The 72,089-nt window shown below is 36.0% G+C and overlaps 1 pseudogene; it reads right to left on the minus strand.

Moving 5' to 3' along the window:
* Nucleotides 1–11,119: 11,119 nt before the first annotated feature.
* LOC118905014 lies at nt 11,120–57,400 on the minus strand (annotated as a pseudogene).
* Nucleotides 57,401–72,089: the final 14,689 nt, after the last annotated feature.

A 72,089-nucleotide genomic window follows, 5' to 3' on the forward strand; every position in this document is an offset into this window, starting at 1 on the left:
AAACATGAAAATCTTAGCATCTATGAAAATAAATAATCATAGCTGACTGACTCTAAAACATTAAATAAATAAAATTCTGTGAGTCTTGGGAGAGATTCCAAAAAGAGAATTGGGAGAGAGATTATCAATGAACACCTAAGCCTGAAGCCAGATACCCACTCCTGGACTTGTTAAATTATGTAAGCTGTTATTTTCCATTTTCATGTTGAGCCAATTTGAATTTTCTTTCTTTAAATGCAACTTAGAGTTTAGACCGATATGAGGGTTTATTTTGTTAAATACAGAATTGTGTCTGCATCTGTCATCTTCATGTATCCTGTTTACATATAGAAAAAGTGATTAACATGATAATTTATTGTCATAGTGAATGAAATGCTTGAATGAGGAATATTAAAGTATCATGTACATATGTACACAGACATATATAAAACAGCTCTGGAACATTGTATTTTTGCATCCAGCCTTTCACAAAGGAGAGATTTTCACCAGTACCATGCAATTCCCTGCAATTTCAACCTGAATAGCTCAATGTGTTAGAAGGTATTTCATAGTTGACATATAAAAGCAACTAATAGTGATAAAAGACATCTGCAGACATGTGGTCAATACCCGTAGATTTTTAGAAGATATATTTCCCCAAGGGATGCCTGTGATTTTCATGTCGTATCAAAAACTAACTCTAGATCCAATTGCTATTTTGATAGAAATGCCTGTACAGCTAACACTAAGAAGTTAGTCCAGGGATCCTGCTAAGGAAATAGAGTTTGAAGTTTCAGCAATAAATGTTGTAAAATATGTGGTTGCCTGAGCAGGGAGAAACCAGCTGTGTACCTCAGAGCCGTTCACACTAATTGTTCTGTGTAGAGATATGAACAAGGACACCTTTGATGGAAACGCTCAGACACTTGCCACCTTAAACCTACTCTTCAAGATAGAGTTAAATAGTGGGTAGTCAACAAAATTTTCCCTTTTTTCCTTCTTATGTCTTAAATCAATTAATTTATTTAGGCAATGGAACTGTTTTTGCTCCATTTCCCTCTCAGTGAACGCTTTGCCTGTAATACTCCAAGCAATTCCAGCCCTGAATTCCTCCTGAGGATACAGTTCAGGCTGAGAAATGCTGCGTTGTTGGCATGTTCAGTAATGTAGAAAAATACATGCCAGAGTCAGACAGCATCTCTGGATCAATATATAATATGAATTTAGATTGCAGAAGATCCTGGACTTTAATTATGAAGCTGCCTTTCATAAATACAAAATAGAATAGTGCAAGTAAAACTCGAAGGTACCATTGACAGTTTTTCCCCCCCTTATTACAAGGTAGTGAGGTCATCATGGGCATTATTTAATGAACACTGTACCCATAATAGGAAGGAATGAAAGAAAAAATGAAGAAGGAAGGAAGGAAGGTGGCAGGACAAAAGAAGAAAAAGAGATGGAAAGAAAAGAATTTTGTAGTTCTTGAATTTCCTTCTTTCCTTTCTTTCCTTCTTTCACTCTTCTCTCCCTCTCTCCCTTTCTTTCTTCGTTTTTTTAATAAAATGGAGATAACAGTAGTATCCATCTCCTGGAATTACTGTGAAGATTATATGAGTATCTATTTAGTACAGTACATGGCACATGTTAAATGTTTGGAAAATATCATTGTTTCCATCGTCATATCCTCATTTCTGGATGTGTGATTACAGAAAGACTTCAGATAAATCTTTCTCTGACCTCATGATTCTTTGTTCACAATATCCTTCCTCCCTCCCTCCCTCCCTCCCTCTTTCTCTCTCTTTCTTTCTTTCTATTTTTTCTGCCTTAGGCTGGTTCATTTCTTCAACTTTGAAGTTTATTCTTTTTTTAGCTGAAAAATAAACTAAGTGAAGTGGTTGAACAATCTCACTTTAGACAAACATTTAAAACAAGATTATTTTAATTTGATAATTAAATAATTTAGAAAATAAAAGCTTATAAATTAGAAAATGTTATTTTGTGGCAATAAAACTTTACTGAGTTGTTTGGTTTTCTATAATACATGACTTGCATAGTATCATCTGCTGAAAGTTTTAGAGTAAAATCATCACTTAACTTGTAAAATTTAGGACTGTAATGAAAATTCCTTATCAATTGATTTTTATTATTCAGGTGGGGCTGAAGTGTCTTTACGGATCCTGGAAATCATAATCCCAGGGACATCTGAGTAGCCGAGTACCGTTCAAACATAGGCACTCTATGCTTTTTAGAAAAAGTTTTTTTTTTTTTTTTTTTAAACATCTTTATTGAAGTATAATTGCCTTACAATAGTGTGTTAGCTTCTGCTTTATAACAAAGTGAATCAGTTATACATATACAATATGTTCCCATTTCTCTTCCCTCTTGCATCTCCCTCCCTCCCACCCTCCCCATCCCACCCCTCTAGGTGGTCACAAAGCACCGAGCTGATCTCCCTGTGCTATGCGGCTGCTTCCCACTAGCTATCTATTTTACATTTGATAGTGTATATATGTCCATGACACTCTCTTACCCTGTCACATCTCACCCCCCCCCTCCCCATATCCTCAAGTCCATTCTCTAGTAGGTCTGTGTCTTTATTCCCGTCTTGCCACTAGGTTCTTCATGGCCTTTTTTTTTTTTTTTTTTTCCTTAGATTCCGTATATATGTGTTAGCATACTGTATTTGTTTTTCTCTTTCTGACTTACTTCACTCTGTATGACAGACTCTAACTCCATCCACCTCATTACAAATACCTCCATTTCATTTCTTTTTATGGCTGAGTAATATTCCATTGTATATATGTGCCACATCTTCTTTATCCATTCATCAGTCGATGGACATTTAAGTTGCTTCCAGGTCCTGGCTATTGTAAATAGAGCTGCAATGAACATTGTGGTACATGACACTTTTTGACCTATGGTTTTGTCAGGGTATATGCCCAGTAGTGGGATTGCTGGGTCGTATGGTAGTTCTATTTGTAGTTTTTTAAGGAACCTCCATACTGTTCTCCATAGTGGCTGTATCAATTTACATTCCCACCAACAGTGCAAGAGTGTTCCCTTTCCTCCACACCCTCTCCAGCATTTATTGTTTCTAGATTTTTTGATGATGGCCATTCTGACCGGTGTGAGATGATATCTCATTGTAGTTTTGATTTGCATTTCTCTAATGATTAATGATGTTGAGCATTCTTTCATGTGTCTGTAGGCCATCTGTATATCTTCTTTGGAGAAATGTCTATTTAGGTCTTCTGCCCATTTTTGGATTGGGTTGTTCGTTTTTTTGTTATTGAGCTGCATGAGCTGCTTGTAAATCTTGGAGATTAATCCTTTGTCAGTTGCTTCATTTGCAAATATTTTCTCCCATTCTGAGGGTTGTCTTTTGGTCTTGTTTATGGTTTCCTTTGCTGTGCAAAAGCTTTTAAGTTTCATTAGGTCCCATTTATTTGTGTTCTTATTTCCATTTCTCTGGGAGCTGGGTCAAAAAGAATCTTGCTGTGATGTATGTCATAGAGTGTTCTGCCTATGTTTTCCTCTAAGAGTTGGATAGTGTCTGGCCTTACACTTAGGTCTTTAATCCATTTGGAGTTTATTTTTGTGCATGGTGTCAGGGAGTGTTCTAATTTCATACTTTTACATGTACCTGTCCAATTTTCCCAGCACCACTTATTGAAGAGGCTGTCTTTTCTCCACTGTATATGCTTGCCTCCTTTATCAAAGATAAGGTGACCATATGTGTGTGGGTTTATCTCTGGGCTTTCTATCCTGTTCCATTGATCTATATTTCTGTTTTTGTGCCAGTACCAAACTGTCTTGATTACTGAAGCTTTGTAGTATAGTCTGAAGTCAGGGAGCCTGATTCCCCCAGCTCCATTTTTCGTTCTCAAGATTGCTTTGGCTATTCGGGGTCTTTTGTGTTTCCATACAAATTGTGAAATTTTTTGTTCTAGTTCTGTGAAAAATGCCAGTGGTAGTTTGATAGGGATTGCATTGAATCTGTAGATTGCTTTGGGTAGTAGAGTCATTTTCACAATGTTGATTCTTCCAATCCAGGAACATGGTATATCTCTCCATCTATTTGTATCATCTTTAATTTCTTTCATCAGTGTCTTATAATTTTCTGCATACAGGTCTTTTGTCTCCTTAGGTAGGTTTATTCCTAGATATCTTATTCTTTTTGTTGCAATGGTAAACGGGAGTGTTTTCTTAATTTCACTTTCAGATTTTTCGTCATTAGTGTATAGAAATGCAAGCGATTTCTGTGCATTAATTTTGTATCCTGCTACTTTACCAAATTCATTGATTAGCTCTAGGAGTTTTCTGGTAGCATCTTTAGGATTCTCTATGTATAGTATCATGTCATCTGCAAATAGTGACAGCTTTACTTCTTCTTTTCCGATTTGGATTCCTTTTATTTCTTTGTCTTCTCTGATTGCTGTGGCTAACACTTCCAAAACTATGTTGAATAATAGTGGTGAGAGTGGGCAACCTTGTCTTGTTCCTGATCTTAGTGGAAATGGTTTCAGTTTTTCACCATTGAGGACAATGTTGGCTGTGGGTTTGTCATATATGGCCTTAGAAAAAGTTTTTTTTTAAATTGTGATTCTGTGAGCCCGGAAGTGAGTTTTGATGCCAGCAAGTCTTCCTTTTTAAAAAAAAAAATATTCCCTTGTTTATCCTTAAAGACCAAATGGTATAAATGTGAACATGTAGCTACAAAAATCATCGAATTTTATTCCTCATGTTACTGCAACCAGCTTGTCTAAGGATAAGACATAAATTGGTGACACACAGTTCCTATGCAGTTGACTGGTTGAAAGTTGATAGTTGTATTTGTGATTTAATCTATAAAGAATAAGGTAGGTTGCATTTTGCAAAGACCTAAAAGATTATTTACTATTCAGATAACACCCTCAGTAATGCATTTTTGCAAAGTTTCCCAGTAAATTGATAAATTGTTCATGTCAGATTTACAACGTTGTTAATGTCAAATATTTGAGTATTTGATGTAGAATTCTCTACCGTCCTTTGACTGGCTAAGAGAATTCTATTCTAAACTATTACACTCCAAATAAGTGACGTTCTCTGGCATGGTGAAGAGCAACAGAATATTAACCTGATTAAACATTTATAAGCACATGACTGTTTTCTTACTCTGTGGAGTCATCTTCCCCGAGCAACCAAGCTGTAACAACTGCTTTGTGCAGAATAATTCTATGATGTTCCTAATAGAGTATATTCCTACACTTGAAAATGTCATTATTACCCATCCATCAGCCCTAGTGAAGTTATGAAACTTCATTTCACTAGAGGCCCTGACATTACATTGCTCACTGTTTGTTCTGCTTGTCAGCACTTTATGTCACTAATGGGCAGGCAGCCGAATCCAAAATCTCAATTTTTTTCTTAATGGAGATATTTTTTTTCTCATTCAGTCATCTGCTCATGTGGTTCATAATATGCCTGAGGGTACGCAGCCAAATCTAGGTAATAAGGTCGGTTGAGCTTGACTGAAGTATGGTATTGGCTGGTGGGGCTAATTTCTGCGCCCTTGATAATGCAGTTTTCTGTTATATGTATGCTGTGCAGTTAATAAAAAAAAAGGAATCTGGAAATGTGATAATGTATTTTAATTTCTGTTAATTTAACACTAGTTATAAAAGCGGAATTATGAATTTAATTTTGTGTAAAGAATTTGGATACAATTGAAGGAGAGTCATTTTATTACTGCAAGTACATGGATATTTAGAGAGAGAAAAATCTCCAAACCTCTTGCTATAAAGAAAAGTGATATATAATAAAATCTTTCTTAAATAATTTTTTTAACATTTGATCTATTTTATGGCAAAGTAAATTTGTATTATAATTCAAGAAATCAAGAGTGAGTATGGTACACACACATACACACACAAATGCTCATGAGGTGTTCTGACTATTTCAATATTATTTTGATTTTACATAACTAAAATTCCTGTCCATTCATATTTTCGTTTAAGTCTAACTCTCAAGTGTTTTCTTTTGTATTCTCAGTTAACAGGTAAAGTATGTAATTTGAATTTAAAAAGCATAGGAGGAAATAGGTATTAAAGTGATGTATTAACCATCAATAGCAATGAGGGTTGTCTCTGGGGGGCTGGGGATTATGGGTGATTAATTTTTACTTTATGCTTTTATGTATTTCTAGTTGTCTGCAATGAACATGTATTACTTGTAAAATTAGAAAGAAAATAAATAAATGTCATAAAAATAAAATTTAAATAGTGAAGTATTAATTAACTGTAACTTTAATTATATTTTTTAAAAAGTCTACATTTTAAAGGAAAAAATAAAGTTTCTATAAGACATGGTGAGAGAAAAGCGGTATGGATAAGATACCTCATAATAATAAAAAAATAATTTAACTTCATATTGTATTTTAATGCTTATATTTACATATAAGCCTATGTGAAAGACAAATATGAGAAGTTTATGTGTGTGCAAAATTACAGTTTGCATCACTATGTCGTCTATCCAACACGTCCTGCTCCTGACTGGATGCAGGAATTGGCCTCATCATCTGTGAAACTTTTTAAGAATCATAAACCTGGATTATCTCTATATTTATAGGGATTTTTTTCTTTTTGCATGTGTTTTTTTTTGGAAAGAGAAGAAAATGATGAAGATGGTGAGGATGGTGGAGACGGTGGTTGCATATGGTGATAATAATGTTATTGAGGACTTCACATATTTGTGTTCTAAATGTATTAATTCACTTACTCCTCACCCAAACTTTGTGAAATAGGAGGTATTATTATTCACCATTTTTTTTAACAGATGAGGACATTAAAATGTACAGAAATTAAGTAACATTTTTTCCTTTCAAAGAATCTTAGCATCACCACCAACGAATCTTCCCTAAGCAGACTTTAACCATATCTTATACACCTTAACAATTTCTGCTGCCTTCAGTTGCCTACTTTACCAGGCTGAGCCTTTCTCTTCTCTTTTCAAGGTCCTCCATCATCTGGCTTCATTCTAAATATTCAAATTTTTCCTATGCAACTTTCCAGCATGCACCCTCTGCAGACAAGTATCATTTCCGTGTGCTTGCTTATTAATGAATTCAAAGTATGGAATATACAATTCTTCAGTTTCATGGTACACACAGACACACATACACATACACACAAAATGGAAAAAAAATGTTGTGATGTTAGAAGAAACCCTATTTGGAAAGGTGATGTGAGAGTTGTTTCTTGGGATTCACTGTGGGAGATGACCTCTCTTCTTAGCGTGACACACAGTTCTGTCACACAAGGTGAACCTGGCCTCCCCTGCTATGTACATCATGTGTACACAAAGTGATTTACCCTAAGGCTCATATAGGATGGCTTGGTTAGGAGAAGTTCCAAAGTGATCCAGTCTTTATAGCAAGGAGTTCTCACTTACAAAAGCCTGTGCCCTAGAATTGCATCAGGAGGACCAGGACAGACTTTTCTCTCTTTTATGGTAAGTTTTCTTGGAGAGTGGAGGAAAACTCTTGTCCTGTTTGGCCATATTCCCTTAGAAATATTCTGAAGTACTGAGCCTCAAAGGGAACTGGTCTTCACCATACTCTCAGAGGCATCCAAGATAAATGTGCAGATACAAAAAAGATGTAGAGTAAAAGGGATCTGTCTTCTTTTATCCACTTCCCATGGTTGATCCTATGCTTTTTCCAAGGAAAGGAGCAACTTGATATGCTCTCTTCTCCAGAATGTCCCTGTTTACATCGTTTTACTTCCATAGAACTGAAAAGGAACAATAAAGATGTTTGCAGAATAAATAAATTCTTCTTTAATGTAACTTCAATGTGATATCTCTATTGCTACAAAGAGAAAAAGTTCAAATTTTAAGTGACCAGGAAGATAGAAAAATAGATACAGAGATAATTGATAGATATTGAATATTATTAAAAGATTGGATGGGAACAACATGTATTTCATTTTGGAACACTCACCCCTGTTTATTTGGTTCAAGATACCCACTTCAGAGTGACTACTTTAAGGGATGGGCTAAAAAGAGGCAGCAGTGCTTGTAAATATCACATTGTTTATCATACTCAGAGTGGTGATTTTATAGAAACTTTAAATATGAAATTAAAACATTTAATGCCAAAATTAAGGGAGAAAAAGAAATAAGGGTTTGGCTTACATAATCTGGTGAATGTGTGAGCACGAAAGGAAATGAGAGGGGGTCTTCTTTAAAGAAGTTTTCTTGGGGGTGGTGTTTATGCTCTAACTCTCTGACTCTCCCATTTCTCAGAATCTTTCATTTGTGTTATCAAATCCTGTAGTGTCAGAGTCTGGGTTGAATTTGTAGCTCCTAGCTGAAGGGGATATTTCAGTACAAGACACTATTTATATATCTTTAAATAATATAACACCCTTTTATGCAAGCTAGGGCGCCTCACAGTGGCCACCCTGAGGTTTTGCAGCAAAAGGATCTCTATTACCTATACCTCACCATGGGAGAGAATGGTTTAACCAGGAATGAGCCAGAGAAAGGGATAAATGGTTGCTAAAGGGAAAGAAACCAGGGAGTAAGTGACTATACCAAAAAAGAATATAAATACTGTTTTTTTCAAGTACATCTTAGAGGAACAGAATAACATTCTTAGCTAATCTTCCCTGATTTTTGCATGAGTGATGGGCAATGTTGGGAGAAATGACTAGAAATATTTTTCTTTTGAAAATGAGAATTGAGTTGAAGCTAATTTTCAAGCTTTCCCTGAAAATTCAACTTGGGTAGTCTGGTGAAACTATATGACACTGCACCTTCTAATGACTCAACTAAATGACAACTCTCATTTGGTTCATGGTTCATGGGCTAAATTTACCACTTTGGTTCTTTTGCAAGAAATCAGAGAGTATTTCTGAATCAGATGGGCCAGAAATTGTACAATAATTAAAGGCCTGTGCACTGTGTGACTGAACTAGACCGACACTCTGTTAAGGTAGTTGGCTGGTTGCAAGGAGTGACATATTTTCACTATTTACCTTTGTATGCTGGAATTCAGTCAATTTTGGGTTTTTTCCCATAATTCAACAAAAATGATTGTGGTTGGAACTCAAAAATTAAAGAATAAAAGGAAGGTGTTGATAATGAGAGTCATATAAGGGTGTGTAGTGGGTTGAATAGTGACCCTCAAAAAGATATTCTCATGTCCTCACTCCTGGCACCTACGTATATTACCTTATTGGAAAAAGAGTCTTAGCAAATGTAATTAAGGATCTGGAGATGAGCTCATCCTGGACTATATGGGTGGGCCCTAAATCCAATGACAAGTGTCCATATATGAGACACACAGAGAGAAGGTCATGTGAAGATGGAGGCCGAGTGGAGTGATGCAGCTGTAAGCCATGGGATGCCTAGAGACACCAGAAGTAGGAAGGGCTAGAGAGGATTCTCCGCTAGAGTCTTCAGAGGGAAAGAGACCTCTTAAAACCTTGATTTCAGACTTTGAGCATCCAGAATGATGGACAATTATCGTCTATTGCTTTAAGCCGTCCAGTTTCCGGTCATTTGTTAACGGCAGCCCTAGAAAATTAATACAGGGTGATAAGGTGGCCACAGTTTCTTTTCTCTGAAGCTCCAAAAGGGCTGATTGAGGGGGGCTTCAAGGCACCTAAATACATGTACAGTTGACAGTCTCCTGGGAAACACAGTACTGTTTAAATGCATGAAGTCTATCCAAAATGCATTCACAATGACTGAAGGCTTAATATCTAGACAAGTGCCCATGGAGGCAGCCCTAACACAATTTTGTGATAAGCAACTTGAGGCTTGGATAAATAATGGTCTATAGTAAATGGAGGTGTTGAGGAAGTGAAAGAAGACTATACATTTCCCTCTGTGAGTTGTTTGAATTGGAATGTACAAGTTTTTCATATCTAGTGCAATTTTTGTCACTTTTCTGTTATTTCTGTTGTGATTTAATCTTCAAAATTACCCAATTAGGGAAGTGTGATTTGTTTGTTTCTTGGCCATATTTTTGTTGTCAATTTCCAACTGTCTTCTATTATGGTCAGAGAATGTGTCCCGTTAGTTGTTTTTGTTGTTTGTATTTGTTGAACTGTACATTAAGGCAAAATATCATCAATTTTTTTGTATGCTCTACAGGTACTTGAAAATAGCATGCTCTTCCTTTTTGTTGAGTGCAGCATTCTATAATGCTATTGCTTTGTTGTTCAACTCTTCAGTATCCTATTTTTCGGAGGTGTTCCATTTGTTCACTTGGTTTCTGAGAGAAGTGTGCGAAACCTTTCCTCATGAGAGTAGATTTGCCGATTTCTTCTTGTATTACTATCTTTTTTCTCATAAGTTTTAAAGTCATATTGATGACGCATAATCTAATTAATTGCTTTATATTCTTCTGAATTGTTCCTTTGATCAAAATGAGATATCCTTCTTATTTCTTTCAATGATTGTTCACTTTGCATTTTATTTTTTTCTAATATTATATTATTATATCAACTTTCTTTTGATTCGTATTTGACTGGCGTTTTTTGCCCCTTTAAGTATGTCTCTTGTGTCAGTCTATACCTAGAATCTTTGTTTTTAATTTTTAATTTTTTTTAATAGGACAGTGTCTTTATTGCCATTTCAAAAGTAAAAAAAGCAGGTGCAGAAATGGACTTCGGCTGACCCTTCTAATAAGGGCCAGGGTCAGACAAACAGTGGCTGGCTGAGGGCAAGCCGGTCGATGAAGGCTGGAATGGGGGCGGGTGCTCAGGGCTGGGTGGGTGGGTAGCGGGCAGACCACCGGGGAGGGCAGCACAGAGCTGCAGGTGCGCAGGGAGTGGATGGGAGGCTGCTGCCCAGGTGCGTTAGCCCTTTTACGGAAGGGAGATCGCTCTGCCTCGAGCCTCACAGCTGGTGGGTGGAAGGAAGGGGCTCCAGCACTCGGTCCTGCGTAGGATAGGGAGGCCCCCGTGAGCCCTGGGCTGCAGGCAGCCTGCCCCACCCAAGTTCCTGGCTTTCCTGGTCTGTCTGTCCCTTCATGGGCATGCTAAAGAACCAAATCCTGCAGTCAATCAGATGCCAGGCGAGGGGACCCTCCAGGACTCTTGACCAAGGGAAGGGTCATCAGGACCAGCTCCACCTGCCATTTGCCAGGAGCTTAGAGTCTGTGGAGGGGGCTCACATCTCGCCGTGTTCCCCGCTGGCCAGGACCCGTCCTCCACCCACCCTCCCAGGCCTCAAGCAGCTCCTGCTCCGGCCTGCAGGCTGCAGGGAACCTGAGTCCTCCGGAAGGCGCCAGGGAGGGAGGAGGGGAGAGGGCGGTACTTGGGGGCCGTGGCCCACGCCCAGCGCCTGCGCCCTTCTTCCCGCTGCTCGCCCCGCCCTGCTCCGGTACGTCAAGCCCGTGGATGGCGGTGCCGCACAGCGTGCGCACGTGGATCCGCAGCTAAGCCGGGTGCTGCCCCTTCTGCAGAAGCGTCTTGGCTGTCCCCCAGGGTCTAGGCAGCAAGGCGGTGGCCCAGGCCACTGGGCATGCCCAGCTCGATGGCATCTTCGGCCAGGGCCTCAGGAGGCGCACACAGAGACCACGCCACTGCTCCTGAGGCGGGTGTGGACGTCCACGGGGGCCTGGGGCACCTCCTCCCCCGGCCCGCAGGCCTCCATTAGGCTCCGCAGGAGCCGGGGCTCGTTGCTCCTGGAGTGGCGGCCCTGCGTCCCCATCACGGCCCCCTCCTAGGCCACTCAGGGCAGGTTGGACGAGCCCCCCCGGCAGCACTCGCGGGGTCTGGGGCAGCAGCTCCTCCAGGTGCTCCGAGAGACCCCGGCGGCCACGGACATCAGTCCGTGCTCGCGGTGACGAGCCACCTCCGCCAGGCCGGCTGGCAGGATGCTGGGTTGGTGGCAAAGGGAGCATCTCTGCAGCACCTCCCGGCTGAACGGGTGGTCTGGCAGCCAGGGGCTGGGAAGCGGCTGAGGTTCCTGTCAGTCTGCGTGCTGGTCAGCGCGTGCTGAGCCTCGGCTTCTCCTGCTCGGATGAGGCCCCCGCCCTGTGGCCCACGGCGAGGAAGCCAGGCGCCGCGGGACAGGACTCCTCCGCCACCACTGCGCCCGGTCCAAGAGTCTGCAGTATCTGATCTGAACGGTAAGTTCTGAGAAATTCTAGTCAGTTATTTCATCAGGTTTTGTCTCTTCTGTGTTCTTACCTACATCTTCACGTTCTATATCCCCTTTTAGAAGGATTTGGAAACTTAGCAGCTGTCGTGCGTTTCTCTTATTCTCTCTTTATTCGTGCAGACTCCTTATAAAAATTCCTCGGTTCAGCATCATCCATTCGTTCTTCGAGGGTCTCTTTTGCTTTTCATGCCATGTGTTTGACTTTATTCAATAGTATCTTTCACAAAACCTCTAAGAGATGTATATTCATGACTGTTCTCCTTTCGTGTGACCGCATTACCTCTGTGATATTTATAATGATTATTTGAATGTCTTTTTATGATTTTCTAGTAACTTTTTAGTGGGAGTCAATTTCTCTCTTTTATGTACTGTTGTTTTTGTAAATATTTCTGATGATGTGTTTATCTTCTATGAAATGATTCCCTGATATTTTTCTAGGTAAGTTTTGCTCTCTGTCTTATACCTTTTTTTTTTTTAATTTGAATTTTATTTTATTTTATTTTTTTATACAGTAGGTTCTGATTGGTTATCTATTTTATACATATTACCGTATATATGTCAATCCCAATCTCCCAGTTCATCCCACCACCACCACCCCCCGCCACTTTCCCCCCTTGTGTCCATACGTTTATTCTCTACATCTGTGTACATCTGTGTCTCTATTTCTGCCTTGCAAACCAGTTCATCTGTACTGTTTTTCTAGGTTCCACATACATGAGTTAATATACAATATTTGTTTTTCTCTTTCTGACTTGCTTCACTCTGTATGACAGTCTCTAGGTCCATCCATGTCTCTGCAAATGACCCAATTTTGTTCCTTTTTATGGCTGAGTAATATTCCATTGTATATATGTACCACATCTTCCTTATCCATTCATCTGTTGATGGGCATTTAGGTTGCTTCCATGACCTGGCTATTGTAAATAGTGCTGCAGTGAACATTGGGCTGCATGTGTCTTTTTGAATTATGGTTTCTCTGGGTATATGCCCAGCAGTGGGATTGCTGGGTCGTATGGTAGTTCTATTTTTAGTTTTTTAAGGAACCTCCATATTGTTCTCCATAGTGGCTGTATCAATTTACATTCCCACCAACAGTGCAAGAGGGTTCCCTTTTCTCCACACCCTCTCCAGCATTTGTTGTTTGCAGATTTTCTGAGGATGACTGGCTTATACTTCTGATCTTGGCTTACAATTATGGTTTTCCTTCTCCTTCATTCTTTTAGGCACATCTCAATTTTTTTTTTCAGTTTCTAATAGTATTTTTATTTCTTTTTATTTTTTTTAACATCTTTATTGGAGTATAATTGCTTTACAATGGTGTGTTAGTTTCTGCTATATAACAAAGTGAATCAGCTCTACATATACATATATCCCCATATCCCCTCCCTCTTGCATCTCCCTCCCACTCTCCCTATCCCACCTCTCTAAGTGGTCACAAAGCACCGAGTGGATCTCCCTGTGCGATGGGGCTGCTTCCCAGTAGCTATCTATTTTACATTGGGTAGTGTATATATGTCCATGCTACTCTCTCACTTCGTCCCAGCTTACCCTTCCCCCTCCCTGTGTCCTCAAGTCCATTCTCTACATCTGCGTATTTATTCCTGTCCTGCCCCTAGGTCCATCAGAACCATTTTTTTTTCTTTTTCTTTAGATTCCATATGTATGTGTTAGCATACGGTATTTGTTTTTCTCTTTCTGGCTTACTTCACTCTGTATGACAGACTCTAGGTCCATCCACCTCACTACAAATAACTCAATTTCATTTCTTTATATGGCTGAGTAATATTCCATTGTATATATGTGCCACATCTTCTTTATCTATGGATCTGCCGATGGACACTTAGGTTGCTTCCATGTCCTGACTATTGTAAATAGTGCTGCAATGAACATTGTGGTACATGACTCTTTTTGAATTATGGTTTTCCCCGGGTATATGCCCAGTAGTGGGATTGCTGGGTCATATGGTAGTTCAATTTTTAGTTTTCTAAGAAACCGCCATACTGTTCTCCATAGTGGCTGTATCAATTTACATTCCCACCAACAGTGCGAGAGGGTTCCCTTTTCTCCACACCCTCTCCAGCATTTATTGTTTGTAGATTTTCTGATGATGACTGGCTTATACTTCTAATCTTGGCTTCCAATTGTGGCTTTCCTTCTCCTTTATTCTTTTAGGCACATCTCAATTTTTTTTTTTCAGTTTCTAATAGTATTTTTATTATGACATATTCTATTATGTCATAGAGTGTTCTGCCTATGTTTTCCTCTAAGAGTTTTATAGTGTCTGGCCTTACATTTAGGTCTTTGATCCATTTTGAGTTTATTTTCATGTATGGTGTTAGGGAGTGTTCTAATTTAATTCTTTTACATGTAGCTGTCCAGTTTTCCCAGCACCACTTATTGAAGAGGCTGTCTTTTCTCCATTGTACATTCTTGCCTCCTTTATCAAACATAAGGTGACCATATGTGCATGGGTTTATCTCTGGGCTTTCTATCCTGCTCCATTTATCTATATTTCTGTTTTTGTGCCAGCACCATACTGTCTTGATTTCTGTAGCTGTGTAATATAGTCTGAAGTCACAGAGCATGATTCCTCCAGCCCCATTTTTCCTTCTCAAGATTGCTTTGGCTATTCGGGGTCTTTTGTGTTTCCATACAAATTGTGAAATGTTTTGTTCTAGTTCTGTGAAAAATGCCATTGGTAGTTTGATAAGTGTTGCACTGAATCTGTAGATTGCTTTGGGTAGTATAGTCATTTTCACAATGTTGATTTTTCCAGTCAAGAACGTGGTATATCTCTCCACCTGTTTGTATCATCTTTAATTTCTTTCATCAGTGTCTTATAGTTTTCTGCATACAGGTCTTTTGTCTCCTTAGGTAGGTTTATTCCTAGGGATTTAATTCTTTTTGTTGCAGTGGTAAATGGGAGTGTTTCCTTAATTTCTCTTTCAGATTTTTCAGCACTAGTGTATAGGAATGCAAGAGATTTCTGTGCATTAATTTTGTATCCTGCTACTTTACCAAATTCATTGATTAGCTCTAGTAGTTTTCTGGTAGCATCTTTAGGATCTGAGGCCTTTAGTTTTCTGGTAGCATCTGCAGACAGCGACAGCTTTACTTCTTTTCTGATTTGGATTCCTTTTAGTTCTTTTTCTTCTCTGATTGCTGTGGCTAAAACTTCCAAAACTATGTTGAATAATAGTGGGGAGAATGGGCAACCTTGTCTTCTTCCTGATCTTAGTGGAAATGGTTTCAGTTTTTCACCTTTGAGAATGATGCTGGCTGTGGGTTTGTCATATATGGCCTTTATTATGTTGAGGGAGTTTCCCTCTATGCCTACTTTCCGAGGTTTTTGATCATAAATGGGTGTTGAATTTTGTCGAAAGCTTTTTCTGCATCTATCGAGATCATCGTATGGTTTTTATTCTTCAGTTTGTTAATATGGTTTATCATATTGATTGATTTGCATATATTGAAGAATCCTTGCATTCCTGGAATAAACCCCACTTGATCATGGTGTGTAATCCCTTTAATGTGCTGTTGGATTCTGTTTGCTAGTATTTTGTTGAGGATTTTTACATCTATGTTCATCAGTGATATTGGCCTGTAGTTTTCTTTTTTTTGTGACCTCTTGGTCTGGTTTTGGTATCTGGGTGATGTTGGCCTCATAGAATGAGTTTGGGAGTGTTCCTTCCTCTGCTGTATTTTGGAAGTGCTTGAGAAGTATAAGTTTTAGCTCTTCTCTAAATGTTTGATAGAATTCTCCCATGAAGCCATCTGGTCCTGGACTTTTGTTTGTTGGAAGATTTTTAATCACAGTTTCAATTTCAGTGCTTGTGATTGGTCTGTTTATATTTTCTATTTCTTCCTGGTTCAGTCTTGGAAATTTGTGCTTTTCTGAGAATTTGTCCATTTCTTCCAGGTTGTCCATTTTATTGGCATATAGTTCCTTGTAGTAATCCTCATGATCCTTTGTATTTCTGTAGTGTCAGTTGTTACTTCTCCTTTTTCATTCTAATTCTATTGATTTGAATCTTCTCCCTTTTTTTCTTGATGAGTCTGGCTAATGGTTTATCAATTTTGTTTATCTTCTCAAAGAACCAACTTCTGGTTTTATTGATCTTTGCTATTGTTTCCTTCATTTCTTTTTCGTTTATTTCTGCTCTGAGCTTTATGATTTCTTTCCTTCTGCTAACTTTGGGTTTTTTTGGTTCTTCTTCCCCTAATAGCTTTAGGTGTAAGGTTAACTTGTTTATTTGAGATGTTTCTTATTTCTTGAGGTAGGATTGTATTGCTAGAAACTTCCCTCTTAGAACTGCTTTTGCTGCATCCCATAGATTTTGTGTCATCGTGTTTTCATTGTAATTTGTTGCTAGGTATTGCTTTATTTCCTCTTTGATTTCTTCAGTGATCTTTTGGTTATTTAGTAGTGTATTGTTTAGCCTCCATGTGTTTGTATTTTTTATAGTTTTTTTTCCTGCAATTGATATCTAGTCCCATAGCGTTGTGTTCGGAAAAGATACTTGATATGATTTCAGTTACTTTAAATTTACCAAGCCTTGATTTGTGACCCAATATATGATCTATCCTGGAGAATATTCCATGAGCACTTGAGAAGAAAGTGTATGCTGTTGTCTTTGGACGGGATGTCCTATAAATATCAATTAAGTTCATCTTGTTTAATGTGTCATTTAAAGCTTGTGTTTCCTTATTTATTTTCATTTTGGATGATCTGTCCATTGGTGAAAGTGGGGTGTTAAAGTGCCCCATTGTTATTGTGTTACTGTCGATTTCCCCTTTTATGGTTGTTAGCATTTGCCTTATGTATTGAGGTGCTCCTATGTTTGGTGCGTAAGTATTTACAATTGTTATATCTTCTTCTTGGATTGATCCCTTGATCATTGTGTAGTGTCCTTCTTTGTCTCTTATAATAGTCTTTACTTTAAAGTCTATTTTGTCTGATATGAGAATTGCTACACCAGCGTTATTTTGATTTCCATTTGCATGGAGTATCTTTTTCCATCCCCTCACTTTCAGTCTGTATGTGTCCCTATGTCTGAAGTGGGTCTCTTATAGACAGCATATATACAGGTTTTGTTTTTGTGTCCATTCAGCCAGTCTATGTCTTTAGGTTGGAGCATTTAATTCATTTAAGTTTAATGTAGTTATAGATATGTATGTTCCTATTACCATTTTCTTAATTGTTTTGTTTTTGTTATTGTAGGTCTTTTCCTTCTCTTGTGTTTCCTGCCTAGAGAAGTTCCTTTAGCATTTGTTGTAAAGCTGGATTGGTGGTACTGAATTCTCTTAGCCTTTGCTTGTCTGTAAAGGTTTTAATTTCTCTGTCGAATCTGAATGAGATCCTTGCTGGTAGAGTAATCTTGGTTGTAGGTTCTTCCCTTTCATCACTTTAAATATGTCCTTCCACTTCTTTCTGGCTTGCAGAGTTTCTGCTGAAAGATCAGCTATTATCCTTATGGGGATTCCCTTGTGTTTTATTTGTTGCTTTTCCCTTGCTTGCTTTAATATTTTTCATTTGTATTTAATTTTTGATAGTTTGATTAATATGTGTCTTGGCATGTTTCTCCTTGGATTTATCCTGTGTGGGACTCTGTGCTTCCTGGACTTGGTTGACTATTCCCTTTCGCATGTTAGGGAAGTTTTCAACTATAATCTCTTCAAATATTTTCTCAGTCCCTTTTTTTTTTTTCTCTTCTTCTTCTGGGACCCCTATAATTCGAATGTTTGTGTGTTTAATATTGTCCCAGAGGTCTCTGAAACTGTTTTCAATTCTTTTCATTCTATTTTCTTTATTCTGCTCTCCGGTAGTTATTTCCACTATTTTATCTTCCAGGTCCCTTATCCGTTCTTTTGCCTCAGTTATTCTACTATTGATTCCTTCTAGAGAATTTTAAATTTCTTTTATTGTGTTGTTCATCATTGTTTGCTTGGTCTTTAATTCTTTTAGATCCTTGTTAAAAATTTCTTGTATTTTCTCCATTCTATTTCCAAGATTTTGGATCATCTTTACTATCATTACTCTGAATTCTTTCTCAGGTAGACTGCCTATTTCCTCTTCATTTGTTTTGTCTGGTGGGTTTTTACCTTGCTCCTTTATCTGCTGTCCATTTCTCCGTTTTCTCATTTTGCTTAACTTACTGTGTTTGGGGTCTCCTTTTTGCAGGCTGCAGGTTCATAGTTCCTGTTGTTTTGGTGTCTGCCCCCAGTGGCTAATGTTGGTTCAGTGGGTTGTGTAGGCTTCCTGGTGTAGGGGACTAGTGCCTGTGTTCTGGTGGATGAGGCTGGATATTACCTTTCTGGTGGGCAGGACCGCATCCAGTGATGGGTTTTGGGGTGTCTGTGATTATGATTTTAGGCAGCCTCTCTTCTAATGCTTGTGGTTGTGTTCCTGTCTTGCTAGTTGTTTGGCATAGGGTGTCCAGCACTGCAGCTTGCTGGTTGTTCGGTGGAACTGGGACTTAGCAGTGAGATGGAGATCTCTGTGAGAGCTTTCGCTGTTTGATATTACATGGAGCCAGTAGGTCTCTGGTGGACCAGTGTCCGGAACTCGGCTCTCCCACGTCAGAGACTCAGGGCTAAAACCTGACCAGAGCACCAAGATGTTGTCAGCCACTCAGCTCTGAAGAAAAGGGAGAAAAAGAAAGAAAGGAAGGGATAGAGGGAGGGAGGGAGGAAGGAAGGAAGGAAGAAAATAATAAAATAGTAAAGAAAATTATTAAAAATAAAAAAATTAAAAAGTAATAAAAAAGAAAGGAAGAAAGAAGAGAACAACCAAACCAAAAAACAAATCCACCAATGATAACAAAAAAATGGACAGACAGAACCCCAGGACAAATGGTAAAAGCAAAAGTATACAGTCAAAATCATACAAAGAAGCATACACATACACACTCACAGAAAGAGAAAAAGGAAAAAATATATATATTAAAAAAAAAAGGAAGAGAGCAACCAAATCAATAAGCAAATCTATCAATGATAAGCTGTAAATACTAAACAAAAATAAACATAAACCTAGAAACAAATTAGGTCCAGAATGCAAACCCCAAGTCCATAGTTGCTCCCAAAGTCCACTGCCTCACTTTTGGGATGATTTGTTGTCTACTTAGGTATTCCACAGATGCAGGTACATCAAGTTGATTGTGGAGATTTAATCCGCTGCTCCTGAGCCTGCTGGGAGAGAATTTCCCTTTCTCTTCTTTGTTCACACAGCTCCTGGGGTTCAGCTTTGGATTTGGCCCCGCCTCTGTGACTAGGTCTCCTGAGAGCGCTGTTACCCGCCCAGACAGGACAGGATTAAAGTAGCAGCTGAGTGGGGGGCTCTGGCTCTCTCAGGCCGGGGGATGGAGGGCTACGGAATGCGAGGCGAGTCTGCGGTGGCAGAGGCCAGCGTGACATTGCAACAGCCTGAGGCGTGCCGTGTGTTCTCCCGGGGAAGTTGTTCCAGTGGTGGGCTGCACAGGCTCCCGCGAGGGGAGGTGTGGATAGTGACCTGTGCTCGCACACAGGCTTCTTGGTGGCTGCAGCAGCCTTAGCATTTCATCCCTGTCTCGGTGTCTGTGCTGATAGCTGCGGCTCGTGCCTGTCTCTGGAGCTCGTTTAGGTGGTGCTCTGAATCCCCTCTCCTCACACACCCCAAAACAATGGTCCCTTGACTCTTAGGCAGTTCCAGCCTTTTTCCTGGACTCCTCCTGGCTAGCTGTGGTGCACTAGCCCCCTTCAGGCTGTGTTCACGCAGCCAGCCCCAGTCCTCTCCCTGGGGTCTGACCTCTGAAGCTTGAGCCTCAGCTCCCAGCCCCCACCAGCCCCAGCAGGCTGGTGAGTGCTGGTCAGCACCGATCCTCTGTATGGGAATCTCTCCGCTTTGCCCTCTGCACCCCTGTTGCTGCGCTGTCCTCCGTGGCGCTGAAGATTTCCCCCCCCCCCACCGCCACCCCCTGTCTCCACTAGTGAAGGAGCTTCCTAGTGTATGGAAACTTTTCCTCCTTCACAGCTCCCTCCCAGAGGTTCAGGTCCTATCCCTATTCTTTTGTCTCTGTTTTTCCTTTTCTCTTTTGCCCTATCCAGGTACGTGGTGAGTTTCTTGCCTTTTGGGACGTGTGAGGTCTTCTTCCAGCGTTCAGTAGGTGTTCTGTAGGAGTTGTTCCACATGTAGATGTATTTTTGATGTATTTGTGGGAAGGAAGGTGGTCTCCACGTCTTACTCCTCCACCATCTTTAAACAGACCTCCACGTCTCAATTTCTTATGTTGTGTTTTTGACATTATTATGCATTTATTAGTTTTAATATATATTTTCTAATATTTCTACAGCTCCAATGGGAAGGCAGAAATTTTAGTATATGTTTAGTCCATTATCTTGAAATTTTAAATGGTATTAACATTTGAGTAAAGGTTGTTTTTGATAAAATAAATAAAAATACATATTCTTAAATATATTTATTATAATTCTTAGACATACTTTAATAATAAATTTATGACTATACAATTGCTAGTTAATCAAACATTTTCTATTGTACTTCACTTAAAATAAGTGCTTGGATGATTTTGCTCTTGCAGTTTACTAAACCCAAAGGTTTGATCACATTTTGGCCTATAGTGTCTCCCAATATTTATAATGGGACTCTGGGTCAGGGGCCAGGGAGGCTGGCATCTCCTGCTTTAGTGTCCGCTACATTGCCAATGTGAATAAATATAAACTAGGAAGGTGATAGCATCAGGAAGTGAACTAAAAAACAAATAAATTATGTAAAAAGTAGAAAGAATGTCTCTGTATATATGATGTAATTGTGAATCACAGTTATATTTTTATTTGTACTAATAGCAATCTCATTTTCTTGGACATGAAATCTCATGATGAAGAATGCCAGATGTGGCCACTGTAAATGACACAGGGGTTCATGAGAGAATATTTTGCAGAATTATACACTACCCTAGAATTACCATGCTTTTCTTAAAACATTTGTTATCCTGAAAAGACAGTGGAACTAAGCTGAGCTTATAAATTACACTGGCATAAAGGGAAAATGGGCTCTGAGAAATAATGTAGTGCTACTACAAGAATTTCAGCCAGGAAACCTTCAAAGGATGGAAACACAAGCAAACAGGAAATGAATACTTTTTATTCTGATAGTCTACTCCATCCTGATGAGTGAAAGGCATTGCTTCTGATAACCCTGAACACCATCCTATGAAAATCAAAGTAAGTACACCAAAAAGTTTATGACCAGAATAAAGTAAACAGTTCTGCCAAAATAACGGTGAAAAAAAGAAGGTGACCAATACAGTAGGAAGGCAGGGTAGATGGACCTTCATTCTCTCTCAGTTCCTGCCCTTCTTGGCCACTGCTGAAAACCTGAGTCAAAAAGCTAAGCACTAGATCCACCAGACAGCAGACAACAGAAGCAAGAAGAACTACCATTCTGCAGCATGTGGAACAAAAACCACATTCACAGAAAGATAGACAAAATGAAAAGGCAGAGGACTATGTACCAGATGAAGGAACAAGATAAAACTCCAGAAAAACAACTACATGAAGTGGAGATAGGCAACCTTCCTGAAAAGGATTTCAAAATATTGATAGTGAAGATGATCCAGGACCTCGGAAAAAGAATGGAGGCAAAGATCGAGAAGATGCAAGAAATGTTTAACAAAGATCTAGAAGAATTAAAGAACAAACAAACAGAGATGAACAACACAATAACTGAATGAAAACTACACTAGAAGGAATCAATAGCAGAATAACTGAGGCAGAAGAACGGATAAGTGACCTGGAAGACAGAATGGTGGAATTCACTGCTGCGGAACAGACTAAAGAAAAAAGAATGAAAAGAAATGAAGGCAGCCCAAGAGACCTCTGTGACAACATTAAACACAACAACATTTGCATTATAGGGGTCCCAGAAGGAGAAGAGAGAGAGAAACGACCCGAGAAAAAATTTGGAGATTATAGTCGAAAATTTCTGTAACATGGGAAAGGAAATAGCCACCCAAGTCCGGGAAGTGCAGAGAGTCCCATACAGGATAAACCCAAGGAGAAACACACTGAGACGCATACTAATCAAATTGACAAAAGTTAAAGACAAAAAAAAAAATTATTGAAAGCAACAAGGGAAAAGCAACAAATAATATTGAAGGGAACTCCCATAAGGTTAACAGCTGATTTCTCAGCAGAAACTCTACAAGCCAGAAGGGAGTGGCATGATATATTTAAAGTGATGAAAGGGAAGAACCTACAACCAAGATTACTCTACCTGGCAAGGATCTCACTCAGATTCCACGGAGAAATCAAAAGCTTTAAAGTCAAGCAAAAACTAAGAGAATTCAGCACCACCAAACCAGCTCTCCAACAAATGCTAAAGGAACTTCTCTAAGTGGGAAACACAAGAGAAGAGAAGGACCTACAATAACAAACCCATAACAATTAAGAAAATGGTCATAGGTACATACATATCGATAATTACTTTAAATGTGAATGGAATAAATGCTCCAACCAAAAGACACAGGCTCACTGAATGGATACAAAAACAAGACCCATATATATGCTGTCTACAAGAGACCCACTTCAAACATAGGGACACATACGGACTGAAAGTGAGGGGGTGGAATGCAAAGGGAAATCAAAAGAAAGCTGGAGTAGCAATTCTAATATCAGACAAAATATACCTTAAAATAAAGACTATTACAAGAGACAAAGAAGGACACAACATAATGATCAAGGGATCAATCCAAGAAGAAGATAAAACAATTGTAAATACTGATGCACCCAACATAGGAGCACCTCAATACATAAGGCAAATGCTAACCTCTATAAAAGAGGAAATCAACAGTAACACAATAATAGTGGGGGGACATTAATACCCCACTTAAAGTGATGGACAGATCATCCAGACAGAAAATTAATAAGGAAACACAAGCTTTAAATGACACAATAGACCAGAAAGATTTAATTGATATTTATAGGAAATTCCATCCAAAACCAGCAGATTACCCGTTCTTCTGAAGTGCACACAGAACATTCAAAACAGGATAGATCACATCTTGGGTCACAAATCAAGCCTCAGTAAATTTAAGAAAATTGAAATCATATCAAGCATCTTTTACGACCACAACACTATGAGAGTAGAAATCAATTACAGGGGAAAAAACATAAAAATCACAGACACATGGAGGCTAAACAATACATTACTAAATAACCAAGAGATCACTGAAGAAATCAAAGAGGAAATCAAAAAATACCTAGAGACAAATGACAACGAAAACACACTGATCCAAAACTTATGGAATGCAGCAAAAGCAGTTCTAAGAAGGAAGTTTATAGCAATACAATCTTACCTCAAGAAACAAGAAAAATCTCAAATAAACAATCTAACCTTACACCTAAAGGAACTAGAGAAAGAAGAACAAACAAAACCCAAACTTAGTAGAAGGAAAGAAATCATAAATATCAGATCAGAAATAAAAGAAATAGAAATAAAACAATAGAAAAGGTCAATAAAACTAAAAGCTGGTTCTTTGAGAAGATAAACAAAATTGATAAACCTTTAGCCAGACTCATCAAGAAAACGAGGGAGAGGACTCAAATCAATAAAATTAGAAATGAAAAAGGAGAAGTTACAGTGGACACAACAGAAATAAAAGCATCATAAGAGACTACTACAAACAACTCTATACCAATAAAATGGACAACCTGGAAGAAATGGACAAATTCTTAGAAAAGCACGACCTTCTGAGACTGAACCAGAAAGAAATAGAAAATATAAACAAACCAGTCACAAGCACTGAAATTGAAACTGTGATTAAAAATCTTCCAGCAATCAAAAGTCCAGGACCAGATGGCTTCACAGGTGAATTCTATCAAACATTTAGAGAAGAGCTAACACCCATCCTTCTCAACATCTTCCAAAAAATTGCAGAGGAAGGAACACTCCCAAACACATTCTACAGGCCACCATCACCCTGATACCAAAACCAGGCAGAGATAATACAAAAAAAGAAAATTACAGATAATATCACTGATGAATATAGATGCAAAAATTCTCAACAAAATACTAGCAAACAGAATCCAACAACACATTAAAAGGATCATACACCATGATCAAGTGAGATTTATCCCAGGGATTCAAGGATTCTTCAATGTATGCAAATCAATCAATGTGATAGATACACCATATTAACAAATTGAAGAATAAAAATCATATGATCATCTCAATAGATGCAGAAAAAGCTTTTGAGAAAATTCAACACCCATTTATGATAAAAACTCTCCAGGGGGCTTCCCTGGTGGCGCAGTGGTTGAGAATCTGCCTGCCAATGCAGGGGACACGGGTTCGAGCCCTGGTCTGGGAAGATCCCACATGCCACGGAGCAACTGGGCCCGTGAGCCACAATTACTGAGCCTGCGCGTCTGGAGCCTGTGCTCCGCAACAAGAGAGGCCGCGATGGTGAGAGGCCCGCGCACCGCGATGAAGAGTGGTCCCCACTTGCCGCAACTAGAGAAAGCCCTCGTACAGAAACGAAGACTCAACACAGCCATAAATAAATAAATAAATAAATAAAAGAACGTGAATTTCTTTAAAAAAAAAAAAAAAAACTCTCTAGAAAGTGGGCATAGAGGGATCCTACCTCAATATTATAAAAGCCAAACTCACAGCAAACATCATTCTCAATGGTGAAAAACTGAAAGCATTTCCTCTAAGATCAGGAATAAGACAAGGATGTCCACTCTCACCACTGTTATTCAACGTACTTTTGGAAGTCCTAGCCACAGCAATCAGAGAAGAAAAAGAACTAAAAGGAATCCAAATCAGAAAAGAAGAAGTAAAAGTGTCACTGTTTGCAGATGGCATGATACTATACATAGAGAATCCTAAACATGCCACCAGAAAACTGCTAGAGCTAATCAATGAATTTGGAAAAGTTGCAGGATACAAAATTAATGCCCAGAAATCTCCTTCATTCCTATACACTAACAACAAAATATCAGAAGGAGAAATTAAGGAAACAATCCCATTCACCATTGCAACAAAAAGAATAAAATTCCCAGGAGTAAACCTACCGAAGGAGGTAAAAGACCTGTAGTCAGAAAACTGTAAGACACTGATGAAAGAAATCAAAGATGACATAAACAGATGGAGAGATATGCCATGTTCTTGGATTCGAAGAATCAATATTGTGAAAATGATTATACTACCCAAAGTCATCTACCGATTGATTCATTGCAATCCCTATCAAATTACTAGTGGCATTTTTTTACAGAACTAGAACAAACAGTCTTAAAATTTGTATGGAGACACAAAAGACCGTGAATAGCCAAAGCAGTCTTGAGGGAAGAAAACGTAGCCGGAGGAATCAGACTCCCTGACTTCAGACTATACTACAAAGCTACAGTCATCAAGACAATATAGTACTAGCACAAAAACAGAAATATAGATCAATGGAACAGAATAGAAAGCCCAGAGATAAACCCACGCACCTATGGTCAACTAATCTATGAGAAAGGAGGCAAGGATATATAATGGAGAAAAGACAGTCTCTTCAGTAAGTGGTGCTGGGAAAACTGGACAGCTATATGTAAAGAATGAAATTAGAATACTCCCTAATACCATACACAAAAATAAACTCAAAATGGCTTAAAGACCAAATGTAAGACCAGATATTATAAAACTCTTAGAGGAAAACATAGGAAGAACACTCTTTGACATAAATCACAGCAAGGTCTTTTTGGACCCACCTCCTAGAGTAATGGAAATAAAAACATAAACAAATGGGACCTAATGAAACTTAAAAGCTTTTGCATAGCAAAGGAGATTACAAACAAGACGAAAAGACAACCCTTAGAATGGGAGAAAATATTTGCAAATGAATCAACGGACAAAGGATTAATTTTCAAAATATATGAACAACTCAAGCAGCTCAATATTAAAAACAAAAACAACCCAATCCAAAAATGGGCGGAAGACCTAAATAGACATTTCCCCAAAGAAGGCATACAGATGGCCACAAAGCACATGAAAAGCTGCTCAACATCACTAATTATTAGAGAAATGCAAATCAAAACTACAATGAGGTATCACCTCACACCAGTTAGAATGGGCATCATCAGAAAATCTACAAACAACAAATGCTGGAGAGGGTGCGGAGAAAAGGGAACCATCTTGCACTGTTGGTGGGAATGTAAATTGATGCAACCACTATAGAGAACAGTATGGACGTTCCTTAAGAAACTAAAAATAGGGCTTCCCTGGTGGCGCAGTGGTTGAGAATCTGCCTGCCAGTGCAGGGCACACGGGTTCGAGCCCTGGTCTGGGAGGATCCCACATGCCGTGGAGCAACTGGACCCGTGAGCCACAATTACTGAGCCTGTGCGTCTGGAGCCTGTGCTCCACAACAAGAGAGGCCGCGATAGTGAGAGGCCCGCGCACCGCGATGAAGAGTGGCCCCCGCTTGCCGCAACTAGAGAAAGCCCTCGCACAGAAACGAAGACCCAACATAGCCATAAATAAATAAATTAATAAATTTAAGAAACTAAAAATAGAATTACCATATGACCCAGCAATCCCACTATTGGGCATATACCCAGAGAAAGCATAATTCAAAAAAGATACATGCACCTCAGTGTTCATTGCAGCACTATTTACAATAGCCAGGTCATGGAAGCAGCCTAAATGCCCATTGACAGGCAACTGTATAAAGAAGATGTGGTACATATATTACTCAGCCATAAAAAGGAACGAACTTGGGTCATCTGTAGAGATGTGGATGGATCTAGAGACTGTCATACAGAGTGAAGTAAGTCAGAAAGCGAAAAACAAATACCGTATATTAACTCATATGTGGAATCTAGAAAAACGATACAGATGAACTGGTTTGCAAGGCAGAAATAGAGACACAGATGTAGAGAACAAACATATGGACACCAAGAGGGGAAAGTGGCGGGAGGGTGGGGTGGTGGTGTGATGAACTGGGAGATTGGGATTGACATGTGTACACTAATATGTATAAAATAGATAACTAGTAAGAACCTGCTGCATAAAAAGTAAATAAATAAAATTAAATAATAATAATAAAAAGAATCTAAGCTCCAATCACCACTTGCTCAATAAACAAACAAAGAAGCAAGTGAATTGGTGTGGAATAGGAAAGATTGGATTCATTGTTCACAGACCTGAAACAGAATTGATGGAGCCAGGAATGTAGGTGATATTTTTACAATTGCAAGGGTATAGCTGTTTAGTAATTTTGTTCTCACTTCACTTACTGCATGGAACTTAGAATTGTTTCTCTTTTAATAGAATATTTGGGAAAAGACTAGATGGTTTCTGCCAAGTGAAGGTTGCTATGTCGCATAGTAGATAGACCTCAGAAGACCTGGGTGGGCTCCCAGATGTGCTTTCACTTGCTGTGGATACTGGAATAACGAATTAAATCTCTCTAAGGCTCAATTTCCCCAATTAGAAAAGAGGGTAGTAGAAACACGACCCTATAATGTTTTTAGGATTATGAAGATGGGCTTATTGCCATTCCTGGCCTGTGTATTAAATCTTTCCCTGTAGTTTCTCTCAACTATACATTGCATGCCAACTTCTCTGATAATAAGTAACCATTTGAACATCCTATGACTTGCTTTCCAGACATATTAGTATTCATTTTCATGTTCTGAATTTAATATTCTTTGCTTGCTTATTTCCCGATTCATCCCAATTCCAAAAAGAGATTCATTTGACTACTTTTAAATAGACTTTTTCCTGCTTGATCAATTAGCTGTAATTCTCTACTGTGTTCAGAATTGAAAGATTATACTGCCTTTGATATTGGAGAGACTTTTAAAGATTTTTAAAATCTTTGGAAAATAAATGTTTAAGAAAGTTAGAGTTATTTGGAGTTGAAATCCCAAGTCCTACTCCTATTAAGAGCCCCAAAGTGAGATTTTTTTTCCCTATCGTTAATTTTGGATGAAAACACTTATTTCAGCAAAATGAATTTTTGTCAATATTCAAACCATTGTGGTTGGTAACTTTGGTTTTAAGTTGTGAAATATTAAATTAATGAGCACAATTCACTGAAATAAACCTTGCATTGAATTTTGCTTTTCCTTTTCACAGAACCATGCTATTTCTTCTTAACATTTTATGTTTTTCTTAGTTATTGCAAACTTGTTTGATGATGGTTTCATATTACTACTAAGTACTGGGGTTAACTGACCATTTTATAGTTAATGGATTCATCCTTGCTTTCCTCTATCCTGATGAACATTATTAACTTGACATCTCCTTCTATTTATCCAGGTACATCTGTAGTCCACCAAAAAAGAAAGCAAATAGCTCTTAAAGCTATTGTAGTCCACTTTTCCCCTCAGAGGGGTGTAAACAAACACGATGCCAGATCTTTCAGTTATATTTGATATTTTTTCAGGCACATAGATATAGTTTAATATGCACATTTAATGTACTATTTAATTATAAATGTATGTGCAATTATTAGGGTGATCACTTTGCTCTAATAGAAAATAAAATATTTTAAACGAATTCATTTAAAAGGTTTAAATAGCTTCAGTTAAAATTTTAGTATAAAATTTTACTGAAGTTTAATGCTCTTTTATTAGAGAAAAGAACAAACTATATTTTACACGTTACTCAATTAAACCAGTGAAGTATTTCCATTGTTCATCTATTTAAATTGAAAAACTATCAAGTATGAATAATTATTCAATTTTTCTCCTCTATCAGCGTTTTAGGTATCATTTTTATTATTCTTTTAATGGTTACCTTAGAGATTACAATATGCATCCTTGACTTATTACAGTTTACCTTAACTTAGTTCTTTACTTCCACAAAAGGCAAGCACCTTAGAAGGATTTAAATACATTTTACCCTTTCCTGTTTTGCTTCGTATATATTATAAACCCCTCGGGACATTATTATTATTGTTTTAAACAACAATATGCATTTATTTTACCTGCATCATTACCCTTCTTGGTGCTCTTAGTTCTTTTCAGTGACTCCTAGCTTCTATTTAGTATCATTTTCCTTCAACCTGAAGAACTAGCTGTGACACTTATTGCAAGGCGGCTGGTGACAAAGATGCAGATTGTGTGTTTCTGAAAATATCCTTGTATTTCCTTCATTTTTGAAGGATATTTGCTAGGTATAGACTTTTAGAAGAGAAGATGGGCTTTTTTATTCTTTCTTTAAATATTTTAAAGATGCCATTTCTTGTCTTTTGGTTTCCATAGTTTTCATTGAAAAGTCAAGGATCGTTTTATTCCTGTTCCTTTCAAGAGAATTTTTTTTAATGGTCTGGCTTGGCTTCATTTCATTGTCTTATTTTCTTTTTCCAGAAGTTTAATATGAATTGGCAAGATATAGTTATCTTTGCATATTTCCTTAGAGTTAACAGAGTTTCTTAAACCATTGAGTTGATGCATCTCATCAATGTAGGGAAACTTGTAGCTACTATCTCTTCAAATAGTGCTTCTTCCCATTCTTTCCTCCTCTTTCCATGGGACTAGAGTATCATTATTTTAGGACTATTAACTGTGTTCCACGTATTTCTTTTGTTATTACCATTCTCTTTTCTTCCTGTATTTTAGTTTTGATATATTTTTAGATTTGTTTCCTCTTCACTAATCCTCTCTTACTGTGTTCAGTTTGTTTTTAAGCCAATCCAATTAATTATTAATTTCAGATACTTCATTTTTCATTTCTAGAATGTCTATTTGATTCTTTTTTTATAGAGTTAAATTTACCATTGAAATTTTCTAACTTTTCATCTACTTGATGTTTTCTATTTATTTTCTCAAGCATATTAATCACGGTTAAAGTCCCTGTCTGTCAACTCCAATATGTATTTCCAGTGTCTGTTTTATTTCATTTTAGTCATTCTGTTTCATTTTATTTCATTTAGTTCATTCCATTTTATTTCCTTTAGGTTATATTTAGCATGATATTTAGCATGTCTGATACTTAGCATGTTTTTCAAATTTCTATTGACTGTTGGACATTGTGGATAAAATCTAAAGAGGTTCTTGATGATGGTTAATTTTCCTTTTGGCTGGCAGATAGACTACTGGTAGAAGAACTTGATCCTGTTAAGAGTTGGTTTTCTCAAGATTGCTTTGGCTATTCGGGGTCTTTTGTGTTTCCATACAAATTGTGAAATTTTTTGTCCTAGTTCTGTGAAAAATGCCATTGGTAGTTTGATAGGGATTGCATTGAATCTGTAGATTGCTTTGGATAGTATAGTCATTTTCACAATGTTGATTCTTCCAATCCAAGAACATGGTATATCTCTCCATCTGTTTGTATCATCTTTAATTTCTTTCATCAGTGTCTTATAATTTTCTGCATACAGATCTTTTGTCTCCTTAGGTAGGTTTATTCCTAGGTATTTTATTCTTTTTGTTGCAGTGGTAAATGGGAGTGTTTCCTTAATTTCTCTTTCAGATTTTTCATCATTAGTGTATAGGAATGCAAGAAATTTCTGGGCATTAATTTTGTATCCTGCTACTTTACCAAATTCATTAATTAGCTCTAGTAGTATTCTGGTAGCATCTTTAGGATTCTCTAGGTATAGTACCATGTCATCTGCAAACAGTGACAGTTTTACTTTTTCTTTTCTGATCTGGATTCCTTTTATTTCTTTTTCTTCTCTGATCGCTGTGGCTAGGACTTCCAAAACTATGTTGAATAATAGTGGTGAGAGTGGGCAACCTTGTCTTGTTCCTGACCTTCGTGGAAGTGGTTTCAGTTTTTCACCATTGAGAACGATGTTGGCTCTGTGTTTTTCATATATGGCCTTATTATGTTGAGGTAAGTTCCCTCTATGCCTACTTTCTGTAGGGTTTTTATCATAAATGGGTGTTGAATTTTGTCAGAAGCTTTTTCTGCATTTACTGAGATGATCATATGGTTTTTATCCTTCAATTTGTCAATATGGTGTATCACATTGATTGATTTGTGTATACTGAAGAATCCTTGCATTCCTGGGATAAACCCAACTTGATCATGGTGTATGATCCTTTTAACGTGCTGTTGGATTCTTCAGCAAACGAAGCAACTGACAAAGGATTAATCTCCAAAATATACAGGCAGTTTATGCAACTCAATACCAAAAAAACAAACAACCCAATCCAAAAATGGGCAGAAGACCTAAATCGACATTTCTCCAAGTAAGGTATACAGATTGCCAACAAACAATGAAAGAATGCTCAACATCACTAATCATTAGAGAAATGCAAATCAGAACTGCAGTGAGGTGTCACCTCACACCAATCAGAATGGCCATCATCAAAAAATCTACAAACAGTAAATGCTGGAGAGGGTGTGGAGAACAGGGAACTCTCTTGCACTGTTTGTGGGAATGTAAATTGATACAGCCACTATGGAGAACAGTATGGAGTTTCCTTAAAAAACTAAAAATAGAACTATCATGCAACCCAGCAATCCCACTACTGGGCATATACCCTGAGAAAACCATAATGCAAAAAGAGTCATGTACCACAATGTTCATTGCAGCTCTATTTACAATAGCCAGGACTTGGAAGCAACCTAAGTGTCCATTGACAGATGAATGGATAAAGAAGATGTGGCACATTTATACAATGGAATATTACTCAGGCATAAAAAGAAACGAAATTGAGTTATTTGTAGTGAGGTGGATGGACCTAGAGACTGTCATACAGTGAAGTAAGTCAGAAAGAGAAAAACAAATACCGCATGCTAACACATATGTATGGAATCTTAAAAAAAAAGGTTCTGAAGAACCTAAGGGCAGGACAGGAATAAAGACGCAGACTTAGAGAATGGACTTGAGGACAGAGGGAGGGGGAAGGATAAGCTGGGACGAAGTGAGAGAGTGGCATGGACATATATACACTACCAAATGCAAAATAGATAGATAGTGGGAAGCAACCGCATAGCACTGGGAGATCAGCTCGGTGCTTTGTGTCCACCTAGAGGGGTGGGATAGGGAGGGTGGGAGGGAGTCGCAAGAGGGAGGGGATATGGGGATATATGTAAATGTATAGCTGATACACTTTGTTATACAGCAGAAACTGACACACCATTGTAAAGCAATTATACGCCAATAAAAAAAAAAAAAAGAGTTGGTTTTAGGCTTTGTTAGAGCTGACCTCTTTCAGTTTTGCCCTAACTCCGAAGGTATGCCCCTTACTCTGGATTCTGGTTCTTAGTCCTAAAATGTAAACTTTATTCCTAAGTCCTAGCCCTTTAAGATTTCAACTGAAATCCTGAGGTGTTTACCAAGGTCATTCCACCTTGGTGGAGTTTAAATTCCAGAATCTTTGTTCAACAAGCACAGCTGCTGAAATCACTGCTCAGCTCACTAATATTACAAGTGTTTTCTATTGGGTCATTGGAGTCATGCCCCGTGAGAGTACAATTTAGAACCTCACCAATGATTTTAGGAACATTAGATGCAGATTTGTGGGCTACTTCTCTACTGGTCTGTTTTTTGGGGGGGTATATTGCCTGTCAAGTCCCAGACCATTTGCCAAGCCTGAACACTATGCTCTTTCTACTGAGACTGCTGCTTTTGCTTGGGCTTTATTTTATTGATCTGATTTGGAAAATGCCCTCAGATAAAAAGCTGTGATGAATGCAGAGCTCAAAACATGTGCTTCTGTTCTCTAAAAAAGTATAACTTCTCTGTTTTTTCCAGATAGCACTGCAGGAGTGTTAGTCAGATTCAAGCTACATTGTAATAGTAGGTGGAGCAAAAATTACTTGTGTGGATAATTGATACACTAATAAATAATTATTTTCAATACATTTTATACATTTTCCTGCTGTACTTATTCTGATATTATGTTCATAAACACTTTGCTCTTGTAGAGCTTAATTGTGAGATATACCTTTGCTTTTTACTCACAAACTCTAGTGTGTATAGCAATTTATGCTTAATTTCACTTTTTAAAGGTGATATGTATTTAAATTTGTTTACTTAGGCTTAAAGACTGATATAAAGTTGATGAAATCATGGACAAAATTGTGCTTCCAATGCCACATAATTGTTAACCTTCTCGAATTGGAACAAAAATGAAGTACAATTCTGCCTTAGAATTCTTAAAAAAAAAAATAGAAAGAACCAATACTATCTGCCAAAGTATGACTCTCCACCTAGGCCATGAAACACACCTGCTGATGAATAAATTCACCTTTGAGATGGATTGTTCTGCCCTCATTGTTCGTAAATTAGGCTGTACATGGTATATGGCTTACAAAATTACTTGTAAAATATTTGTTTATTGAAGAGATTTAATGTCCACAGAGAACACCCACACTCAGGATTGTAGGTGGTATACTTTTTATCCCATAATGGATTTGAATGTGTTATTGGAATTGATTAGCATAGTGAGTGTTGTTGGTCATTGAAACGCTTGCTGATTTTTAATAAAAAGACATTTTGGCTCATAAACCAAAAAATCTTTGTACAAATATTTGTTTTGAAATATTTCCCTTCACATTCTTCCATCTCATGCTTTCATCCAAATAACAAGCAATATAGTGAAATGGGAAAATGACTTAAATTATAATTAAATTATATGTATAATATATATGATTACATATAAAATATGTCTATATATTTGTCTTTCTGTATACTCACACATATGTAGCTACACATACATACAAATATTTATACCTCTGTCAATAGATAACTTCAATATGACCTTGTTCATTTGTTTGGAAGTTCAAAATATATTTCTACTTTCTGGCTACATTTCTCTTTATATGTTAACTAATATTTGCATAACTTCCCATATCCCTTTTTTGACAGATTTCTTCTGTTCTACATAGCGCCAATATTTAGGGAAAATACCAAGTACTCAGCATGTTACTTATAGTAGTTAATCCTGAAGTCCTGGTCACTGTCCCTCACCATTTTAGCCAGAACTAAGGTGAGACATCTCAAGCCTAGATGCTGCTCCCACCATTACCAGTGGGTGGTTGCTCTAGACAGATCCACTGTGTGGGTGCACTCTTAAGGTTAGAGTGAGTTCATTAACTTTCTATTTTATTTTGACATCCATGATCCTTATTTTTATGGTATAAAATAGAACCAGGGAAAACTATACCTAGACACATGTATTAATAACTTTAATAAAAAAGAAAGAAGCCACTGTTATACACATGTAAGTCACACTTTTTATCTAAATGGCAAACTATATGTTATACATATATAACAGTTGGCTTTTTCTTTTGCAATAGAATTATTTTTGGAAGTTGTATCCCGTAGCCTTGATGAGGACAGTAGTCCCTAGGATCATATTTGATTCTCATATTTAATCCTGTTTTCCCAAATAACCTTTGGATTGAATGTGAAGGTCACAAAACCAAGAAATATTTTATCAAGGGAGTGAACTTACCTGAACAAAATACATCATAATACTTTAGTCAAATTTTCTCTCTGTCTGAGTAACTGTGTTCATTTCTAAAACTGAGCCATCCACAGTTGCATTCATTAGTTGTTGAATTCCAGAGTGGTGGAGGAGGTATAGTCATGAATGCATTTCCATGAGAATGGCTCAGGTGGATACTGAAAATGTAGATCTGATCTGTTCACCTCAAAGAAAATATTATGACATAACATCTCATAATTTCAAACAGATTGCTGTTTTTTAATGATGAACATTTCTGTTTTTGAACATTTATTTTTGATGAAACATTTCTAGTTTTTGATTACATCAATTGTCATATTACCTATATTGTAGTTACTTGAAAATCTAAGGCAACATTCTAATGAATATTTGTGCAAGCACATAATAAGCATTATGTATCAGTTTTGGGGATTTTGGTTGATAATGTAATGCTAGTGCCAACAGAATGTGTGAAAATGTGAATTGTCGTTGATACTAAATGTCAAAGAAATTAGGTCCATAATTGGCATTGTTTATCAAGGAATAATTATTCACTACCAAAGTCTTTAAATAACTTAGAGTATATGACAAGTGATTTTAATTTTTTAAATTTTATTGAAGTATAGTTGATTTACAATGTTGTGTTTAATTTCTGTTGTACAGCAAAGTGACTCATTTATACATATATATATATCATATATATATACTTTTTCATATTCTTTTCCATTATGGTTTATCACAGGATGTTGAATATAGTTCTCTGTGCTATAAAGTAGGACCTTGTTGTTTATCCATCCTATATATAATAGTTTGCATCTGCTAATCCCAAGCTCCCAATCCTTTCCTCCCCCTCCCTCTCCCCCTTGGCAACCACAAGTCTGTTCTCTATATCTGTGGGTCTGTTTTTGTTCTGTAGGTATGTTAATTTGTGTCATATTTTAGATTCCACATATAAGTGATACCATGTGGTATTTGTCTTTCTCTTTCTGACTTACTTCGCTTAGTATGATAATCTCTAGGTCCATCCATTGTTGCTGCAAATGGCATTATTTCATTCTTTTTAATGGTTGAGCAATATTCCATTGTGTGTGTGAGTGTATGTGTGTGTGTGTATCTCACATCTTTATCTGTACATCTGTCAATGGACATTTAGGTTGTTTCCATGTCTTGGCTATTGTAAATAGTGCTGCTATGAACATAGGGGTGCATGTGTCTTTTCAAATTATAGTTTTGTCTGCATATATGCCCAGGAGTGAGATTGCTGGATCATATGCCAACTCTATTTTGAGTTTTTTGAGGAACCTCCATACTGTTTTCCATAGTGGCTGCACCAATTTACATTCCCACCAACACTGTAAGAGGGTTCCCTTTTCTCCACACCCTCTCCAGCATTTATTATTTGTAGACATTTTAATGATGGCCATTCTGAGGTGGTATGAGGTGGTACCTCATTGTAGTTTTTATTTGCATTTCTCTAATAATTCGTGATGATGAGCATCTTTTCATGTGCCTGTTGGCCATCTGTCTTCTTTGGAGAAATGTCTGTTTAGGTTTTCTGCCCATTTTTTGGTTGGGTTATATACTGTTATTTCTTTCACTGAAGTTTGTAAATATTAATTTAAATTAACTTAAAAAATTAATTTCTACAAATTCCACTGAAATAAGTGATATAATAAACAACAGTAGATAAGGATGTGAGATCATCATAACAAATGTGTGTTTTGCATGCTGTTCTTAACTACTTTACTTTTATGAATAAAAGAACTTTTTCAAAGCATTTTCCATGTCTTCAAATGCCTTAAAATAGAGTAAGTGAATATAAAAAACTTATTTTTCCATGTGTTTTATTGCTTTGTTTTTAAGAATAGGAGTGTAATTATTCAGAGAGCCTTGGTTGTTAGCATTTTAACTAAGTTGTAGAACCAAACCTAAAAATATTTTTTAGTAAGTGTGATGTGAGGTGATTTTAATAAACTCCTACTGCATTGTCTACACATGGTTCTTATCTAGGTATCACTTTCTAAACCAGACCGTGAAAGGTTGTCTTAAAATTTCCTTCATTAACAATCAAATACGAACTTCTTATTTCCAGTGCAGCAGGTAAAGAGCCTGAAAGTTGTCACTCTAGAAAGTAAACAGAAAGTAAAAAAAGCTGAACAGACTGAAAAATGAACAGCTCTTCTTAGACCTATCAGAGAAGTTAGGTCATAGGGCAAACTATTGCCCCCCAAATTGGAGAGACATACAGGAGAATATAGGAAATCATAACTCAACAGAAACCCATGAGCAGAATCCTCTGCAGGAGCCCTTGCCAGGTTCCTTTTACCCAGTACATCAGATCTGACTTTCAAGAAAAAAATACTAAAAGGCATAAAATAGTTTGAAAAGTCAGAGCAAAGAAAGACTGATATAGCAGAGATGTTGGAATTACCAGACCAGGAATTTAAAACAACTGTGTTTAATATGCTAAGGGCTCAAATGGATAAAGTAGACAGGATGAAGAACAGATGGACAATGGAAGCACAGAGATGGAAATTCTAAGAAAGAATGAAAAGAAATGCTTAAGGTCCAAAACACTGTAACAGAAATGAAGAATACCTTTGATACGTTCATTGCTAGACAAGGCATCACTGAAGAAAGAATGTCTAGCTTGAGGATATCTCAATAGAAACTTCCTAAATTGAAAAACAAAGAGAAAAAAGACTGGACCCCCCCCCCCACCAAAACCCCCAGAATATCCAAGAAGTGCAGGATAATTACAAAAGGTGTAACATACATGTAATGGGAATACCAGAAGAGAAGGAGAAAGGAACAGAAGCAATATTTGAAGCAATAATGACTGAAAATTTTCCCAAATTAATGACACCAAACTACAGACTCAGGAAGGTCAGAGTACGGCAAGCAAGATAAATATGGAGAAAAATGACACCTATGCATATCATATTCAAACTTGAGAAAATCAAACATAAAGAAAAAATCTTGAAATAAGCCAGAGGAACCTATACAGGAGCAAAAATAGAGTTACACCTAATTTTTCCTCAGAAATCATGTAAGCAAGTGAGCAAACTGAAATAAAGTATTGAGAGAAGAAAAAACTATTAACCTAGAATTGTGTACCCTATGAAATTAGTCTTCAAAACAGAAGGAGGAATAAAGATTTTACGGAGATAAACAAACATCAAGATAATTTCTTGCCATTAGACTTGACCTTCAAGAAATGCAAAAGAAGTTCTTTAGAGAGAAGGAAGTTGATATAGGTCAAAAAATCAGATCTACATAAAAAAGCAGGAGCATCAGAAAAGAAATGAGTGAATATTAAATAAGAGTTTTTACTTTTCTTATTCTTTTGTTTTCTTATTCTTAAATGATCCAAGAAATAATTAACTATTCAAAAATAATAATGGCAACAATGTATTTAATTATGTATGCTTATTTTTACATATATACACATTTGTGTATGTATGCCTAAGTATATATGTATGTTTATGTATAAGTGAAATAAAGGATACAAAGGATGGCGGAGAGGAATTAAGGTTACTTTGTTTCTATAAGGTATTAGCACAACCCATGAAATAGTATAGTGTTATGTGAAAGTGGACTTGGATTAGTTGTAAATGTATGATGCAAACTCTAGGGCAACCAGTGAAAAAAGTAAAAATTATACAGATGTATAATTTATATGCTAAGAAAGGAGAGAAAATGAAAGCATATTTAATGCTCATTTAAAAGTAAATAAATAAGAAAAAGAGTAGAAGACGAAAATAGGAACCAAGATCAAGAGCAATATATAGAAAATATCAATAGTAACAACTATGGTAGATATTAATCCAGCTATATCACTAATCACTTTAAATGTCAATTATCTAAACATACCTATTAAAAGACAGAGATTGTCAGAGTGGATGAAAAAACATGACCCAACTGTACATTATTTACAAGAGTTCTACTTTAAATATAAAGACATATATAGATTAAAAGTAAATAGATGGAGAAAAATACACCATGATAATACTAATCAAAAAGATAAAAGCAGAGAGAATACTACCTAACTCATTTTATGAGACCAGAATTACCCAAATACAGGCATACTTTGGAGATATTGTGCATTGGTTCCAGACCACCACAAAGTGAATATGACAGTAAAGTGAGTCACATAAAGTTTTTGGTTTCCTAGTGCATGTAAAAGTTATGTTCATACTATTCTGTAGTCTATTAAATGTACAATAGCATTATGTCTTAAAAATGTACATATTTTAATTAGAGAATAATTTATTGCTAAAAACTGCTAACCATCATCTGAGCCTTCAGCAAGTCATATTGGTAACATCAAAGATCACTGATCACAGACCACCATAACAAATATAATGGTAATGAAAAAGTTTGAAATATTGAGTGAATTACCAAACTGACACAAAGACACAAAGTGAGCAAATGTGGCTGGAAAAATGGCAATAGACTTGCTCGATTCAGAGTTGCTGCAAGTCTTCAGATTGTAATAAACACAGTATCTGAAAGCACAATAAAACAAAGCACAATAAAATGAGATATGACTGTACCAGAAACAAAGTCATTTCAAGAAAGGAAACTATAGACCAGTATATCTCATGAACATAGATGTAAAAATCCTCACCAAAATATTAGCAAAGGAAATCCAGCAACATAAAAAGAATTTTACAACACAACCAAGAAGGATTTATCCCAGGTATGCAAGGTTGGTTCAACATTCAAAAATCAGTACTTAAGTGTAAATCTAACAAAATATATTCAAGATCTATATGGGAAAAACTACAAAACTTTGATGAATGAAATGAAAAACTCAATAAAAGGAGTGATACTTCATGTTCACAGATAGGATGACAGTATTGTCAAGATGTCATTTTTTTCCAAATGGACCTACAGATTTAACACAATCCTAATCAAAATCCCAGCAAGTTATATGGTGGATATTGACAAACTGATTCTAAAGTTTATATGGAGAGGCAAAAGACTCAGAATAGCCAACAGAATTTTGAAAGACAAGAACAAAGTCAGAAGACTGATACTACCCAATTTGATGATTACTGTAAAGCTACTGTAATCAAGACAGGATGGTATTGGTGAAAGAATACACAAATATATAAATGAAACAGAATAGAGCCCAGAAATGTACCCACATAAATACAGTCAAATAATCTTTGACAAAGTTATAAAGATGACACAGTGGAGTAAAGATAATCTTTCAAGAAATGGTGCTGGAACTACTAGCCATCTACATGCAAAAAAAAAAAATGAAATCTATAAACAGACATTGCACACTTTGCAAAATAAATCAAGTGATCATAGACTTAAATGTCAGAAGATAACATAGGAGAAAACTTAGATGACATGTGTATGGTGGTGACATTTTAGATACAACACCAAAAGCATGATCCATGAAAGAAAGACATTTATGAAGATTAAAGACTTATGCTCTGTGAGAGAGAATGTCAAGAAAATAAGAAGCCAGGCCAGACTGGAAGAAAACATTTGCAAAAGACACATCTGATAAAGGACTGTTATCCAAAATATATAAAAACCTTAAAACTGAATAAGAAAACAAACAACCCAATTAATAAATGAGCCAAAAATCTTAACAGATACCTCACCAGAGAAGATATATAGATGGCATGTAAGCATGTGAAAATGTTTCATATCATAGGTCATCAGAAAAATGCAAATTAAAACGAGATGCCAATACCCACCTATTAGAATGGCCAAAATTAGCACACTGACAACACCAAATGTTGGCAAGACTGTGGAGCAACAGGAATTCTCTTTCACTGCTGATGGGAATGCAAAATGGCACAGACACTTTCGAAGACAATTTGGTGGTTTCTTACAAATTTAAATATTCTCAGCATATGATCCAGTAATCACACTCCTTGGAATTTACTCAAAGGAGTTGAAAACATGTCTACATTAAAACCTGCACACAATTATTTACAGCAGCTTTATTCATAATTACCAATAGCTGGAAGCATCCAAGATGTGCTTCAATTAGGTGAATGAAAAATAAACTATGGTACACCAGATAATGTAATATTATTCAGTGCTAAAATGAAATGAGCTATCAAGCCATGAAAAGACTTGGAGGAACTTAAATGTATATTACAAGTGAAAGAAGCCCATCTAAAATTGTTACACACTGTATGATTCCAACAAAATGACATTCTGGGAAAGACAAAACTATGGAGACCAAAAAAAGACTAGTGGTTATCAGGGACTGGGGAGAAGGGAGGGATGAAAACAGAGGATATTTAGGGCAATATAGTATTCTGTATTATACTACAATATTAGATACATGTCATTATACATTTGTTAAAACTCAGAATATACAACACCAAAAGTGAATCCTAATATCAACTATGAACTTTGGATGATAACGATGTGTCAGTGTAGGTTGACTGTAACAAATGTACTGCTGTAGTGTAAGATGTTAATAGTGGGGAAGGTTGTTTGTATATGGGGGCTGAGGGTATATGGGAACTCTGTACTTTCTGCTCAGTGGCTCTGAAGAATCAAGTTAATTAATTTTTTTAAAGAATCTTTTTTATATTTAAAATTTTATGTAGTTTAACATCCAAGATTATACTTCATAATCAGATTCTAGAACATATCACTTAAAAATAATGACAAAACCCCACAAAAGCAACATCAGTCAAACAAATCAATAAAGGAATCCTTTTTAAATAAAGGAAGGTGTTATCATTTTACTTTTCTGTCTCTTAAGAAAACTGAGACATAGTAAATAAGTCATGTGATGAAGTTTCATAATGGATACACGATGTATTACCTTTTGATAATGCCCTGTAGAATAACTGAACTTGAGAAAATTACCTTTTTCTTTTAAACACTGGTAATTTTTGTGGTAAATAAAACGGAGGCTTTTAAAGTCAAATACAGTTGGCCCTTTGTATCCATGGGTTTAATCAGCTAAGGATAAAAAATATTCAAAAAGAAAATCCAGAAGTTTCCAAAGAGCAAAACTTGAATTCGCTGTGCATCAGCAAATATTTACATTGTATTTACAACACAGCATTTACATTATATTAGCTATTATAAGTAATCTAGAGATGATTTAAAGTATATGAGAGGATGTGCACCGGTTATAGGCAAATGCTATGTCATTTATAGAAGGGACTTGAGCATCCATAGCTTTAGGTATCTGCTGGGCATGGGGGGGTCCTGGAACCAATCCCTCCCCCATGGATACCGTTATAAAAAATATGAGTCTAATTTTGTTTGTGATCTTGGTAAAAGTTTAAGAAAAAGATTATGATTGACCTAACACTCAACTTTTAGATTTGAATTTGTACCTGTTACTCAAAATAAAATTTAGGAATTTTTAATCTATCTATACTAAAGTGACCATGGAGAATCAGTAGAAGTTGATCAATAAAATGTGAATATTAAAAGCTCCACATCCTGTATCACATATTTTGGCCACAGGTCATGCCTGAGAAACACTTGAATTTTTCAGGGATCATAAGACTCTCATCAATGGCAACTATTATTTGGAACATGTTAAGTTCAATTTGGTGCTAAAGTATGGTGACAAAGAAATAATTTTGCCACATTTAATATATTAAAATTTACTCAGTATTCATTAAAGGTTTACTCATTTAAAATTTACCTCAAAATCAGTAGTCATGGGTATTTAATAATTTGTTTTTGAGGCATTTGTATAGACTTTTTCAATATAATAATTATTAGTTTTCATGAATAAAACCAAAAACTATGGGCATGCTGTACCTAAATTTTTAAAAATGAATATTGCTTTTCTCATGAAAATAATGAAAACCAGACATATTTAGTGATATAACTGGTAGTTGAATGTAAAATACACTACCAGAAAACAAAAGAAAAATTCTGCTGCTTAATTTGTTGTAAACATAATTACTTTTGTTCAAACAAATGATGAACAAAAGCAGCGGAATTGATGCAGTGCCAAATACTGCTTTTTCCCAAAATGAAAATAATATTTTACAAAAAGAAATTACATATTCTAGGCTGTGCTCAACTCTAGCTGTGATAATGTCAGTTACCCATATGGAGTAGACCAAAAGAAATGTGCTTTCTCTTTGTTGTTGTTTTTGTTTCTAATTTGAAAGATAAAAGTTCACTCATAACATAGGAAGGCATATGTCGCTTTCGAAAAGCCCAGGCTCTGACTTTTCAATGCCAAAACAATTGGATGAAAATGAATGATACAGCTAATTAACTAGTTGTTTCATGTATATGAACTCAAACTACCTGTCGAATTGGTTGACTCAACTCATTGCTTTTATTTCCGCTGTATAAGTAAAGCTTTTGAAAAAAAAAATCACTGGATACCATAATGAAGATATTTCAACCCCCAGCATAACTAAATTAAAAAAAGAAGGCACGGTGGGTTTTTTTTTTTGTATAGCCAGCCAAGCTCCCCAGAAGTAATGGTTTTGTTAAACCATGTATAAGTTTCTGTAGGATGGAGGCTTAGTGAATTCATTCCCAATTCTTTCACGTTGTATTAACCATCAGAAACTTAGACACTGAAGCTATGAGAGGAAAAAGAAACTGGAATCTTGAGGTAAAATACAAAGCTGTTTGTGTCTTCTCTCTAACCTTTCCACTAATACTTTGATTTCTAAGTATGATTGAAGAGCATTTTTAAATTAAAGCAATAGTCACAAATAGGGTGCAAGAGGTGAGAACTGATGAATTAATTAATGTGTGGGTCACATACACATGTCTGACATCAAGGCCTTCTTAAACTTAGAATTTTAAAAATGCCTTTAAAGTATAAAATTAGAAAAAAATTATATCTTATTGATGAGATTATTCACTTGTAAGAAGCTACCACAGAAAATGTGTCTGTAGAGTTTTAAACAACACAAAGATTCAGTAAATTGGGAATCTTCCCTTAAGAGAATACGAGTAAACTATAAGGTGGGGCTAACAATGACTCTTTGGAGTCAGACTGCCCGGTTTCAAATCCTTGCTTTGTCACTTACTAAATGTGAAATTTTGGGAGACTATTATTATCTCTCAGCTCCCTCAGTTTGGCTCTTAAGAGAGTTATAATAGAAATACCTAACATACAGGATTGGTAAGAAGCTTCAATGAGATATTGTCTGTAAAGATACTAACACAATGCCAGGCAAATGGAAAGCACTTAATAAAGATCAGTAACTATTGTTTTATTACACTGTCTGACGCTATAGCTAGTATAGTCTACTATATCCCGGTGTAGTCCTTTGACCACTGATGTCTGAATCACATTCTGTTTCATGATATTCTGTGGTGAGAAGAATTTTTTGCATTTTAAATATAAACTCAGATGATTCTTAAATACAATACAATGTCCTTGCATTTTCATTTATTTACTCCTTCATTTATTCAATTACTTATTGAATGACTACTGTGAGCCCCTTATTTGCTAACTCTAAATCTCAAAGCAAATAATAGTCCACTAGGAAGAGCATACATGAGAAAACAAGGATCACCCAAAATTCAACTGTACATTGGTAAACCCTGAAATCATGGTGATACACACACATACACACACACACAAACACATGTTTTAATAATGGAAATCAGGGCACATTGTAGGTTTTTATCACATATGATAACAATTTTACATAACTTTAAATTTAAAGGCTATATAGGCCTATAAAGATGTAATTTATTTAATTAAGGACCTATTACTATGAATAATATTTTGATGTATCCCTAAATTATGATGAAATTTTATATATGAACTATCTGTGCAATTTTTTTAGGATAAAGTTCTAGGAAAATAATTGTGTACTAGGGAAAGAGACTAAGCCACTGGAAGGACTTTGGTCTATATTTATAACTGAACTTCTTTAAAGTTTGCCTTTATTTACATTCTTACTAGTGTGGGAGATTTCATTACTACCCCAAATTATTCAGTCTCTCAGGTGAGAAGATTCTGTACCTTTTGACATTGTCATGCTTTATGCAGTGAAGTGTGCCATGATCTCCATTATTAAAAGTGTGTATGTATTTTGAGTATCACCATGATTTTGGTGCTTACCAATGGATAGTTATATTTTGATTGATTCTTTTTTCATGTGCAGTGCCCCTTTCAGTGGGAAGTATATAATTTCCAACCCGTTGACCTCAGACTTAGATGTGTAACTTGCTTTGGCCAATGAAATGTGAACGTTAAGTGCTGAGCAAAAGCTTGACAAGTCATTGTCTGGCTCGTTACTTGTTCCTTCTAGAACATGAATAAGTCCCAGACAATATCTGCTACTTCATCCTGTATCCCAGAATGAAGGAGCCAAGTGGAGAAGAACAGAACCGTAATTCACATGTAATATTAATTTTGTAATCCATTGACATTTTGATGTAACCCCAGCATAGACAAGAAAAAAGCTGACCAATACACAAAGATTATACTACAGTGTTCATTTTGTAACACTTTTGCCAATATTGGACATTAACATTTTAAAACAAAATATTTGCTTGGCTTGTTATTAACCATCTTTCTACTGTTAAACCTCTAGTTTATATTTCTTTCCAATTTACCTTTTTAACCAAATCTGAGGCTCTATTTTTTTAACTTGGATATAGTTTATGGAGTTTCATTTTCATTTATATATTTTGATTTTTATGCAACAGTGTGCTTTTCTCTCTTTTTTTAAAATCGTGTATTACATGGCATTTGTTCTCAATCTTCTTTCCTTTTTTCTTTTATTTTCTTTTTTTAGTGATTAGGAGAGGTATACATGCTTCGTTATTTAATTCAGTTATTGTCCTCCTTAATAGAGTTTTAAAACACATCATACTTACATCTATATTTTTAAAAATATCAACCTCAAAGTGTAAACACTCTGCTTATTTTCTCCTAGCAAATCTGAGAATATAGTTATCCTTTGGATAGAACAGATTTTCTGAATTTCAGATGTTTTAGCCCAAATCTGGAAAAGTATACTCTAATTCTCATTATATTCATATATTTATTCAGTAACTGTAATTACTTTTGACAAATGATATTCTGCTTTCATCTGTTTTTATAATAAACTACCTTCAATTTTACGTTAAATTATTTCAGTCCTCATTATTGATCCTATGTACTGTGACTTGCCTGCTCCTGATGCCTTCACTTTAATTCTGACTAAAAAGTTTCAGGAAACCTCTATGGTTAAAGTTTACTTTTTTCAGCTCTTATACATCTACCTTTGTCTTTCTTTGCTTTCCTACATGAATGACAGTCAATGTTTGTTATATAACTCCTGGATCTCAAAACTTTTTCATTTTTAAGTGAAAGTCAATCTGATTTTTGTACTTTTCAGAATGACTTGATTAAAATATTTCACTCTGGGGTGTCTAAATTCCTATCTCATTTAATTTCATTTGATGATATATAGTGAAGCATGTGTATCTGATCACTCAATTTCCTTTCATTTCAGGAAAGAACCCTCCTGTAATATTCTTGATTATCATTTCTGTTCTGTTTGTTCTCGTCAAGTATAGCAAGTATACTAATGTTGATTGATCTCTGTACGTTCTCCTCTTCATTGATTTTTCCAGCTTTTCCCCGTCTCTCACATCCTGGAATATCCTCCCAGCTCTCTTCATCATGTATTTAAATTTATGCATGCCAGTTCTGATTTAACAATCCCTAATGCAGTTGACAAGTCAGTAATTGAGTTTTTTTTGTTTTTGTGCCCTATACTTATATTTTCTCCTTCATTTTTCCTTCCTGTCTCTTCTTCAGCTCCCATTTTCTCTAAGAGTGTTTGTTTTTTTTCCATAGCTTGGCTCTTGTGAGTAGTGCCGCAGTGAACATGGGAGTGCAGATATCTCTTCGAGATCCTAATTTCAATTATTTTGGGTGTATATCCAGAGGTGGGATTGTTGGATCATATGATAGTTCTGTTTTTAATTGTTGGAGGAAATTTCGTACTGTTTTCCATGGTAGCTGTACCAATTTACATTCCTGCTAACGGTGTACAAAGGCCTTCTTTTTCTCCACATCCTCTGCAACACTTTCAGTCTTTTGACTTTTTGATGATAATCATTCTAACCAGTGTGAGGTGATATCTCATTGTGGTTTTGATTTGTATTCCCTGGATCATTAATAATGTTGAACCTCTTTTCATATAGTACGTTTTTGATATTTTTGGAGAAATGTCTAAGTCTTTTGCCCATTTTTTAGATTGGGTTGTTTGTTCTGCTATTGAGTTGAAGGAGTTCCTTATGCATTTAGGAAATTAACCTGATTTCAGATATATGGTTTGCAAATATTTCCTCCTGTTCTGTAGGTTGGTTGCCTTTTCATTATGTCGATATTTTCCTTTGCTGTGCAGAAGCATTTTAGTTTGATATAGTCCCTCCTGTCTATTTTTGCTTTTGTTGCCTATGCTTTTGGTGTCATATCCATGAAATCATTGCCAAGACCAATGTCAAGAAATATTCCCTTATGTTTTCTTCTAGGAGTTATACAGTTTCAGGGTTTATGTTTATGTCTTTAATCCACTTTGAGTTGATTTTCTGTATGGTCTAAGGTAAGAGTTCAAATTTAATTTTTTGCATGTGGATATCCAGGTTTCTCAGCACCATAGTGCCTGTAGTTAACAATATGGTATTGTGTACTTCAGAGTTTGTTGAGAGGGTAAATCTCATATTAAGTGTTCTTACCACACATACACAAAATAAGAAACGCAGGAACTCTGGAAGGGGTTGGATATGTCTATTACCTTGATTGTTGTGATGGTATCACAGCTGTTTTCATATGTCCAAACTCATCCAACTGTATGCAAGAAATTTGTGTAGTTCTTTGTGTATAAATTATACCTCAATAAAGCTGTTTAATGAAAAGTTTGACTTCCAAAGTCAGAATGTTTATTTTCAAATCTTGGCTTTATCACTTACTAGCTATATAATACTGGACTTTTAACTTAATTACTTCACGCTTAATTACTTGTACATAAAATAAATAAAATACTAATAATTATATTAGGTATCATAAGTCAGAGCCAAGCCAGGCAGATAGTAGGTGCTCCATAATGTTAACTCGTGTGATACTGATGGTGACACTGATGATGAAGATGCTCTTCTACACCCTCCTCTGTGCTTTGTTTGTACTCCTGTGTCCCAGTGTATCTCAGTGGCCTGATGTTGCTCCTGGATTTCCTGTTGTTGACTTTTTTTCAGTTTACTCATTCTTAAACATTGAAAATCTAGCTCCCAAACTGGGGTAACCTCCAACCTCACTTCCTAAGAAAACAATGATGGCATAATGGAAAGTAAATAGAACAGAACTTGAACCCACTAACTGATTGAAAAATCCATGAGAAGTAAGGGCCAGAAGGAGATAGATGGGAAGTATTCAGCTTGCAGCAGTGTTACTACTGCAGATTGAAAAGAACAACTGAAAAATACTGGGCTGAGAATTCAAATGTCAGAGTTACTACCCCAAACAAATGGATGACAGGTATAGCTATTGATAACAATATGGACCTGGAAGATTCCATTAGACTTTTATAGTTAGATTGATGGCTCTCAGAGCAGGTGAAACACATAAACATTTATCATATTTAATTAGTGCATTCCCTGTATATGAGATAAAGTCCTCCATAAAATGTTCTTTGCCTTCAACATAAGGTTTCAACTTTCAATCTATTTTGTTTCCCAAACTGTTTTCATCTGTCTTGTCTAATTACCATTTTCGTCCCCCTTGCTTTGAGACTGGTTTTTGATACCTGCTGATCCCAAGGTCTTGAAAATATTAGACTCTTTATATCTTCCTGGGGCTCCTTTAATCAGAACCCAAACTTCATCTAGATTTCATTATATGATTCCTTTTTGCTCATGACTACAACCAAAGGGCAGAGCCACTCTGTCTCTTGGACAAAGCATAACCCAAGGAGATCAAAGCAGAGGCCAGAACGTACTTCACTCCTTTAGATAGGAAATGTAAACACTTTTAGCCAAGTTTATTTCTGCCCAGATTGATATAGGGCTACACTGCCTTCAAATGTCTGAAGGGTTATTATATAAAATAATCAAAGAGAACAAGAATTAGATAATGGGAAATGTTACTTGGAGGTTTAATATAGGGGATAGTTTTATTTCATAATGATTGATACATTTCCAAAAAAAGTGTATCCTGTCCCTGGAACTATTACAGAAGTGACAGTATGATTATCTGGCAAAAAGTGTTTTAGAAAAGATCCTGAGCCGATTGCACAAATCACCCAGATCAGTGGTCATCAAACCGTGCTTTGGGGGACTTCAGAGTTCTGCTTCAGGGAATGAGGCCAAGCATACTTCTCTTAAACCAGAGCTGCTACACTATGCATCTGTTTCAAATTTGGGGGTCCCATATACAAAGCTCTTTAGAAAAAAAGAGTTCTGTTGGTGAAATAAAGTTATAACTCATTGGGTTAGATGACCTTTTAAATGCCCTTTCACCCCAATAATTCTATGGTATGATTTTGAGTGTTTGTGATTCAGTGTGCAATGTGAAAATATAAAGTTACAGAACAATTAAAAAGGTAGGCTTGTTATTCTCCATTTATTATTTATTAGCTCCTCATTTCAATAGTATAAGTAGTTAACAGTTTTGAGACAGTGTGGCAAAATGCGCTATCCAGGATAAAAGAGGCTTAGCCTAAATTTGCTTATATGTCAGGAGATAAATTAAGAAGATTAGTAAGAAGATACAAAATTCACAGAATACAAACATTGTTCCCTAAATATGTACTTATACACAATATGTACTTATACGCAATATGTCCTGTAGGCACTCAGTATATTACTTAAGATATCCTTTATAAATATTTAGATCCATTATGATTCAGTTATTAAAATGTGCTTGTTTTCAAAGGAACCATCATCATATTTGTGGTAAATAAATTTTCCTTATAATCTGAAATGCTTGTAAACGATGCACTATACATTATGTGACACCAAGATTTGGTCTTCCTTTACTAAGTTTGAAGTAATAAAAACTAGATTTTTTCCTGGTATACTTGAGGAATAGACATTTCCATATGAAAAGCCATGATTGTGAATTTCAATGTGAGTAAAATCCCCAGTTCCATAAGATGGAAACATCCAATTACTTAAGTATATTTGTCATAAGGAAAAAATAAAGTAAGAATTTAACTCAAGATTTATTGAGTGCAGATGATATAGAGGAAGTATGCATGCTGGTTTCCATTTTCCTATTTTCTGTTGGTAACATGAAACATTCTCAGTGGCATTTCAGCTTCTGCGTGCTACAGAATTTCTACCACTCTGTGACTTCAGATAACTATGGAATCCTGTAGAAATGAGTAGCCTGTGTTCTTGCATCATGTTCTTTCATTAACATCCTCTCATTATGGTTGGGTATTGTCTTTGAATACTTGGAAGGAATGGAGAATGTGTCCACAGAAATAAAATTCTATTCTGTGACTATATATGATTAAACTATTGCTATAGCAATAGAGACTGTGTCCAAAGAAGGGATCTCAATGTCTCATTTCAATGTAATTTCTGAAGACTTGATGTTGAAATTTCCACACTTTTATGTAAGTTTAAAGTGGATTTTCCTTGACTAGAGATCCATAACTTTCAGTAAGTATGGTTGTGTACTAGTACTAGAATTTTAAAAATTCTGGTACTTCACATGCATGCTTTTTGTTTTACTTTTTTCCACTTCTATTCCTGTGAAACCTTTGGAAATTTTGGGTCGGGCCACATAATATACTAAATATAAGACCAAAAATAAGATCTGCTTGATGACGATTTAGTTTGTCACAGGTTGTTTGGCACCATCTTTCTGATGTTCAGTGACTTGACAAGACTGGATTTTAATATTGATCATGTTTGTCCTTCTTAAGCAAACTTGACCATTATGCAAACTATTCATATTATTATGAATAAAATGACCAAATAGTGACAATTAGTAAGTTTATCAGTTTCAGTGACCAAATTAAATAACTCCCCAGCTGACCCTGTCATCAATATGAACTTGTTAGTGTTGTAACTGTTGTATAAATGCATGCATACATGCATGCAATTAGTTTTTGTTATTAATTTATTATTACATATTAGGAAAATTCTATATTCAGGCAACATCTCTAGAACATATATGGATTGAGTACTTACCACATGCAATGTACCAGATCATTACCTGTCCCTGGGCATCACACGTCAATGAAAGCTTATAATCTTAGCCACTCACATGGCTCATATGAGAGTGATAGGTGCTCTAAGACGGTTATGGAAAAATTCCCGTGAAAAATTAAAAAAATATATATATGACTGAAGTAGGTTCAAGTAAGTTTTTACGAGAGAGATGACATTGGAATTTGGCTCTAAAGAATGAAAGAATTTGGAGAAGGGGAGAGAAATGATGAGGGAAGAGTTGGAGGAAAAAAGCATACTACGTAGAAAAAAAACATGAAAATATGAAAAAAGAATTGTAGAAGCACTTTTCCAAAGAAAAGTTATGAGGTCAATGCCAAATACTTCACTGTATCATCCACAAAACTAAATACAGTAGGCAGATAAGGGAGTTTTCAATAGGTAATTTTTAAATAGAACTGCTTTCTAGGGCCATTTCTTGCCCTTTGAAAGGAGCACAAGTACAATGTCTCCAGGACACAGCCTACTTTGAAAACACCCCACTCTAGATATGGCACCAAACACTGAATGCAATTCCCCAAATCTGACCAAAATATACAAATAAATCCATTTTGATTTCATGTTTAGATGGAACTTGCAAAATAAAACAGCATACTTTTTAAACAGCGATTTCATAAAAATAAGGCTATAAGCAATAAAAGAAAGAATGCTTTCTATAAGATAACTATAAGCCATCTTAACAACAGTGTGTCCAAATGTTCTAAATTCTTATGGGGCAAAAGTATTTGTGGGCATAAGGTCTGACTTAGCCAAAGAGTAATCTTGATTATTCTTGGTAGAGGGGAAAAAAGCATTAAGTGATGACATAAGCATCTCATTTAAGTGGACTTTTGTTTTATTTGTATTTGAAATTGCAATTTTTATTCAAACATAAACATGAATTATATGGTCAGGTAGCCCTATGACTCACATACTTTATTCCTATTCATCTTTTGCCTTCTCTAAAAGTACTTTAGACAATTACTCTTAAACTTTATGATAAAGGTCACCTTATCAGCATATCTGAGCTTTCACTTACTTAGTTATAATCAAAATCTGTTGTGACGCATAAAAGATGTTCTCATTATGCCAAAAAAATCTGGGCTGGCATATTAATTTGAAAGCTACCCAAGAATCTTACTTTCATGAGTAACATTGAAGTATCATCTTTTATCCCCTCGTAATTGACTGTGTACCCTAAGTCGTGGTATACACCCCACAATTCTCTCTTCTTTTTTTCTTTGCTGCTTTCTTCACCAGAAGCCCACCAGGAGTTCATCAGTAGCCTGATCAACACAATGCATTCTTTATGAAAAATGTATTTCTCTAATAGAAAATAAACATAAAAGTCATTAAAATAACATTGTGTACATTTATCTTTTTGTTGTTCTCAAATCCCTATTAAAATGGCAACTGACCTGTGTTTTATTTAATTCCTGAGCTTTATAAGGATTAAAAAAATAATTAAAAAAGATGTAGGAATAAAAAAATCCAAGGGAGGAAAAGAATGAGGGAGAAGATGTTAGAGGAAAAAAAGAAGTCCTAAAATGATGCTTGCATATATTCTTTTCTTAGCAGTCTCTAGTGATTCATTCTGATTTACTAAGTTCTTTAATTTTCTTTTAATGTTGAAATAATATTTGTCACATTATATATTTATAGCATCAGAAACATTAGTAGGTCTTTATAAATGCACTAAAATAGTTATGAGATGATGATTCAAAGCAGTTCATTTACTTCTGAATTTTGATATATTCTAAGATTATAATACCATCCCCATGAATTTGGTAGATTATAGACTCAATAGCCACTTTGAATGATACAATTGCTTTTCTAAACAATAATGAAGGTAAAAGGAAGGAGAACATTTCCACACATAATGGCTTTGTGAAGATAATTTTTAAAATGATATAAAACACACATAAGTAAATTCTCTGTGACTGCTCTTGAAGGACATAAACCAAACATAATCAGAATCAGTCAACTGCAGTCAAATTACAGCTGTTCTACACAATAGTAAACACATGTTTATGCATTTAAAAAAATGCCAGACAGGCTCTGATTGTAGCTTATGTTTTCTTTTAGTGAAAGAGAATAAGAGGCATGTTTCATCTTTGGAAAGAAATCTACAAAAATTAACAGTATTTTCTTTTTTTATAAATTTATTTATCTATTTATAGCTGCGTTGGGTCTTCATTCTTCATTGGGTCTTATAGCGCGTGGGCTTTCTCTAGTTGTGGCGAGCGGGGGCTACTCTTCGTTGTGGTGCGTGGGCTTCTTATTGTGGTGGCTTCTGTTGCAGAGCACGGGCTCTAGGGCACGCAGGCTTCAGTAGTTGTGGCACACGGGCTCAGCAGTTGTGGCTTGTGGGCTGTAGAGTGCAGGCTCAGTAGTTGTGGCACGTGAGCCTAGTTGCTCCATGGCATGTGGGATCTTCCCGGACCAGGGCTCGAACCCGTGTCCCCTGCATTGGCAGGCAGATTCTTAACCACTGCACCACCAGGGAAGCCCATTAGCAGTATTTTTAAAAAACATTTCCCCAGTATAACTATCCTGAGGTTAGATAACGACTCTGCTCCTTGTTTTTCAACTCATTTTGTAGAACAAAGCATGGAAACATTATGTACCTGATCATTGGACTGGAGAAGATCAAGTGAAGGAGTACAGTACAGAGGAGAACCTCCGAGGTAGGGCTTTTTATTCTGCTGGAAGATGTTAGCTACAATTTATTGAGAACTTCCTCTCTGCTAGACAGGATACAAGCATCTTATATGTATGACATTATTTCATCTGCAAAACACTATTAGGTAGTTACTATTACTATGTGTGTTTTACAGATGATGAAATTTGAGTTCAGAGAGGTCAAATGATGCTCTAGGTAACAGAGCCAGTAAGTGGCAAAATGAGGACGAACTCCATACACATCACGTGTTTGCTCAGAGCTAACTGGCTTTGCTTGCTCAGCCCAGCACTTCCTGAATAGAATCCCAGAGGGACAAGAGGGAGAATGTTGGGACAAAGTTCTGCCCAGACAATGACATCAGCCCTTGCAGCAGGCCTCAACTTTTGCAGAATATTTGGGATGGAGGGAAGGAGGTAGGCAAAGGGAGATGGAATCAATTTATACTACTAGGGGCTAGGAATGTACCATTTCAAGTGCTCAAGTCAGTGGGCTAGAGGGACGTGGCAGAGACCATGGATGTCTAACTCCCAGCAGAAGCCAGAAAGCCCACGGCCCCCACTCCCAGCTCTCATCCAAATAAAGTCTTCATCTATGACCAGCGATTCAAAGGCATGTCCAACATTCAGATCACCCAACACCATAGTCTGTATATGCTGACAATGTTAGACTGAATGACCGGCTTGCAGCCATCTTAACTTATACATATAAAAAGTTTAAGCATTTCCCCCAAAGTTCAACTGGGCATGGTTTTCTCTTGGCCACACCAGCTACTGGGTACACAAGCTGCCAGTTGTCATTGGACATCTCTGCCTGTGAATATAGCTGCTGACGGGCAGGTAATGTCTCTTTAAAAGACTTGTATGCATTTCTGTGTTTATATTTGCTTCACCTTTTGAAATTAAACTTAAAATTGCTACATTAAGCATATATATTTTGAATTCAAGTGTACATAAAATAATTACCAGCATTATTTTCAGTGATGAATGTGGCAAGACCCTGATATTAAACAGAATCTGCTTATACCATCCCAGACCTTTATTTAGTCCTGAAACTCTTCTTTCTTTTTGAAGAGTGTGTTTATTTAATTCCATGTCATTTTCTGGGGAGGCAATCGAAGCACTGAGGGATCAAGGGATTTTTTTTTTTCAAACAAACCATAATTTGTCTCAGCTTCCCTTTTGAAGTCTGGACTTTGAACACGTGCTGTGCTTGAAGAACCTCTTGGCAGTGGGGGGGAGATGGTTGCTGCCACATGGAGCAGGCTGGGATTGATGTGACAGTGCCCTCCAAGTGAACCCCAAAGTGACAGTGGTAACCGGTCTTGGCAAAGCACATTATTGAACTATGTATTCTCTATTTATTCCCTTTTCTACATAACTAAGCTTTCAATATTTCAGTTTTGTTTCAACAATGAGCTAGGAAATGAAGGGGAAAGCCACATTGTATGCTTGGGTTGGTATGTGCTGACAAATGAAGCCAACAATGGTGGGATGTAATTGATCATCAGAAAGTGTCAAAAGAAGTCCAACCTCATGGGATGAGAGTTGGCATTCTAAAGTCCATTTACTCCCCCTTGTGTCTCTTAACATGGAAATATTTGAATTTTGTTTTATTATGAGAAACAGCCGTAGGGAACCATAGTCAGACTATTTGTATGTCCAGTGAAGCAGTAGAAAATGAACATGGAAATTTATAATCGTGAGGAAGCAAGGATTTTCTTAAATGGAAATAAGGCCTACCCTGAGTGCTAAAGCTTCCTTCTCCAGCCTAGAGATAGTAAGTCTAAAATAATTCTCTGCTCCTCATAGCTGTGGATTGACAACTGAACTTAAAACATCCTTCCTCAGAAATAAGGGGACACCAGGCATGGGAACTATTTGTGTATTCTCAATTTGGGGTATACCACTTGAACAAGCAGACAGAAAACTTGAGTGAAAGCAACTCCCAAATGGGTCTGAATCATCATTCTTACTAATAGTGGATCCAGAGACAAGCCTTTGTGGTCTATCTTAGCTGATCAGCAGTTTCTTCCCAACTCATATTTTGAGCAATCTGGATTCTGTCCAAGTTCAGTATTTTATTATCTCACCCCTATTTTGGCGCTAATCTCTTGGCTTCTGAACTGGCTATAAATCAGTTTAGTTCATAACTGTGTCTTAGTCGAAAGAAAATTTTTTCACTTGGGTATTACACAGAGACAAAGCTAAACCTTAGTCTGGAGGAAGAGAGGCAATCTTTTCTTTATAATGGATAAAGAAAATGAATAACATTAGCAATTCATACTCAGTCCTTCTTACGAAGCTATCATTTATTACCAATACTTGAAGTCTCTGTGACTCAGTCTATATATACATCATTAATAATCTCCTAAATTCAAGACTGCCATGCTACAGGCTTCTTTGCCACATTTTTCTATTTTCAGACCACGTGGAATGCTACTTTTCTAATTACATCAGAGGCAGAGGAGTTATACTTTTAAAATTGTGTCTCATGTTTTTCCAACCAAACTGAATCCAAGTCACTGAGTTGAAGAAATGAATATATTTTATTTTATCTGTTACGATAACCAAATCTTGAAAATTCAAAGATGTTTTGAATTAAGATTTAAAGGTAAATGTGGAGAAAAAATTGGACTTGATCTCAGGTGAACCCACTGTTACTTACTTTAAGGCAACATTTGAGAGAGCAATCAGATAGCATTTCATAAATTCCTGCCTAAATCCTGTGGGATTTTAATGTGTTGGTTTAATACTAAAACAGGTATCTTCTCAAATTAAAATTTATTCAGCATTAGGTTTAGACCAAGAAACAAAAAAATTGTTTTACTGCTATAACCAAGTTTAGAATTTATAGAGTCTGCTAATAACTCAGCCCAGTAACACACTTGGCGAAGATGTTCTATTCATTCATTTCCACCTAACATGTTCAAGCCTAAATTTTAATGTGTGTTCTTGATAAGCAAACTAAGAGTACATAATTCTTAACTTTGATCCTCAATAGCAGGTAAACCATTTTGAGATGAATTGCATGTACAACCTGACAAGCTTTCCTTTGATAAGAAACAATTAAATCTGTTCTTCAAATGTATTGGAAAAACTTTCATTTTTCTATTAAAGGGAATTTTTAAAAAATATTATATTTTGTTGAAAATGAACAAAACCTTTTCCAACCCAGTTTCTCCATTATAAGTCTGCTGCCTAGTTACTGAAAGCCCTGACTCAGACCTTTACCGCTACTTGTCTAACACAATCTTTAGCTTTGGTTACCTATACAATTATCATTGCTCTGTCTTCCCCATATTGTAACCTGAACTTTGGCAAAGCAGTGGTGAAAACATTAGTAAGAACTCAGGACTGAGCTGTTTGATATGACACTTGTTTCAAGGGCTTGAGAGTGAAGAGGAGGAAAATACCAGTTTGAAGTTCAGCGTAGTTACTTTTCTTTTACAAATGGTACTAAGAAAAAGAAGCATAGATTTTTATCTAAACCTTCTTATATGAGTTGGCAAGCAGTATATATAATTCATAGATGCTTTACAAATCATCAGCATCAAAATATACAGAAGAAATGTGGACACTGTAACAAGAGCCCAAGGAGGAAAGGGGAACATTCTCACCTGAACAGTCCCAGCTCCGCAGGGAGAGTGAGAAGAGCAAAGGGAAGGTGACAGTAGCAGTCACTCACCTTTTATACTGGAAGGCGCTGGTGGTGAATTAATTGGTATTTTGTCTTTTTTTGCTGCTACAGTCTCAGCAAAAATTGATGAAAAGACCATTTTCCCTCTAGCCCACCGGAAGGACAGTTAAGCCTTTTTGTTTTGAGTTATCAAATCCATAGCCTTCTGTAGAGAGGACTTCCGCCTGGATTTGAGGGATCCGGCAGGTTGTGGAGGCCAGGATCCCACTCCCACTCGGACTCAGGAGAAGACAGGACTTTGGAAGAGGTGATCGCTTAGTACCTTCTGTAGAGGAGCAGCGCCTGCGGTGTGGTGATGGGCCAGCAGGGGGCGCCGCTCTGTCTGGGAGAAGAAGAATGGGAGTTCCCCATGAGCCATTGTGGGTGACCAAGGTGGGCTCTGGGCACGCCGGACAGGATGGGTGGGAAAAGGGAGCAGTCAGAATTGACATCAGACTTCTAACTCTCCTCAGTGGAAACTTAAAGCCAGATTTCATTTGATTTTGAAAAAACAAACCAAATAAAATATAGTTCTTAAACCAAGTGTCCTGGAGCAGTTCATCTGGTTGGTTACACTGTTAGCACCTTGTTAAGCTGAGTCAGCTATCATAACTAATCTGGAAAGCAGACCTACTTTTCCCTCAGTTCCTGGGTACTCCCCAAAAGTTACCAGGTGTTTTAGAATCTTTGTTAAGAACTCCAAATACCTTAGCAATATTTTTCAGTCACCAGAGTTCCTACTGATATACATGACTCTAAGTTATGTTTGACAACTCAGAACATGGAGAGTTTGTTGCCATAAGAACTGAAACATTAGGGGCAACATTTATGTTCCATAATCGCCTCTGTTCTTATGTTTATTCTGTGCATAATTGCTTCATTGTTCCAGGAGCCCATTAAGTTTGCAATAGTTTATTTTTTGACTGTGAAAACTTGGTAAAATTATTTTCAAATAGAGAATGTGTACATTTTCCAACAATGGGAATGATAAGTCCACTGTAAAAATTATAATAAACCAACAGGCTTAAAACAAGGAGTGTTATACTTGTTAAGATGGCTGATAAAGAACCAGGACAAGAGAACTCACACAATGACAACAGAGTCCTGCTTCACACTCGTCAGATTCACTGCAAATTAATTTGTTCAACGATACATAATCATACAGTGCTGTCAGTGTGAATCCTAAGCCATGCACAAGGTTCTTTTTTATTGCACCAATTTGGATGCAGACCTATTAAAATATGTGAATTGTCAACCAGTTTTGTCTTGAAATACTTCTGAGCTAAATGCAAGGTGGCGAATGGACAGGATAGAAAGTGGCCTTTTTACTACAGAAATGGAAATAAGCTGATGGTTGCTCCATGAAAGTGTAAGGAAATATATGTGATTTTTTCATTGTATTTATTCCTCTCTCCCTTGAAAAACATACTCCTGCTTTAACTGTTTATCAGATATTAAAACAGAACTAAATATATTTGTTATATGAACAAGTTTTTACAAAAATATTTGTGTACATTTATATCTTAACTATAAAATAAGAATCATTTCCTAGCTATTCTTAATAAACAAAAGAATCAAGAAAATAGAGGGCATTTATAAAGATGACTGATAAAAATGTTAACTTTCAGATTTTTTCTAAAACTGCAATAACAATTATTCAATATGTCTCATTCATCAGAATGAAATAATTTATAAAAGGATGTTGCTTTTCCCTGGATATAGCATTCATCTACATAAAACCGTGACCTAATGTCTGACTTTGAGCAGTTAGTTATAAATTAATTAACTATACTCAGAGAAGTTGTGCACACCTGCTAAATTATGAAGTCCGTTGTTCATTTTGCCCCCTTATTGCGTGGAGCACAGCATCCTGAGCAAGCAGTTCAATTACGCTTTGGGGCTGCAGATGAAAGTACAGGTCAGCTTGAGATGGTTTCCAAGCTTTGGCCCCATGACAAAAAATAATCAAGATCTGATATTCAACCTTTTCCCACTCAAGCCATATTTTTGAATTGAAATTGAAGATACAAAATGTGAAATTACGTTGCCTTTTAAACTTCAGGAAAAATATCATATTGCTGCCTTTACAGATATAACATTGCTTGCTGGGTGGTGTTATGGTGGGATTCTGTATGTGAAGTGACAAGCAAAGAAACATGACTCCACTGCAGGTTATTATGTCCTATAAAATGCAATGCACTGATTGAAAGAAAAACAGTTATTTTCAATCTTCATCCAAATACCCACTGAAAAAAGTTAATACCCACCTTCTGTTTTTCCTAAACAAGCTTGACAGTCTTGGCTAACTTATACACAATCAAGGCATATTTTAACTTTATATAAATCATAAATCATATGTATGTGCATGATTATTGTCAGAGAAAAAGAAAGCTGAGCAAAAACTTCCCAGGTTAACCCCTTCAATATTTTCTAAGCAAGTCAGAAGCTGCTGACTTTTATTTTCTTGAGAAAGAAATATTTTTAATTCTCCCCAAGCTTTCCCGTCTTTGGTAATAGTTGTGTTCATGAACAATGGAGAAGCAAGCATCTGGTGTTAATTCTGGTAGACAGGTTTCTAAAGGGAAAGCGTGGCTCAACTGAGAAGACAAAGCATCTACCCTTCTTGTTAGAGGCCCTGGAAAAGCGAGCAAAACTAGTAGTGGAGATGGCATTGACTCCCAATGAATGTTCTTAGGAAGCCATGTAAACCCTGAGCTATATGCTAGGAGCCCAGATCAAAGGATGTAAGTATATTCAAACGTAAGGCAAATAGTTTTAATTATTAATTTTTTAATTTAAAAATCTTATGCTGTAATCTATTTCCTGATATAGTAGGATAAAATTAGGCACGTGTTTCTTATAACAATATCACATCCAATTTTGCAACTCAAAAGATTCACTCCTAATATTAAAGACTGGAATGTTTGAAAATTTCCCCAATATCCACCAAATATTTCAAAAAGTTCCCAAGTTTCAGATCTTATATTAATATATAACTTCCCCCTGGATCCCTCCACATGGTTCTCCCAGTGTCACATTAAACTGCCGAGTCCAAAAGTGAAGTTTTATTCTTTCATCTGTCTCCTTTTTCTCCTAATTTATGTAGTTATTATTAGAACTCTTGAGTCTCCTATATTTCACTGTACTTCCGCCTAACCTGCCCCCACCTTATCGTATTGGTAATTTCCTATGTATGTTTCTTCATGGAAAGCATTCAGTTGCATGTATTTCTCTCTGTTTTCATTGTACTGAGATAGTCTTACACTTTTTGTGAAAAAATTGTAATCTTTTACAACTTATTACAAAATTAATATTCATTATAAAACCTTGGACCATGGAGAAATTCATAGGGATAAAAATCTATATAAAGCAATTTAATAAGAGACCTCCTCTTCCCCTTGATAGAAGAATCTGGAGCTCTTTAATGGTTTAGGTTTGACTCTAGTTAGAATGGATTTGAGGATTCTCCTTGTGCCCACAATAAAGCCATATCCCCAGCACAAACAAAACTTATCCTTCTGTTTTTAAAGTCAGGAAGGAAAGCCCCAAGTTCATCAAGAGCACCGTGAAACCAGGCCCTTAGGTCCCTGAGAGGAAGAGTCTTGCTTCTCATGTTCTTCACTGTCACCCATTCCCTGACTAGTTTCAGAAACATAGTAGTTTTTGTTGTTGTTAAAATAATACTTTAACATAAATCTTGGAGTGAGAGAAAACAGAGCATCCAAAAGTATTCCTCTGATAGTATTATATGACCATCCTACTGGTCTTGACTCTTATCCTGATATTTAAACCACAGCTCTTTTATAAGCATTAAGAGACATAAGTTAGAACTGGGCTAAAGCTCCTAACCAGTTTTGTGGCCACAGCGTTGAAGTCCTCAGAAAGTTCACCAATGCCGTCAAGGCTGTCTACACAAGGTTGTGGAAAAAATGGGAATGTTCAGATGAGATACTATGGCTTAATTTTGCCCACTCCTCAAGTAAAATATTGACCCAGATATGCGAGTAAAAAGGTATCAAGAAGCAACAGGCTCAGACTTAGAAGTAAATTAAGATACATTAATAGGATTTTCATTATCTAGAAATAAAATTTTTCCCATTAAATAATTCTTCCATGCAAGATTATGTATTTCCTGATCGTGGGGGTCATGATTACCCTGTTTACCATTATATTCTTTTTTTTTTAAATTTAATTAATTAATTAATTAATTTATGGCTGTGTTGGGTCTTTGTTTCTGTGCGAGGGCTTTCTCTAGTTGCAGCAAGTGGGGGCCACTCTTCATCGCTGTGCGTGGGCCTCTCACTATCGCGGCCTCTCTTGTTGAGGAGCACAGGCTCCAGACACGCAGGCTCAGTAGTTGTGGCTCACGGGCCTAGTTGCTCCGCGGCATGTGGGATCTTCCCAGACCAGGGCTCGAACCCGTGTCCCCTGCATTGGCAGGCAGATTCTCAACCACTGCACCACCAGGGAAGCCCACTGCGCCACCAGGGAAGCCCTATATTCTTAATGCATATATCATTCCCAAACCATAATAGGCAATCAGTGACTATGTATTGAAAAGATGACAAATGTACCAACCTTAAAGTCTATGAAGATTGATAAACTGATGAAAATTAGAAGGGCTCACCATTGAGCACTGCCTTAAGCAAACTGGTGAGAGAATATTGTACTCTGCGCTTAAGCAGTGTATTATTTTGAATTTAATTTGCATATTTTTGATCAATAATGTGAATAAACTTCATGTGTATTATCAGTTTGTTTTCTTTTATGGGGAATTACTTATACTAATCTTTGCTAGTTTTTCCCTAAGAAGTTGTTGGTAATACTTCTTTTTAAATTTTATGTTGTCTCTACACAATTAAAAATTTAATTGTTTTAACTTTTTTTAGCAGACTTTTACTCAGTTTTGAGAAACTGATACTAATTTTATTATTAACTTAGTTTAAATATTTTCACATGAATCCATGTATATATTTTTTGCCAAATTTATCTATTTTCAATTTAAGATTTCTTTAAATATGTGTGTACTTAGAAACTCTTTTAATTCCAAATATGAGTAAAATATTTGCCTGTATTTTTATTATTTTTAATGTATTTGGTTTTAAATATTTAGTCCACCTCGTATTTATTTTGGATTACCTTAACCACCCCTTGCCTGAACTATTAAAATTGCAACTTTAGTATATCTGCTTCAATTCTGCCCTCCTTAAACCTATCCCCTTCCTTGATGACAAGGTGAACCTTCTAGATTATAGGACTGATCATTTCTCCCATTCTAGAACGTAGTTCCTAAAGGTTCAAGTTTAAGTGCCTTAGGATATAAGGCACAAGCTTATTTTCAAGATGGACTTTCTGAACTGCCCAATCATATTTTCCTCAGTCCCTTTCATGTAGGTATCTTTCAACAACATTGAGAGTTAATTATTAAACATATTATTTAGTTTCAGACTTTCATGTTTCCTCATACTGCAACAAATTCAATATTTCAATTTTTTTTAAATAAAAATATTTTCTGGTTTCAGGTGAAATTCCACAGAGGTAAAATAGATTTGTCATTTAAAAAAATGAACATTTGATTGCACTTAGAGAAAAATCCTTATTAATGCATCTGAAAAACAAAGGTTTTATTTTGGGGAAGAAACTTATCTTTTTTTGTAGTTTTATTGCTTTTAACTTGTGAAAAACATCTTTTACCAGATAAATTTAATTAGTTTGGGGAACTAAAATACAAATTTTCTGGCTGAAGTAAAGAAACACATTCAATGACATATCTCATGGATGTTGGCTTGCAAAATGAATTCAAATTGACCTGGATCTGAGCGCCGTCACATGGATAGTAAGTTGGCTGAACAAATATAAACATAAGATAATGATAAATGGCAACATACCAAGATAAAAAGAGCCTCATGTTGGACTACCATAGGGAGCAGCTTTAGAGAGTTCTTAAATGAATTTAAGGCAGCTCAAAGTGGATATTTTGATAAACAAATGATATCAAATTTCACAGCTCAGTTGCTATATATTGGAGTAAAGATGTTGTTGAAAGAAGGAAAGATATATATGTGTGTGTGTGTATACATATAAAACTATGACAAAAATCTTAAAGGAATAGACCCTAAATAAGTCTCTAAGTATCAATATTAACTTTCCTTGTTAGTCAGTTGTCTATGCAACCTATCTAAAGCACAAATAGAAATTAAATATATTAGATGTTGGGTCCAGAAAAACTGGAAAAAACCTTTAATCTCTAACTTCAGAGCACAAAAGCACTCAAATTAAAAACAAATTTAAAAGTTTATAGGTAGCATGTGGATGAAGTTCCTACATTTCCCTATCCTTTGTTGACATAATTTAGATGAATTAGTCTTCATTGGGAATTCATTGTTGAAATATGTTATGTTTCAATGTATAAATGTATAAAATGTGTACACATTTTATACTCTGTATAATTTTGTCAGTAATTAATACATAATTGCATTAAATTTTAGTACAATAGGAGATTTAATATTTAAACTATCTAATAGCAAAATCCTTGCTAGAGAAGAGGAATCCTTTAATTTATTTGACTGTGGCTGAATTTTTAATTTTTTTGGTAGATTACATGTGTATTGAATAAAACAGAAAAAAGAAACTGATAGAAACTAAATTCCTTTTGATCTTATCTAGAATTTACCCTTATAAAACAAAGAATCATTACTTCTGAGCTGATAAAATCTAGGCCTAAATTCTAGAAGTTTTTTCAACTAAGAAAAAGACTGAAAAATAAAGTTCTTCAAAATAAAAATAAAAAATAAAGTTCTTCAAAAAGTGAGTACTAAAATTTAACTAATTACCTCCTTTGTATTCTTTATGTTTAATTCATAATATACTTTAATTTTATGTCTTAGATTAATTGAAATCAATTTTGAATTTGTATAATGTATATTGTTACATCAGTTTATTCTGAAAAAGGCAAATTTAGTAATTCTGTCTTCTTTTTCATCTAGAATGTTTCCTCAGTATAAACTTCTCTCAACCTTCCACTTTATCTTTTCTATGTATACATAGTCCGTTGAACTAACTTGATATTTGCTTATTGGTAGTGCATATAGAGAAAAATAAGCCACACTTTTTTTTTTTAAACAAACAAATACACACGTCATTAGATGTGCTTCATTTTCTCTATCAAATTCCAGGAAGTACATGGGGAGGCACAAAGAAAAGATGTTTTCAAATTACAGAATAATTACCATATTAGAATTTGTTTAGATTTACTTTGCCATAGATGCACTTCTACTTGCTATGCGCATGCATTAGAGCATTTGCTACTCTAGCAAACCCCATGGGCTATTTTTTCCTGCCCCTGTTCACAGTCACACAGCTACTAAGTAGTGCATCCTGGATTCACATGCCTGTCTACCTGATTTCAGAGCTTATACTTTTTCTCATATATGTCGTTGATTAATTCTGTTAGGTTATCCATTCACATAAGTGCCTGCTGGAACACTGAGGTGGTAATCTCAGTTACATAACAAGAAAAAATTACATTCCATCAGAGATTTTGGTCCAAGGAGGAGTTGATGAACCAGCACTAATTATGGCAACAGCCTTAATGGTTCTGACTCCTCCTCCAGGTGAGGATAAGTCTTGATTTTAGATTGTGATCTCTCAGGAATGGGAGAGTAGAGTGGCCAAGTGGAGGAAGCACTGCCCTGATTATTCTCCCAAAAGGTAGGCTTTTCAGATTAGCTCAACCCAGCCACAAAGAATCCGGATGCAAGTCTAAAGCTGCAGCCTCAGGTGACTTAGCTGGGGACAGTGACAAGGGCAACCTACACCCACTTTGCCTGCAGGAAATAAACTGACTCATGTCATGCTGCTTTAAACAATAAAAAAGTAACTACATTTTCAGAATGTTTTTCATTGTAATATCCTTTCTATGAAAGTTAATAATAAAATTATTATTAAATTATAAACATAATAACATAATAATGATATTATTCATCAGTACTAACCAGGTTTAATCTTATGATAAGGTTCAAAGAAGAGTGCTCCTTAAATATAACCAGTGATACTTTTTTTTTTTTTAATTTTTATTTATTTATTTATTTATGGCTGTGTTGGGTCTTCGTTTCTGTGCGAGGGCTTTCTCTAGTTGAGGCAAGCGGGGGCCACTCCTCATCGCGGTGCGCAGGCCTCTCACCATCGCGGCCTCTCTTGTTGCGGAGCACAGGCTCCAGACGCGCAGGCTCAGCAATTGTGGCTCACGGGCCCAGTCGCTCCGCGGCATGTGGGATCTTCCCAGACCAGGGCTCGAACCCGTGTCCCCTGCATTGGCAGGCAGACTCTCAACCACTGCGCCACCAGGGAAGCCCCTAACCAGTGATACTTCTTAAACTGGCATGCTAATTATTATTCAAAATAACAATTAATAGTACCTGAAATGCAGGAATGAAACATGGGTCGTGGATGTATGCACATCAAGACTTAAAGAAACCAACAAACAAAAAAGTTCTGTACCCAGAACAGCAAAAGATGTTGTTTCATGGAAAACTGGGACTGCAGAAAACTAGCAGTCAAATCTCTAAATAGAATATAAAAGTGAATGGCCAATACTAAATAAAGAGTGGCATGTCTAACTTTGCAATGCTATTTACAGATATACTCCTAAACACATTTCAAAATTTATAAACATTGATTCTAATAAAGCATTTTGAGTAACCAGAGATGAAAACAATAATTCCATTCTAGACTTGTATTGCCATTTCTTTTAAAGTATGTATACTTCAGAAAGTACTACTTACCCTTCAGAGAAAGGCAGTTAAAGAAAAACAAATCAAAACCTCAAACGCTGATTATGATATAACATATTTATATAACCAGAAAGGACAATAAAGAGATTTGATCTAAGCATATCTGTAAAGTTAAAAGTTGTGCTATCAATAGTACTGCTGAATATAAATACTCAAATTATTGTTTAGTTTGGAAACTATTTAGGATCAAAATTTTCAGAATTTACAAAATTAAGTCATTTAAAGAAGAAAAATTACCCCTAGCTGAGTACCTTTAAATGCTATCAGTTTATGAAATAGAATCTCTAATAAAACCACCAAGTCACTGACAATGACAATCTTATGAAAAATACTTTCAGAACATAGCTCAGTTCATTTCTGAATATAGGCTCTTCACAGTGGAATTCAATATTGATTAAGCACACAATTAATAAATCAATTTAATTCTAAAGCATTGGTATTTTTCTACTTTTCTAGTAAAATATTTTTTTCCAATTGAGAAATGTGAATTTAAGTTCACTTATCATTTGTTCTCAGAAAAGGTTGATAAATGATATACAGCTTACAATTGAGTTACAATTTGAGTACAATTTGAGTTATCTTTCTAACAGAAAGATTCCTTTCCCTTCATGAGAAATTATGTATTCATTTAAAAATTACATATACATTATATATGTTATATATAATTTATAATTTATATATGTTGTATATATAAATACACATTTATATATATTTAGGTAGGTAGGTATACACACTCACAAACTTTTTTTTAAAAGACTTAGTTTTTTAGAGCAGTTTTAGGTTTGCAACAGAATTGAGAAGAAGGTACAGAGATTTTCCTTATACCCCCTATGCCCACACATGCATAGCCTCCCCCATTATAAACATCACTCACCAGAATGGTATGTTTGTTACCAAGGATGAACACATGTTGTCACATCATAATCAGCCAAAGTCCATAGTTTATCTTAGGATTCACTCTTGATGCTGTACATTCTATGGGTTTGGACGAATGTATAATGACATGTATTCATCATTATAGTATCATACAGAGTATTTTCACTGCCCTAACAATCCTCTGTGTTGTGCTATTCATCTCCCCACTCCCACTCCCATTCCTGGCAATCACTAATCTTTGAACTGTCTCTATAGTTTTGCCTTTTCTAGAAGTAATATGCATTTAAGGTCCCTTTATGTCTTCTTATACCTTGATAGCTTTTTTTTTCTTCTTTTAGCACTGAATAGTATTCAATTATCTAGATGTACTACAGTTTACTTATCCATTCACCTTCTGAAAGACATCTTGGTTGACTCTAAGCTTTGGCAAGTATGAATAAAGCTGCTATAAATATCTATGTTCAGGTTTTTGTGTGGACATTAGTTTTCAGCTCCTTTATGTAAATATCAAGGTGTGATTGCTCGATCATATGGTAAGAGTATATTTAATTTTGTAAGAAATTACCAATTGTTCTTCTGAAGTGGCTGTAGCATTTTGCATTCCCACCAGCAGTGTATGAGAATTTCTGGTGCTTCACATTTTTGCACAGCATTTTATGTTTTCAGTGTTCTGGATTTTGGCTATTCTAATAGATGTGTAGTGCTATCTCATTGCTATTTAATTTTCATTTCCCTGATGACAAGATGTAGATCATATTTTCATATACTTATTTGCCATCTGTGTGTCTTCTTTGGTGAGGTGTCCATAAAGATCACTGGCCCATTTTTTTTTTTAATAAATTTATTTAATTAATTAATTTATTTTTGGCTATGTTGGGTCTGTTGGTGCGCACGGGCTTTCTTTAGTTGTGGCGAGCGGGGGCTACTCTTGATTGTGGTGTGTGGGCTTCTCATCGTGGTGACTTCTCTTGTTGTGGAGCACGGGCTCTAGGCGCACGGGCTTCATTAGTTGTGGCACGCAAGCTCAGTAGTTGTGGCTCGTGGGCTCTAGAGCACAGGCTCAGTAGTTGTGGCGCACGGGCATAGTTGCTCCGCGGCATGTGGGATCTTCCTGGACCAGGGCTCGAACCCGTGTCCCCTGCATTGGCAGGCGGATTCTTAACCACTGCACCACCAGGGAAGCCCCATTGGCCCATTTTTAAAATAGGATTGTTTGTTTTCTTATTGTTGAGTCTTAAGGGTTCTTTGTATATTTTGGATAACAGTCCTTTATCAAATGTATCTTTTGCAAATATTTTCTCCCAGTCTGTAGCTTTTCTTCTAATTCTCTTGACTCTCTTTCTCAAAGCAGAAGTGTTTAACTTTAATGAAGTCCAGCTTATCAGTTCCTTCTTTCATGAGTCTTTCATGCTTCATGTCTTTGGTGTTGTATCTAAAAGGCATCACTACACCGAGGATTTTCTCCAATGTTACCTTCTAAAAGTTATATAGTTTTGTGTTTTACATTTACGTCTGTGATCCATTTTGAGTTAATTTCTATGAATGGTGCAAGGTCTGCCTCTAGTATCATTTTTTTTTTTTTACACGTGGATGTCCAGTTCTAGCACCATTTGTTGAAGAGAATATCTTTGCTCCATGTAACACCGGTATATTTTTTGTTAGAAAGTGATGTATTTCAGCCTTACCAAAATCAGGGTGTTCATAAAGACATCTGAAAATACTTTAATCTATCATAGCAACAGTGTTCATGAAGAGTAGTTGATTTTAGTGTTCAGCTTTTAAAATTTTTCTTCATCAATAATAGATGATCAATTCAAATCGATTTTCTTCTTTTCTAATGCATTTATTTTCCAGTGATTTTTGTGCTCATTCCAAACAATTCTACCAAAGCATCCTCCACCCCTGAGCATTAAACATTTGATGAGTATAGGAGTTTCATTGTAGAAAGTAGTGTTAAAAGTTTATTCATTCAGTGCACTCTTTAGAGATGATTAACTGTCTTTATTATATTAAAGCAAACACAAAGCCATCTGCCAAAGGCGATTGTGTCCAAGCACTGAAACCATTTCATGTGAAAACTCATTTTCAGGCTCCTAATTATTTTTCATTATAGTGGCAGTGTGGAATAGATTGGAATTGGACAGTAATTGCCAGGTCTGAGCAGTGTGGACCATTGCAATGTATCAGTTTAGATGAAGTGTGACAAGGATACAACTAGCTACTATATAACTTCCATTAACAAACTTCCCTGTCCCTGATCATGTAACACTTCATAGAATGTGGTCAGCACAAGGTCATAATAATGGCTTTCTGACTGACTTCAAGTATTTTGTACAAGTGCAAGCTGTTAACCCCCTGTGTTAGCATTGTTCTAGTAATGTCCAGTTATTACAGTTGTCAAAATACCTATTTCTTCAAGAGGGACAAGTAAACTTTTAAAAGTACAAGTTTCAAACTTAAGTTTGACTTCTTTCACATGTAATGTTCCAGAAGGAAAGGCATGCCTAAATTTAAAACAATAATTTCATATGATATAGTTTTAAGGGGTAATTACTCAATATTCTTCAGTCAATCCAGTATATTGATCATAAAGGTTCTATCCAAGCAGAAAATGGTCTCAAATTATTTCTACATGTGCAACCAAGTAGATAATATTTAAGGAAACTGACTAATAAAGCAAAACAGCCATACCTACAGAAAAACGCTTTCCGTAGAGGAGTTTCCTTCACAGCACAGTAGTAATACTAAAGGAATGTACGATTGATTCTCAGCCAGGTGATCCTGCCCTCTCGCCCCTACAAGGGACTTTTAACAATGTCTGGAGACATTTTTGCTTGTCCCAGGAGGCTTGAGCTACTGGCATCTAGTGGGTAGAGTCCAGAGATGCTATTACACACCCTACAATGCACAGGACAGCCCCCCAAAACAGAGACAACAAAGAATTATCTGGCCCCAAATGTCAGTAGTGTCAAGATTGAAAAACCCTGGGATATATGTATTAACTTACTTTTAATTTGTTTCCCTGATCCCTAAAATATAAAAATTATTCTTTCTTTTATGATTGACTTTTCTTGAATATTTTCCCTCTGTGGAACATTAAGCTATCAATATCATTTATTAATAAATTTTATTCTATATTATAGACCATTTTACCTGACATTAGTTCATACACCACAATTAGGATTTTTGACTTATGGTCCTTTGATTGCCTTTCTGAACTAATAATTTCATGTGATCCTAGGCTATATGTGCACTGGCAAAAGTCTCCTAATGAAGTGCTTTCTTTTCCAAAGAGAGTTGAATCAAATGCATCTGAGAAGCAGTCTTTCTAATTTGATGAGAACCTTTAAGATGCTCTACAAGAGATGGGGCAAATAATCCGCATTCATGTCATGGATGTTGCCATGGAAAGAGTATTGTAACTTAGGCATTTTTGTTTTACAGTTTGTAATTTTATACATTTCTGTAACAGTCATCTAGTCATGACCACATTTAGCTAATATTGTATGAATTTCTTCTGTATGCTTGCTGTCTTAGAATTATTTATTTTCTAAGTGAAAAAATTTTTTGTAAGTTCTTTACCTTTAGAATGATCAGTAGCTTTGTAAGTATTTCACAGTGTGTTTACTTCTATAGTCTCCTCCACTATGCTATAAATTCTTTTAAACTGTTAAGGGCATCTAGATATAATTATCTTAAATTCCATTTTAAAAGCTGGCATGTCCCATATGGTTTTATGACTTAAAACATGCTAAAATTTGAGGCGTCTCTGCAAATTTACAAATGAAACATTTTGTTTCTTTTCAAACAAGCTTGACAATATGATTGAATTTATGTAATTGCAGCTATCTGAATAATTCAGTGAGAAATGAACTTTTTGAACCACTAATTGAGGAGACTAGTTTTGATGAACAGAATTGCCCAGGTTGGAGAGCCATAAATCCCCACTTTCATTTAGTATTTCCAACTCTCTCCACGACCTTGTGATCTGTTCTGGGCAGTCTATTATGAGTTTAATCATAGGTTATAAATATATGTCACAGTTGAGCTGATTAACACGTGGATCTACCTGTGTATATCAGAAAGGAGCATGACCAGATGACCCAGCTAGACTGCCGTAGCCCACAGAATGCACACTGCAGACCCCCCGCACCATTCTGGCGTGTTTAATTCCACTTTATTCACGGAAATCTAGTCATGCATCTGACGCATAGTAAATTATATTTGCCTTATTAATGTATAGCTTAGGGATTCATTATCGTTTTCTCACACACACACACACATACACACACACACACACAATTACCTATTTACGCTTGATACTATGTTAAGCAGTTCAAAAAGACACTGACCTCTAGAAATTCCCAATCTGTGAGACAGCAGTAATGCTGTTAAAAAGGATATGACTAACAAATAGCAATAAAAAGTGAGTAAAGAGAAAATAATGATTGAAAACAAAAAAAAGGTTAATATCAATATATTTAATCAACATATCTACTCTTGTACATTAATAGAAAAGACAAACAGTAAATAGAAAAATTGGTGTGTAATATCATTTTTGAGTAAAATAGATATACATGGCCAGTAAAAACATGAAAATAATTTCTATCTCACTTAACCAGTAAATTGAAAATTACAATTAAGAAATAATCATTTTTGTCATTAGACTGAGATTGTTTAAAAGATAGATACTAACTAGTGTTGATAGAACTATAGGGCTGGAAATTGACAAAACAGTAGAAGTAAGTAACTTGGTGATATATATATCAAGTTTTCTTGAAATATATATAATATTTGACCTAGATGATGTAGTTCTAATAGTATATTTTTAAAAAATTCTTGCCTATTTGCAGAAGGATTCTTATCAAATGATATTCAGTGTAGCTTTAGATTAGTCACAAAAAACATCACAGACAAACAAGGACGAAAACAACAAAGCCCAGAAACAACTAAAAATGTTTCTTAGGGAATAGTCAAATAAATTATAGTATATTTGACTACTGGAATGCTGTATAGATATTTAACACGTAAGTGTATTTATATTTTAGTCAAACTATTAGTGTTTTTTATGGTGAAAGCAGAGGAATATAAAGGGAAAGGAGAATAATAAAGGGGGAACATTCACTTTATTGTTTATTAGCTTTCACTTTTTGTTTCTTTTTTTTAACAATAAAATTGTGTGCCAAATTATGTAATTTGAAATGAGAGATGAAAAGGGAGGGAGGATGTGATTCTTATACTTTAATGATGTGTCCATGTACAAGGGGCAGCTTGTTTTCCTGCAGGTTTCTGGCTTCCTTTTACCCTTTAAAGAACAGGGCCTGGATGCAAGAGTAAAATCCCATGTTCCTCACATGCCTGCTTCCTAAAGCAGACATTTTTTCATTGACAGG

Source organism: Balaenoptera musculus, chromosome 12 (genome assembly GCF_009873245.2).
Source record: "Balaenoptera musculus isolate JJ_BM4_2016_0621 chromosome 12, mBalMus1.pri.v3, whole genome shotgun sequence".
Classification (NCBI taxonomy): Eukaryota; Metazoa; Chordata; class Mammalia; order Artiodactyla; family Balaenopteridae; genus Balaenoptera; species Balaenoptera musculus.